Source organism: Crocodylus siamensis, chromosome 1, assembly GCF_052110815.1.
Source record: "Crocodylus siamensis isolate JL-2025a chromosome 1, ASM5211081v1, whole genome shotgun sequence".
In the NCBI taxonomy this organism is placed as follows: Eukaryota; Metazoa; Chordata; order Crocodylia; family Crocodylidae; genus Crocodylus; species Crocodylus siamensis.
This window is the reverse complement of record NC_143395.1, coordinates 233,930,230-234,002,318: the sequence shown is the minus strand read 5'-3', so window position 1 is coordinate 234,002,318 and position 72,089 is coordinate 233,930,230. Positions and strand designations below refer to the sequence as shown.

At 46.9% G+C, this 72,089-nt stretch overlaps 1 protein-coding gene across 1 annotated transcript; it reads right to left on the bottom strand.

Annotated features, from left to right (window-relative positions):
- Positions 1-41,135: 41,135 nt before the first annotated feature.
- On the bottom strand, positions 41,136-69,616 carry CD101 (CD101 molecule). Its single transcript, XM_090059319.1, has 10 exons — positions 69,526-69,616; positions 67,468-67,845; positions 65,804-66,214; positions 59,229-59,615; positions 58,122-58,502; positions 56,614-57,003; positions 48,544-48,957; positions 47,037-47,432; positions 46,131-46,541; positions 41,136-44,341 (listed from the first exon to the last, which is right to left on the bottom strand). The coding sequence occupies exons 1-10, from the start codon at positions 69,569-69,571 to the stop codon at positions 44,055-44,057; spliced, it is 3,501 nt and encodes a 1,166-aa protein (XP_089915445.1). The 5' UTR covers positions 69,572-69,616; the 3' UTR covers positions 41,136-44,054.
- Between the last annotated feature and the right edge of the window lie 2,473 nt (positions 69,617-72,089).

The following is a 72,089-nucleotide window of genomic DNA, read 5'->3' as shown; positions in this document are numbered from 1 at the left end:
GAGCTGGAGACAAACTGGGACTATGATGCACGTTGACCCCATCCCTGATGGGGTATGGCTGATGCAAATCTCAGGGAATGGGGTTCATTAGATAAGCTTACTCATATGGGACATGAGGCAGTCTGAGACACCGATCCCTCTAGTCTATGCCCTTCTTCCAGAGCAGGGTAGAACTTGAACATGGAGATAAGGCAGTTTTCCAGTGAGGGCAACACTGTATCAAGGGGTGATGGGGACAAGACAAAGTTAAGGGAAGAAGAAAAAAAAGACCTTTCTACCAGAGTCCTAGGAGTTGGTACTTTACTAGGATGTAAAGATAAAGGATATCTGAGAATGTAGAGAAAAACAATGTGAACATGTAATTAACCCCACATGCCACATGCCACACAAGGGTCTACAAATGTATTCGAATAACAGATCCTCCATGGGCTCTGTGTCTGACTGATCTTGGGGGTGGTGAATGGAGCTCACCCAAGGCCCACATCCTCCTCAGCTGAGTATAGGTAACAAAATGACAGCCCCCAGGCTGAAGTCCCCCAGGTATATACAGAGGAGAAAGCAACACTAAGGGAAGCTTCTTCCATGTAAACCTTTGAATGAGGCCATACCCAACCTGGAAATACCTTTCTTAGAGCTGAAAACAGGCTATGGTCCAGTTGGTCCCTGGACTCAACAGATGAGACCACTAAGGATGGCCGGTTGTGGTGGTAAGTGATTGCTTGACTTTACACATACACGGCAACCTCTACTAAAGAGAGCTGAAGCCTCCACATGTTTCTCATGTTTCATGCTATTGAATGGCAGACAGATGGTCCACTCCTGTTGATTACTGCTGGGTTCTGGGCTTGACCTGAATTACGTTTCCTGAGGAAACATAAGCCTATAAGCCTGTCTTACTAATAAAAAATACCCAGCTCTAATAAACCAATTTCCATCCACAGTTCTCAAAGTGCTTTACAAAAGAGTTCTGTATCATTATTCCTTTTTCATAGGGGAGCAAACTGAGGCCTGGGGAAGTGACCTGCTCAAGGTCACCCAAAAAGGAACAGCACATTCTTCCATGACTGTTAGTGGTATGCGTTAACAGATTCATTATAATTACTTTATGTGACAAAAATTTGCTGGGGGTATTTAAGGTTGTATCATTTTAAAAATTGGTGGTGCACAATCTGTCAGAGTTTGGGAATAGCTGGTTTAAAGCACAGTCGGATGTAAATGTCCTCAAAGGTCAGCGGAGATCACACCCAAGGTTCTGCCTTAAGGTCCCATTTGCACGTGTAGAGAACAAACAGCTCACGGATGTGGTTGTGAGACCTGGTATACTCCACTTCTAGGTCACCAGTCAACATTCGGCCCACCCAGGGGGGTTAAGGCAGGGGTGCTCACCCCCAGCTCACAGGCCAGATCTGGCCCCTGGTGCCTTGTCATTCAACCCATGGGGTTCCCCACAAATCCTATGAGGAGCCCTGCAAGCTGTGCTAGGTTGGGGACACAGGGTGGTGAGGCACCATCTCAGCATGTGGGGGCAAGATGGGACCAGCTCAGGACTCCCTAAACCCAACCACAACCAGGCAGTGGTAGCATGGAGCTCTGAAGCCTGATCCTGGCTGGGGAAAAGGAGCAATGCGAGGCCCCAGAGCCCAGTCCTAGCTGGTGGGGGGTAGTGTTGAGTCCCAGAGAGAGATCCTGGCTGGATGGGGTTAGGGCAGTGCCAAGCCCCCAGAGCCTGATCCCAGTTGGCAGAGGCATCATGGGGAATTAAGCCACCTCCACCCAGCCAGGATCAGGCACCGGGATCTCGTGCCACCCCCACATGGCTGAGATGGCTCCAGCTGGGTGGAGGCAATGCGGGGCTCCATCGTGTATAAGCCACCCTCCCTCCACCCCCAGCTGACCCTAACCAGTCACCTTATTGAAAGTTTCAGCAGGATCAAGGTGGTTATGAAGGCCAAGCACCCCTCCAGTCTTTGCAGGTCAAGATTAAGCAGCATGGCTGGGCATGTACTGGGAAGCCTGCATGGCTGGTGCAGGCAGAAGCCAGCAGAAGGCAATGACCAGGACAACCAATCTGACAACTCTCAGCAGACAGGCATTCACCTAAAAAGAAAAAAATAATAACAAATGAAAAAAATAAATAAGTGATGACATATTATGTGCTTATAGGTGTAAAAAGATGACATATACAAAACAAACTATATTGTGTCCTTGTAGGCAGGAGCTAGTAAGCCTTGGTAATGAATAGACCCATGTCCCAATCCTTACACTGCTATGATGGGTCAATCTTGTCTGAACCTAAACTTTTATTTACCAAATATAGCCAGCAGATGGCATTAGACAGTCATAGAAACCCAGCTACACCTAGCAGCTAGTTTAAATACATCTCGAACACCTAGAGAGGTCCTGCCACACTAGTTAGCTTCTCTTCTCTGTCTTCCTGTTTAGGATGCACTGATGGGAATGCATTCACGTATGGTTTATCTTTATTTTTACAGGCCCTGAATTCCAGGACTTGATAACTGAATATTAAGCCATGAAATCAGATAGAGAAGGCAGGCTGATTCAGTCAATCCTCTCTGCCAATCTATCAGCAGCGTTTTTCTAGGGTAGGTCTGAGTGTCTCTAGCACCAGGGTTTCCCCCGCTTTCTGCTGAATGACTCTGCAGTGGGCAATTTCTCCTAATCCTCAGTGTAAAATTTTCCTTGGCACCACTTCATCCTATTATTCCAGAATAATTAGGACCATTTCTATGTCCAATCTGAGTTGCAGAGTACCAGAAGATGAACGTTTCAGCACAGACAACAACTAAAACCAAGGTTACAATGAAATGTGCTCTGTGGGAATAACCCGAGTTAAACAACCAAGCAGCAGCTCTTCCCTGGGGAATCTCCCTGGAGATAAATAATCCCAGTTAAACAACCAAGAGGCAGCTCTTCCTTGGGGATCTCCAAGGATAAACACCTTGGAGCACCACTGGACTGTGGGATTTATTCCCCAGGATGGACATGAGCCAACAGAGGAAGGCAGAGAAGGTAATGCCCAACATTTCAAATGCTTGCACAAGTGTTAGTCACTACTGAAGAGCCCAGTTACAGGCAGATGCTGGAGCTGGGGGTACATGGGGAAGGTCAAGACCAGGGTTGGCAGCAGTCAGTGCCCAGAGCATTTTAGGTCACCTGTGTTTGAGAAGGGACACACCGTTAATGATTTCAGAAGCCATGGGGACACAGGAAGTCTGGAGGTGAAGGGATCCTGCAAGAGGCCAGCACACGTGGGGCACACACTTGCAGAGTGCAGGAGACGAGGATTAGCTCAGCTGGGGACATGCAGCTGGGGAAGCACCTGGAGGAGTCTACAGTACTGCATCTAGCGGTGCTGGGCTTGTCTGGAATGCAGACCTCAGGGAGAGGTCGGGGGCAGTTAAGCAAGGACCTGGGGAGACAAAAAGTGGGAAGGATTTGCAGTGCATCAGTGGCTCGGTAATAACTGTTCATGCCCGTGCTCTTCCCTGCAGTAAATGAAAGGAACAGGTGCCTGGACTCTCCAAGCAAAGTCTGTGAACTGGGGAAGACCTCAGAGTCCAACGGTGCACAAGGAAGAGTGCTAATCCTGTTCTCTTAGGTCTATTCATTGTAGACTCTGAGACTGAAACACAGCAGCCCTGCCCAATATTGAGCTTCTCCTGTGTTAGCAGTGTCTCAGCCCTCCCCAGCCAGCACTCTACCTTGGAGCTCACGTATGACACTTCCAGCTCACAGAGGTGCCTGCCACTTCCTGTTCAAGTTAAAGACAGATTGAAGTTGCTCAGCTCCTTTAAAATGGGGCCACATTCATAGATTTCATGGAAGGGACCTCGGGAGATCACCGAGTCCAGCCCCCTGCCCAAAGGGCAGGAAGTCAGCTGGGGTCATAGGATCCCAGCAAGATAAGCATCCAATTTACTCTTGAAGGTGTTCAATGTAGGTGCTTGAACCACCTCCGCTGGCAGACTGTTCCAGACCTTGGGGGCTTGGACAGTAAAGAAATTCTTCCTTATGTCCAGCCTGAAACGGTCTTGCAGGAGTTCGTGACCGTTCGACCTTGTCATCCCTTGGGGCACTCTGGTGAACAGACGTTCCCCCAGATCCTGGTGGTCACCCCTGGTAAACTTATAGGTGGCTATCAGATCACCCCTGAGCCTATGCTTTTCCAGGCTAAAGAGTCCCATGGCTCTCAGCCTGTCATTGTAAGATCTCTTTTCCTGACCTCTGATCATGCGCGTGGCTCTCCTCTGGACTCTCTCAAGCTTCTCCACATCCTTTTTGAATTGTGGAGCCCAAAACTGGACGCAGTACTCCAGCTGCGGCCTCACCAAGGCCGAGTACAAGGGGAGAATGACGTCCCGGGATTTGCTCGAGAAGCATCTATGGATGCACGCCAGCATTTTGGTTGCTTTACTAGCCGCAGCATCGCATTGGAGGCTCATGTTCATCTTGTGGTCAATGATGACCCCCAAGTCTCTTTCTTCTGTAGTGCTAACCAACGTAGCACTGCTGAGCCTATAAGGGTGCTGCAGGTTTTTCCTCCCAAGGTGGAGAACCTTGCATTTATCGGTGTTAAACACCATCAGGTTCTCGTCTGCCCATTTGCTGAGCTTGTCCAGGTCAGCCTGGATCACCCGCCTATCTTCTGGCGTGGATGCTTTGCCCCGAAGTTTGGTGTCATCGGCGAACTTGGCCAGTCCACTCCTGACTCCAATGTCCACATCATTAATGAAGATGTTGAACAGTATGGGTCCCAGGACAGAGCCTTGAGGGACCCCACTGGTTACTGGGCACCATGATGAGTGACTGCCATTAATCACAACCCTCTGGGTCCGACCACGAAGCCAATTTCCCAGCCAGCGGATAGTGGTGGAGCCAAGGCCACAACTGGGCAGTTGGGCCAAGTGGTGATCATGGGATACCAGATAGAAGGCTTTTTTGAAGTCAAGATATATGACATCAATCTCTTCTCCCTTGTCCAGGTGATAGGTCACCTGGTCATAGAAGGAAATGAGATTGGTCAAACAAGACCTACCCGCAACAAACCCATGCTGGCTGTCCCTTAGAATGTTTGCCTGGGCCAGTCCCTCAAGGATGGCCTCCTTAATAAACTTTTCTAAGATCTTCCCCAGGATGAAGTCAGGCTAATAGGCCTGTAGTTAGCCAGATCCACTCTCCTCCCTTTCTTGAAGATCGGCACCACATTGGCCTTCTTCCAGTCTTCGGGCACTACACCAGAGCGCCAGGAGTTTTCAAAGATCCGTGCCAGGGGCTGGGCTATGACGCTCGCCAGCTCCTTGAGTACCCTGGGGTGCAGGTTGTCAGGGCCGGCTGACTTGAAGGTGTCCAGCTTCTCAAGGTGTTCCTTCACGAGGTCAGCATTGATGGAGGGTAGGGGATTCCCCTCACCCAGATTTTCCTGTCCCATAGCAGGCATGGGCATCCCGTGTGACTGATGAAAGACTGACGCAAAGTACCTATTTAATAGGTTGGCTTTTTCCTGGGCGTCAGTTGTCAGTTGCCCCATCTGGTTTAGCAGGGGTCCAACATTGCCCTTGCTTTTCCTCTGGCTCCCCACATATCTGAAAAAGGACTTTTTGTTGTCCTTGATGCCTGAAGCTAGTTGGAGTTCAGTTGCAGCCTTGGCTTTCCTGGTTTGCTCCCTGCAGGACTGGACCAGCGCAGAATAATCCTCCTTGGAGGTGAATCCCGTCCTCCGTCCTTTGTAGGCTTTCCTTTTTAGTCACAGTAGGTCCGCTAGGTCTCTGGAGAGCCAGGGGGGCTGCTGTGCCTTCTTGCTGCCTTTCCTCCGTGTTGGAATAGATTTAGCTTGTGCACTGAGGATCGCTTCCTTGAGAAGCAACCACTCTTCTTGAACTCCCATCTCCCTGGGGTCATGGTCCCTGAGGGCCTGACCGACTAGCCTCTTGAGCTTACCAAAGTCGGCTTTTCTGAAGTCAAGGACTTCTGTGTTGCTGACTGACTTGCCAGCTTTACGGCAGATGGTGAAGTGATCAGCTCGTGGTCGCTGTCACCCAACTTCCCATCAATCACTAGGTCGCTGATTAGGTCGTCTCCCATAGCCAATACCAGGTCAAGCAGCGCCCATAGACTTCTTGAGTCAGGTAGAGGTCATCCACGCACGAGAGAAAGCTTTGCGCCCGCTCAGATTTAGCTGAGTGATCTTCCCACGAGATGTCCGGGTAATTGAAGTCACCCATGACAACCAAGGTCCTGGAGCAAGCGGCCTCAGTCAGTTCCCGGGCAAACTCCTGGTCAAGCTCGGGACTTTGAGCTTCAGGGCTGGTGTCTCTCGATCACACACTTTCAACAGTTGTCTGGCACAGAGGATGTGCTCAGTCCAGCAGCCATGTACATTCCTCAGGTGTAGCCAGACATACTATTCAGAATATTTTAAGCCCCAAGAGTTTAGACATACAAGCCATTTAAAACCAGCTGAATCTTCCTGGGATTTTTCAAAAGCACGCTGGAAAAATCAAGTACTATTTTAGCTGATCCTCTGCGAGCCAGGTCAATGTTAGGTGGTGATACAGATCATTCCAAGCCTAGAGTCTAGTCAGTCCTCCAGGCATCCCAAACTGCACTGCACTTTACCCTCCCCCCTAAACACATGCAGGGAAAGAAGCTTCTCTAATGCAGCCAGAACTCTACTGTCTAACCCCCTAGTCTCAGCTTACCCCCTCACTGGGTCAGGCAGACTATGGGAACAGAAGCAGGGACTTAGCCTGAATAGAGTACGAATCCTGGCCTCCCATCCCCAACAGCTCTCACCATCCCCTCTTTTCTCCTCCATGCTCAGCATCCCCTTTACCCTTGCTCTTTTCTCCTCCATGCTCACAAGGCACTCCAGAGCCAATCCTGCCCTGCTCCAGCTGAGAACTGCAGCAGCAGCAGGTGGGTTCCTCCTCCTCTGCCCAGTCCTCTTGGGTGTTCCCTGCCAGCCCAAGAGCAAATGTAGGGAGGGCGAACCTGCCCCCTGCCGCTGACCCTGAGCCCTGCAGGAACTGCTCTGGAGCTCCTCCCTGACCCCCAGCCCCAGATCAGCTAGAGAGCCAGGCAGTGGAAGCAGTGGACAGGAGAAGGTGGGGAAGTGGGGAGACGTGCCACTGAGGATGGAGGGGAAGGGAGAGGAGGGGAGAGATTCTTACCTGTTTTAGGGAGGGCTGCTCTCACAGTGTGATCCAGCAGGGTAGCACGACAACACCACTGCACCCACTCTGGATCTCTCCCTGCCTCTGCTTGCATGGTTCCTGGGAGGCTGCATGCTCTGCCCCCACCCTCACAGGATCTCCACAGCTTTTCAACTCCTGCCTTGAAAGCCCTGCTGCCAAGTTTACCTCCCTGCTTAAGACCCTGAGTGCTCCTCCAGGGCAAGGGTGAGGAGTGGAGGGGTTGTTAGGTGCTGGGAGGGCTGTGACTTATCCCCTATCACCCCATGTGAGCCTGGGCCCTCAAAGTACAGGGTTTCTAGCAAGGAGGTGAAACTGATAGTGGTGGCTTTCAAGGCAGGAGTTGAAAGGCCACGGGACCCCCAGGAACCCCAAGCAGGGGGCCATGCAGCCCCCCCAGCGTGTGGATATGTTGGTCTGGGTGCCCTACTACCCTCTGGTGGCATTGCAGCAAGCTCTTAAAAGTGAAGTCTCTGCTTATAACACAGGGGTGGGCAAAATGCGGCCCAGGGGCAGATGCAGCCTGCCAGGCCATTCTATCTGGCCCGCAAGGCCTCTAAAAAATTTAGAAAATTAATATTTATCTTCCCTGGGCTGCCTGTCATGTGGCCCTTGATGGCTTGCCAAAACTCAGTAAACAGCCCTCTGCCCAAAATAATTGCCTGCCCCTGCCTTAACAGCATATATCTGGACACTTCTGACCAAGGACAGTTGCAAACTGGGTCTTAATTACTGACATTCTTGGAATGGTTCAAGTGTTGTGCCTTTTTGCACCCCTTGGGTTTTGCTTCACCGCACTCTTGGTGGTTTGACTTCACTCTCCAGGGTCTCTGCTAGCAGCATTGTAGCAATCTACACTCAAACTGGAGGGCACTCCCTGGGGCCTTTCAGTTGGTTAGGTGGCTCAGCACACTGAAGAAGCTCCTACATTCAGTGTTAAACCCCAGTCTCAGTCTGGCTCTGTGCTCTGGAATTCCCAGTAGGACACACATTCCTTGTCCTCCTCTCCCCAACACATGCACACACACATGCACGCACACACACATCCATGCACACATGCAAGCACCCCCCACACCCCTTGTTTCAGCACTGATTCAGGCATCAATCTGATCCATTCCTCCGTACCTCATCTCCTCGAGCACACAGACACCCTGCACCAGAGCACCATTCTCTTACACCATAGTGTGACTAACACCTCCATAACCTGCTCTTGTTTCCGTGGCATTTCAGTGGGACCCCGCACCTTGATTTGTTTACCTCTCCCTCCTAAAGATGGGCTGAGGGCTGCTCAGGCTTCTGGGTCTCTCTGCTTCAGCACTGGAGGGTTTCTTTTTCCCCTAGGGCAGTTCACAGCTGACACATCTAATCAAGTGCTCAGCTGCAGAAGCGGCCTCTGTGGTGCTCCTTGTTTGTGTGTGTGCATGTCAGTGTAATCACTAGCTGCTCTGGCATGAATCCAGCAGCCAGCAGACAGTGCTGACTGCCACGGTACAGAGCGTGCCCCAAAGGCACCTGCGAGGTGTTAGCAATCACCCCAATGACCTCTGATGAATCAGACTAGAGACATATGCTGCTATCAGAGGAGTGCACATTGCTAAGCTTCTGCCCACATTCTGCACTGTGGGAGCTCAGCATATGGGACTTCTCTATGCAGCATTATTACATAGGGACTTCTAGCAGATGAAGCCTTGCATGGCCATCAATCTCCATGCTGGTCCCAACACTTATTACCATGACATGCTGTCTGCCTTCATACACATTTCCTGTGACATTTCAACAAAGGTCTCAAGATATTTAACCAGCATTGACTAATTTAGTTGCACAATGTTCCTAGATGCCCATGTTTATTTTTTGTATTTGGCCCCAATCATAGATCAAGACTCCCATTTTACAGTGGGAAAACTAAGGTGCAGACAGCTGAGGTAACTACATGACACTCAAGCTCACTTAGCAGAGTCAAGGACATGACCTGTGGGCCCCACGAGTCAGTGGCAGTCAAGGACATAACCTATGGCCCCCAATGTCCTTTCCTGTGTTTAACCTCTACATTTCACCCTCTTCCATGGGCTCAGCCCTCAAATTCTATTTGGTGCCTTCAGGGCAATTTCACCATATGCAGAGTAATAAAGGTGGGGTGGCGGGGAAATTGGCTGAGATGAATGGACACATTTCTGGAAATGGGAGCATAATCTGCATCTAAAATAGCCTGAGTTTGGTGTATACTTCAAAATGTGTTCCCAACTGGACACTTGTGCACTTACCAAATTTGCCAGTGTAGGGCATATACACACACTTTGTCTGAGGATGAGTTTAGGTATCATATGGGAAAATGTATCCAGTTTATCAGCTGGGATGAATGTAGTCTACCTGTAGATAGTGGTATATATCTTTATACTGCTTGTGGGAATTGAAGTACCTGGGTTTATAACCAGAAGAATGTAGAAAAATAGTCAAAGTTAAAAACAAAGCCAAACAAAACAAACTCTCGGACATCCTGTGACACCTGAGCCCAGATGAGGTCAAGTGCATCTTTGAGAGACACTTTTAGAGATGCCCTTCAGTCCCAAACCTCTCTCTCCCATGTGCTTTTTGTCCACTGAAAAAAGACTGAGATGCTCGAAAGGCCAGCTCCCTGATCAGAGGCACCTCACATTTCCCCACCTCATGTAGATTTTGCCAGCTCCTAGCAGAGGTGATTTTGCCAACTAGAAGAATCATACCCTTGTCCAGTTACATATTCAGAAATTTTAGATTTCCCTTTCTATACGAGAAGCCTGTCACTATGGTCAAATGCTCTGGAATCGTTGCCCTGTGGGGTCAGGCCAACCCTCAGGGTCTCAATATTGCACTGTTAAACAGGAGGGTGTGACAGTTGCACATATACAAACACACAAATCAATTAGATGCATACACGCACACACATACACTCTAGCAGCTTAGGCACATACACATCCAAACCAGCCTAGGCACATGCATACCTATCACCAATTCAAGCACATACACTATACACCCCAAAAGTTAGACACAGATCACCAATTCGTATATCATGCACAAAATGACATATATATTACACACACACACTCACCAGTTCAGACACCTACAACCCACCTACACATACATACAGATACATTCCTAACTTGCATGGTACAGTGTGTATGTGTGTGCTTGGGGTACCTGGGATACTTGGGGGAAGGTTCAGGTGAGAGAGAAAGTTAAAGTGTAGGGAGTGAAAGCTGCCAGAACCAGGATTAGAATCAGTGGACTACAGAGAAGCTGGCTGAGGAACTGAGGCTTGGGTTTACTTAAGGTAGACTAGGGCTGGAAACAGGCAGACAGCTGAGATATTTGGGGGGGGGTGGGGCAGATAAGTGGTGGCAAGGAGGAGACAGCCAGGAAAGAAACTGAGGCAGAAACCTGGTTGCCCAGGGGAAAAGGAAAAGGCAGAGGGGATAAGACAGTGGCAAAGAAACAGGGGGGTTGGAGGCAGAGAGGAGCTTAGGACAGGTGTTGGAGGTGGCAGTGAGCCAGAAGCAGGAGAGGGAGAAATGAGACAGAAGTTAGAGGGGGGAGGAGCAGAGATTGGAGCAGGGCCAAACCGTAGTAAAGTAAAACCCAACTTAGGGTCCAAATAACAGTTTTATTAAACAGACAACACACTACACAGCCCCATGATGTTATTGGTTCTCACACACACACGTGCACACACACACAAGCACTCACAATGACAGCAGGAGAAGGAGACTCAGTGGAAGGGTTGGCGTCCAGGTGGGGAAGGGAAGCAGAGTCCAAGTCCTTGGTTGAAGAGGGGGTGGGGGGTGATAGCTACCTATCCAGGCTGGAAAGGGGTCCTTGTCCAGTAGGTGTTGTCCAGATGGGGGGTCGCTGGCAGGGCCTCTGGGTGAATTGGTGGTGTGGCATGTTGCTGGTCCAGATGGAGATGGTGTCCCAAGAAGTCAGTCTTCACTATTCGTGTTTATGGGGCAGACTACCTCTGATATCCTATGGGGAGGGCCTGGCCAGGCAATGTCAGTCCTGTCCCACAGGGCTCCAGGTGTTCTTACTGAGCATGTGCAGCCTTGGCACAATGGTGGGTTGCCTCATCTTTTGTTTCTGGAATGTTGAGGGTGGTTCCAAGGGCAGGGCTGTTGGTCCAGGTATTGGTATTGATGGTTTGGTCATTCAGAAGGAGCTATTTTTAGATCTACTGCCATTGTCTCTCAAGCACCCTCATTCATCCCCATTCATTCAGGAACCAAGTTACATAGGAGGGATAGGCATGAGTTATGGGTTACACAACCAGGCCTGGGGACAGGATGGAGACTTGACAAACAAAATGGAAACTTGACATGACTTATGCTAACTTACATATGTAGGCCTAAATCATATAATATCAGTAAAACAGTAATATAGAACAGTAAAAATCAATATAAACATAATAATTATACAATATAAAGGAGAAAAAACAAAACAAAAGAACTTCCTACCAAAATAAAATGCTGAAGCTTATCCTATGTCTTAGCTCACTTATACTTATCTATAGGGAATAGAGAGGGAAAGAAAAAGTCAGAAATGGTTGGGGAAGGGGAGGGGAAAGGAAAAAAAAGAAAAATTGGGGGTTTTGCTACAGAACCACTGTTATCGCTAACAATAAGTTAATGAAAGTATATGATAATGAAGCCAATTATTATAAAAAGACAAAATGTAAGGAATCAGTAACCATATTTTGAGATATATAGAGAGAATGAACAAGAAAACATGAGAACAATAAGCTGACCTTATCCTGAATGCTTATCACACCAGAAGACTTTCCTGATCTAATTAAGACCAAGAGAATTTTTGCATCCTTTCAGACGTATCCAAAAGACACTGGCTGCTAAAAGATGTGCAGGGCCCCACCCTAACTCAGTGCTTTACACAAAGCACCATGAGTTATAGTGAACCCCCTGACCCAACTGACATTTACCTGTTGGGCTGGGGATTGAGCTCTACTTTGAAACTGATTGAGCCTAGAAGCCTGCCTGTAGCCTCTCCCCCCATCCTCCTCCAGTGCAGTCTGCAGGAAGGGAGAGGAAAGAACAGGGAGGAAGCAAGATGTGGGATTGAGGTGTGCTTCAATCCACCCAACCTCTCCGCCCCCCAGCTCAGGCTGGGCAAACCCCAGCCAGCAGCTTGCTCCCCTCTCCCCTCCTGCAGACAGCACCGGGGCAGGGCTGGGCTGAGTCAGCCCAGCTCTGATGGTGTGAAGGATTGACCCTAGGTAACAGGAGCTCCCTAAGTGGAGTGTCTTCAACTGATCCCTTATTTGATGCAAGTTAATTTGTCACACAATCAACCACTTTTAAAGCACTCTGCAGCCATGCACGTGTGTCATGGTATGGCTGTAGAGCACTTTCAGGGGGGCAATCACACCACAAATATAACTTCTGTCTCTGTCCACTGTGTCTTACTTAAATTTTGCACTGTGAAAAATACCCTTCTTTGGGTAGCCTGTTCCTAGATGACATTCCTACTACAGTCTCCTTTTCAGATCAATATTCATCATTGCCTGGAGAGTTTGACTCATGTGCCTCAGAGCAGGTCTGCAAGGATGTGTTGGCCTGGCTTTAACACCCATGAAGGATGCTGATTTACAGTCATTACCTCTCCTCAGCCATTCAGGCTTTGGGCCTCTCCCAGGCATGAAAGAAACTCATTGTCTAGGGAATGACACTTGAGAATCATTTCATAGTGTGAAATCCTAGCCTTTACATACAAGAAATATATTTTCTTACATATAAGGAATTATATCGAACATATAAGATATACATTTCATATCTTATACAACAAGGCATAGAAACGTCAGGATGATACAGCTGAACAGGACTTAAAACTACCTATCCATTGAGACCACACATACCACATCAGTAAAACAAACTCACAAAAACACATACGACACCCTACAAACACCTCAAAATGTTGTGGGGTTCATGACACCCCCAAATGGCTTCGCTGTAACATTTGTGCCATATACAGAGTCCATGACAGCCTGGTGGTGCTCAGGGTTTAATGACTCTCACTTCACAAATGAGCAGACTAACTCCCTTATGATTTCATGTTTCATGAGTTAAATGACCATCCCAAATTCACACCAGTAAAAACCCTTCTAACCAGACCACATCATGAGGTTGTCTCTGTGTATAGACTGACATTTCTAAAATAAGTGTAGACAGCATTTGGCATCAGTGTGTATACAAAAACTATTGTAGACATTACAGGATCTAGAAATCCAGATTTATAAGGATCAGTGGAATCATCTAGAACAGTTAGAAACGGAACATTTTTTTTCAATAGGTGATTGGCGTTTCCAAAGACCCTAACTCTTCCCAGGCCCCTTTAAGATGTTCCTTTCCCAGAGTCTCTCAGAAGAGCTCCTATTCATGATACTGTACTCAGTCGTCCTGTAATAAGCCACTCATTCCAGAGGTCAAGAGCATCACCAACAGATCCCTCTCTCCAGGCTGAAATTTAAACAAAAGTGTTTGGGTCTGTTTGGGGAAGTTCACATGGGGTCTTGTACTGGAGATTTCTCTCTCTGAACAGCACCCCCACCGTGATGTTTCATTGGTGTGAAATGTGCAAAAGCAAAACAAAGCAAAATCCACAAAGAAAACAGCCTCGAGCAAAACAAAAAAGCGGGGTCCTAGACAAGAAAAGCAGGGCTCTGAGGAATTCCCGTGCAAGCAAACACAAGAGTGCTGGCACTGTAAGCAATCCATGGGCTGTACGTCTGTCACAATGCTGCATGCAACAGCCCCTCAGACCCTCATGGCTGTGGGACAGAACAAATTGGGGAGGGGAGAGAGAAAGCTGCTGCAGAGAGAGAGCTAGAGAAGCCATGGACCAAGCAGCCTGAAGGTGCAGTAGCTTTTCCACAGACTTCCTTGCTTGGAGTGAAAAACCAACACATAGAGCAGAATCTATCATCTCTTCTGCTTCACACCCCTGCTGTGTAATGACCTTGCCATAACATGGTAGGGTTCTTTAAGGTAGCGTCTGCAACCTCTGCTTCCCTAAACTTTCTCACTGTCAAGCCTCTATAGCTAGTGACAATGTTGGGGGTGCTGAATGGTAACAAGGCATTGCTCATTAGTCCAGGCTAGATGAAGTGGGAATAAAAACCCTGCCAGCTGCCTGGGCCTAGTTCTACTAGCCCTCTCCATAGCAGAGCGCTCAGGGTAGGGAATTCAGAGAAAGAGCACAGAGGATTCAGGACTCCATTTTGGGTGTTAGGTCAATCCCAGCATTGCTTCTCTCTCCATTCACCCTCACCTAGAAGACGTGCAACAGACACTTCTAAAAAACTCTAGATGCCAACACCACATTCATTTTACTGCTTCTATCTTCCATTTTGCCCTCCCATTTGGAGGATGTCCTTTGCAACCAAGTTGACCAGAACGCCATCATTTTATTTCAATGAAACTTTAAAGATGGTCTGAAGGATCTTACTCTGCCTCATACATGCATCCAGTGGACTTCTGACACCATTCTGCTACTGGATCTCTGCAACCAGCAAAAAAAGCACCATTAAGTGATGTTTGCGACGTAAGTGGCTGAGATGTGACAGCTATCCTTAATATCCTTCACTTTACTGTATGATCGTTCCTAGAGGGTCTCAAAACATGGTTACGCCATACTACTTTAACTTCAATGCCCTTGTGAGGTGGGCGTGTGTGATTAGATCAACTTTACAGTTGAGGAAATTGTAGCAGAACAGTTTTGGGGTCAACGGTTATACTGAGTTTGCAGCAGAGAGGAATAGAATTGCCTCCTCCCCCATCCCTAACTCCTAATGGCCTGGCCATACTACTGCCACTACACCACACAGCCTTCCTTCCACTAAGGAGCTGCTTAGGGAACATCATCACTAGGTGGCAGCACAACAACACACATCTACTCCCAGGGTCCTGGACTAGAGCAACCAATGAAGAGCTTTTGAGGATTGTGCTTCCAGCTGTCAGCATCTGTGAAGGAGTTTCAGAAACAGAGAGACTCCTCCAAGCTCTAGGGAGGGCAGCTGTTGGTGTCAGATTAAAACAAAACCAAAGTCTCTTTCCCCAACAGGGAGATGCTTTGGAAACGACTGTAGTGCAAAGCGAGGTAAGCCCCAGCTCTGTCCCTTGTAGGTGTTTTGGCAGAAGAGGAGTGGGTACTGTGGAAAGCACACAGCCAGAAATGTAGTAACTGGAACTCTCTTGCGTGCATAGATCTGTGCTTTAATGTTTCTCTTAGAGTGGCGCTCTTCAGGTGCTTTTTTTACAAGATTGGTTTTCAACCAGGATCTGAAATATCCATTTCCAGTTGGCTCCTATGCAGGGAAATAACATGCTCCATCTTTGTCTTGTGCTGAAGACAAGAAGCTCAGAAAATCCTTAGAAATTTTCCAGCCAGCCTAATGCCATGCTCTCTGAGACTGGTTGGCCCCAGCAAAGGCCAAATCTAAAACCACCAGATATTACACCATGAGTCTTCTTGGCTAAAAAAACCTACCCTGGCATTTGCTAGAAAGTATCAGCCTGTATTGTGGCCCAGCCAACACTAGAAGGAGACTGAGTACTACACACTAAAAGGATTGCACAGCCATCTATATAAAAGGTCCATGCTGAAAGCGGACACTGATAACAAAAAAAATTACATTTCCATCTGAGAAACAAACATTGCTGCAAAAATGGTTATATGAAGCCTTTTTCTTCAAACATTGTTTGAACTGTAGAGATTTGCCTTAAAGATCATTAATCCAATGAGATTTACAAAACAAGCCAAGTTTGGTTCCCTTGAACTATTTATTTGTTCTCCACACATATATCCAATTTGAACCGTTCTGACCAGAGTCCTCAGAAAAACTGGAACACAACTCTAACTCAAGTGGGGCCTGCCCATGTTAATATAATACACAACCAAGGAGTCCAGACACACATGTACAAAATGTTAGGATAGAATAAGTACATTTAATTCACATGAAGATGTTAATAACAGCTCATCTTGAAGAAACAGAAATGGGGCAGGGAAGGATTTTATATGACTCCAAGAGTAATACAGAAAACTCCCCTGGTAAAAAATAATTGCTCTTGCTATGAATTTAATAGAGAACATGACTGTATATTTTATAGCATGTTCTTTGGTCTCCTCGGTCAATAATCTACATTTAACTAAGTCCCTTCAGCATATGATAGGCCATAATGCTTGCAAAGCAGCTGCTACACGCTGAAATAATAATCAAGGAAGCAGAGAGCAGAGCTGATAATTGACTCTGCTAATGTGTGAGCTGGGACTTTGAGTTATTGATCTGATGTGCTTTAGCATCTCCGTGAGAGCCCTGGACTCAGCTTCTAGAATGTATTTACCTCATCATTACCAAGAATGGGAGCTTCCCTCTTTGGATTTGTACCTACTGTAGGGCTCTCAACCTTCCAAGCAGCTTAAGGCCTGTTTGGAAATATTCAGGCCTCAACCACTACTGAAGCAAAGCAGCTCTTCTCTATTTCACACTAGCTAGTTTCTTTTACATTGACATCCAGTGAGAGGAGGGTCAAGCCTTGAACACAAATTAAAAAGCACTTTTTCCAGCCTGCTCACCTATAAATGAATGATTCCTTCCTTCCTTCCATCCTAACTATTGGACCCTCCACTTTCTTCCCTTGGAGCCCTCCTATGAATGCATCCCCTCACCTTTCTGAACTTCCACAACTGTTTGTTAGGGCTGTGCGAAGCTTCAGTCCCCGATTTGATTTGGTGGAGATTCGGCCGATTTGGTGGCCAAATCTCCGAATCCAAATCGAATCAGAGGACCCTTTAATCTCTCTGAATCAAATCGGAACTCTCCAAATTGATTCGGAGAGATTTGGAAAGATTCGGAGATTCGGCTATAGACACAGCTTTAAATGTTTTTCTACATACCTCAAGGTACCAGCCAGCTTGTGAATGCTGTGATGCATGAAGTGTCCCACAGGAGCATGGGGGCTCCTTAGCATGCTCAGCACCAGACCCAGAAGTGGACCAGAAGCACTTCCACGCCCCCCTGGCTCAGTGACGGGAGCTTCCTGGGTTTGGGGGGGCACCCAGGTTCCCCCCATGGCCAATTGCAGAGCTGGGGGGGGCCACCCAGGGTCCTCCCTGTGGCCGATTGCCGAGCCGGGAGATGTGGGGGTCTGCCTGTGTGCTTCCTGGCAGACCCAGAAGTGGACCAGAAGTACTTTCGATCCACTTCTGGGTTTGCTGCTGAGCATGTGGAGGGGCCCCCCCTGCACTCCTGTGGGACACTCCATCTGCCCCAGCATCGCAGTGTTCATGAGCCATGTTGGTACCTTGAGGTATGTAGAAAAAACATTTAAAGCAAATGATGCCAAATATGGCCGAATCACTGATTCTCCAAATCAGCACTGAATCTTCAGATTTGGATTTGGCTGAATTGAATCAGACAGTGATCCGAATCAATGAATCCAATCACTGTCCCCGATTCGGCCTGCATCTGAATTGAATAAGGCCCGCTTTGCATGCCCCTACTGTCTTTTCCCCTTCCCTGGATATGCTCTCTCAGCTGTAACCACAGATCCTCAGGCTGACCTAGACAGGCTCAGCAAATGGGCGGACGAGAACCTGATGATGTTTAACACTGAAAAATGCAAGGATCTCCACCTTGGGAGGAAAAACCCGCAGCATGCTTATAGGCTTGGCAGTGCTACACAGGCTAGCACTATGGACGAAAGGGACTTGGGGGTCATGATTGACCACAAGATGAACATGAGCCTTCAATGCGATGCTGCGGCTAATAAAGCAACCAAAATGCTGGCTTGCATCCATAGATGCTTCTCAAGCAAATCCCGGGACGTCATTCTCCCCTTGTACTCGACCTCGGTGAGGCCGCAGCTGGAGTACTGCATCCAGTTTTGGGCTCCACAATTCAAAAAGGATGTGGAGAAGCTTGAGAGAGTCCAGAGGAGAGCCACGCGCATGATCAGAGGTCAGGATAACAGACGTTATGACAAGAGACGGAGAGCGATGGGACTCTTCAGCTTGGAAAAGCGCAGGCTCAGGGGTGATCTGGTGACCATCTATAAGGTTATCAGGGGTGCTCACCAGGATCTGGGGGAACGTCTGTTCACCAAAGCGCCCCAAGGGATGACGAGGTCAAATGGTCACAAACTCCTCCATGACCGTTTCAGGCTGGACATAAGGAAGAATTTCTTTGCTGTCCGAGCCCCCAAGGTCTGAAACAGCCTGCCATCGGAGGTGGTTCAAGCACCTACACTGAACACCTTCAAGAGTAAATTGGATGCTTATCTTGCTGGGATCCTATGACCCCCGCTGACTTCCTGCCCTTTGGGCAGGGGGCTGGACTCAATGATCTTCTGAGCTCCCTTCCAGCCCTAGTGTCTATGAAACCTATGAAATCCCTCTGGCCCCACAGCACTGGAAGCTGGCAGCAGAGGAGTGGGTACTGTGGAAAGTAGGGTTGTGTGAAACAGCACTGTTTCATTTTGACTTCTGTTTCACCGTTTTGAAGGGACAGTATTTCATTCCATTGGTTCAAAACATTGTTCTGTTTCATTTAATCAAAACTGTTTTGCTATTTCAACGTTTTGCCCATAGGCTATAATGGGGAATCATGAAAATGCCTATAACTGTGTCATTTCTTTCTTCATTCAAATGAAAAGAGCAGGGATGGTAGCCCATAAAGCCTGCCAAGTTTCAAGGAGAGATATGCAGGGGTTTCTGGGAAACTGCACCTCAGACTGTTCAGAGTAAACCTCATGTCACTTGTATGTATGAAGGCACAGAGAAAGCTCAGATCAAACGATGCTTTCCATGATGTTTTTCTGTCCCTCTCCCAGAGCACTGGGATTGGAAGGGACTTCATGAAGCATGACAGTCACTGGCCAGCTACACAGTCAATATCAGAGCAGTCCTTCTCCCCCACCCCCTTTCTCCCCTTAGTTTCTGTCTAGCTGCAAACAAGCCTGGCTTTGAAACTTTTGAAACATTTTGAGTGCCCTCATTTTGTTTCAAAGCTGTGTTGAAGCCTTTCATTTTGTTTCAATTTCGCTGTTTTGAGCTCAAAACACATTGAAACAGCTTCAAAATGAAACGCCTGTCAAAATTTCGCGCAGCCCTAGTGGAAAGAACACAGCCAGAAATGAGCCAGGATTTCGGGAGACATCCTTTAGACATGAGTCCCAAATGGCCCTTTTGCCCCAGCACACAGACACCCTTCCCCCTTCCTACTCAACAGCTGCCCAAAGTTAGTGTTTTTCCAGGCCCACAATGCACACCCCTCCCCAAGCCCTCTCCAGCTCCACCACAGTCTGTTGAGCTGGGCTGCCTAATCCTGCACAAAAAAGGCCAGATTGGGCTGCAGCAGTGACTTGTACAATGCCTTTATAATAACTCCCATATTATTCCGCGTAATACTACCTGGAGATGCTTCTTGCTGGACAAGGTGCAACTGTGCTACAGTGTGATACAATACAAGTCTATTTAGCGCTTATTGCCCTGCTTGATCATGTGGATGCTCACGTTTTAAGTGCAGTTAACATGTGCTAAGTGTCCCATGGGACATGGCCCTCAGTTTAATACACCAAAACCAGCAAGTGGAAGATATGCAGCTGTCTAGGGTAGCTATAATAATTCCTTACTGCTTGGTGGTGGCAGAGAGCAGGTAGTAGCTCATCTGCTCTGTAATGGAAGTGGACAGACAACACTTAAAAGCAGCATACCTTTCACAAGTAGAGTTTTACTTTTGATTCTTTCAGCAATAATTCTTCCCTGGATTGGGCAGTGTGCCCATACCCAGTGATACAGTTTTCCTTTTCAGAATCAGTGTGTTGATTAGAACCTAACATCTCCTGATGTCAGGGTGTTTGCTGTCTTTTTTTTTTAATAATCACTTTGAATAACTTTCCAGGTAGAGATGTAAAGCTATGGTTTCCTGGATCACACCTGGAGCCCATTTAAAATTATGGGTCCCACACTTCATTCCCTTCAGTCCCCTGGAATGCTTGTTGTTTATAAATGAAAGAGGCTGCATCTTTTTGTTAGCAGCTCAGTTGCTTCATACTTAAGCTCCATGAAAACTCTTGGATCTACATCATCTGAGCCTGACAACACACTGCTTTTAAATCATCAGTTTGATCTAGCTCTTCCTCTTCCCTTACCTTCATCTCTGATGCTACCTCATTTTTCTTGCCAGAAGGAAGCAGGTCTGGGTTAGCAATCTCTCCAACGTGTTTTGTAGGGAAGGTTGAAGGAATTGTTTAGCTGCTTGGCAAGGTCCTTATTTTCCTTAATTGCCCCCTCCCTCCCCTTTAAATACCCATTGATCCACCAGAGCCACCAATTTGTAAGCAGGCTTCTGAATTGCTTCCAATTATTTAGAAATTCCAGTGTGTTCTTGAGCCTTAGCTTTTTGCCCTTACATATCTATTTTGAAGCCATTACAAACTACCTGTCAGAAAAAGCATTCAGAAATATGATTCAGGAGACAGGAAAAAGATACCTTTCCGTGAAGTGCTTAAACTAAACAGATTGAAGTCCTTATCAAAAAGGCAACAGAGGTGATTTGACTGTGGTGTATAAACACCTTCACAAGAAAAAAATATCAAAACCAAAAAAGAGCTCTTTCATCTAGAGGAGAAAAGTAAAGTAGTTGGGAGGTCAAGCCAGGCAAGTATTTGAAATAAGAAATAAGCAAACAATTCTAATAGTGGGAGACTGACCACTGGACTAAACTACCACAAGAAGTGGCAGATTCTCCACTCCCAGTTGTCTTCAAATGCAACTTGATGTCGGTCTGGAAGGCACACCTAGCCAAAGTAGAGGGCTCAATACAGGGATAACTGGATTAAATTATCTGGCCTGTGTTACACAGGAGGTCAGATTAAATGACCTAATGCTCCTTCTGATTCTACATGACATAAAGCCCAAATGCAAACCCTACCCAACTTCCATCTTATATTCAAAAGTAGCTGCTTCCAAGATGGTGTGTAGGAGACCTTCAGGTATTCTAAGAATGAGATTAAAAGCCAGTGGCATAACAAGGGGGGGAGGCAACTGGTTACCACCCCTAGGCACCAACCTGGGAGAGGGGCCAGAGCATAGAAATAACAGGAACTGCAGTGCTTAAGTGCCTAGTTATACCTCTTATACAAGCATTGCTTCTGCATAATTGCTAGTTGCACTGGAGCAGTGAGAATGACTTGATCTATATAATATACCTCATCATTAATCACGTTGTTAGTTTTATCACAGCTTCTGAATAATGAACTGGGAATAGGAGGCATTTCCCTGATGCTTTTCACTCTCAGCTGGCTAGTCAATCTTTCTTTGCATTTGTTTGAACAACATAATGCCAATAGGAGATTATGTAGTTCTTTTAGTGTAGCTGAGCAAAGTAACTCCTCAAGACTAGATTTCCAAGAAGGTGTTCCTGTATTATGAGTAGCAATCCTGTACCTGAGAAGGTACAAGAAGTTCCAACTCATGCACAATACACTCAACACCTGCTTCCAAAGACAAAAACAGGATCCCTGTTGCTACACCTGTATTTTACCTCTATTTTACTGACAACAAAAAGCCAATGAAACACAGGATACCTGCTGGTCAGGCATCTTGCTCATATGCATGCTGACAACAGAGGGGAAGCAGCGCTGACGGACAAAGCAAGCAACAGTTGGAAGCCATGTCTCTTGTTAGCAAGGCTTTGTGGTCACTGCAGTCCTTGTGTCTCTGCTAATGTGGTTAGCTGCATTGTGCTTTGATATTAGTGCACGCACGCCTGAATAGCTGTGGTGGTTTTTCATTTGAAAAATGATGCTGCAAGATTTACAAGAAAGTCAGCCCGTTGCCAAGGTCATGTGGTAAAACGTGCTCTCTCCTCAGTGTAACATGGTGAAATGTGCTCACAATAAAAGATCTTAGCCAGGCTCAGGAAGTCCAGAGCTTCATAGTTTCATCATTTTTAGGGGCTCGAAGGGACCTTACAGTTCATCGGGTCCAGCACTTCCATTCAGAGGGCACAGTTACTTGGAAACAGTAAGGTGGTTTGTGACAAAAGTAGTGCAGGGAACCAAGCACTTTGGCATGGCATGTAATTTGCATCACGCTACTGTGCCACCTTAGCTGGCTATGTGCTCATCAGATCTTATATACTAAGCAGACTCAGAGCTGGGCGGTACAGCCATGCTTGATAATAACAAAGGATGCTTTCCCCTCTGAATCAGTCCTGAGCTAAGCTGCTATGTGGCTCAAAGCACCTGATGCCTTTTGAGTAGGACACAAAGCTGAACTCCTGAATTTGCATGCTCTGCAATCCTTCCATTGAACTTTCTGCAAGAGCATCAGCATTGACTTTGGTACCTGAGCCAAAGTCCAATGCAAATTATTACATTTCACTTCACTGTGTTTCCCTTAGGGCTTTCAGTGACTGGAACAATTCATTCTGGATGATACCTACCAGATATCTGATAGGAAAGATGAGGGCAGGGGTGTCACGATAATATAGTCCATCTTGGTTAAAAGCCGAGCATGCACACACCATCCCAACCACTGCCCACTGGGAATTTGACCTGTCTGTAGTCCCTAAAACCTGTTCAAGTTCTGCATCTTAATCATCCCGCTTTGTCAAATAGGGAATCTAGCAACCTGAAAACTCCATCATGCTCTACCTGCTGGAAGAGAGCACATCTGTCCCTTCTCGAGGCCTGTGAGAGTCAGCAGCGATTTGATCCAGCTTCAGACCGGGGTTCCCCCTCAATCTGGCCGAAGATGCTCCGAAGCTTCGGAGCTGCCTTGGAGATCCGGCCATAAGGTATAATGGGGAATCAATTAAATATCTATAACTTTGTTGTTTTTTTGTCCAATTTGGATGAAACTTGCAGGGATGGTAGCCTCTGATGAGAGTATAAAACCTGCCAAGTTTAAAAAAGATAGGTGAAGGGGTTTGTGGGTAACTGTACCTCAAATTCTTGAAAGCCAAACTCATGTCATGATTGTGTGTTACAACATGGGAGAAGGGGTGCAAAACTGCACAAAACTCTTGTGAGGCCACAAAGCCTGCCAAGTTTCAAGAAGATAGGTGCAGGGGTTTGGGGGGAACTGCTCCCTCAAGCTGTAGACAAGCATAACTTGCGACATGGGTGACACTGCGTGTGTTAAGGCGTAGCAAGATGACAGCTGCAGGGATGGTAGCCCCTGCTGAGGCCATGATGCCTGCCAGCTGTCAAGGAGATCGGTACAGGGCTTCTGGGTTCTGGGGCCCTGCACCCCTAGCTGCTGACAGACAAAACTGTGCCCAGACTGTCTCTGTCTTGGGGCAGTTGGTTGTCTGTATTGATTCTTTCCTCTCCTTAATCTGGTTTTGTAGGTGCTAATTGATGCTCGTTAAGTCCTTATGTAGTAGCTAGGTCCTGTGTACTGAGCTGGTCCCTGAGTGAGTCCGGATTGATTGACTGGTAACTGGTAACACAGCAGCTTAGCAGCCAGGCCTGCAGCAGCGTCTCCCCACCCTAAGACAGACACAGTTGGTCCCACAAGCACCCATGGCACGAGTTTTGCTTGTCTGCAGCTTGAGGGGCAGTTTCCCCCAAACTCCTGCATGATCTTCTTGAAATATGGCAGGCTTTGTGGCCCCAGTAAGAGATACCAGCTCTGCAGTTTTCACCTCGCTATGTTGTAACGCCTAGACGTGACGTTTTGCTTTCAAGAATTTAGGGTGCTGTTTCCCCAAAACCCCTCACCAATCATTTTGAAACTTGGAAGGATTTATGCTCTCTGAAGAGTCTACCAACCATGACAATTTCATCCAAATCAGACATAAAACAACAAAGTTATAGCTATATTATTGTTTTCCCATTATACCCTATGGCCGGATCTCCAAGGTGGCTCTGAAGTGCTTTGGGAAGCCAAAGGGGGCCAGAGCTGTGACCCAGATGTGCTGCTTTGGACCCTGAAGTGTCTGACACTTCTCTGGATCCAAAGCGCTGTCCAAAGCCTCGCACAGCCCTACCCTTCTCTCCTTCACATCCTGTAGGCTGCTACAAGATGGGTGGGGCCTCTGTTTTCTATCCCCCTACCCAGTGAACAGCTTCAGTGCCAGAGGCTACTTAGCTCCCTGAACCTGGGGATGGCTTTCACGCCTGATTTTGCTGATGCTTGGGAGTTGTGAGAACAGCAACAAAAATACCAACAATGATTTGGGTGGTTTCTCAACAGCTTTACAGTGATCTAAGGAGCACCAGTGAAAGTGGCCAGGATTTTGCTAATTCCACTCTTCTGCTGCATGAAACACCTAAGAACTGGCAAGAGAGGGCAAGGACCCATCTGCCTGTAGACTCTGGAAGATGACAACTGAGGGTTTGCTTTATAGTCATAGAAGCTATGTGCATGCAAGTTTTAAAAGTAATTTCAGCAGAAATGGATGGAGCAGACTCCCATACAGTCACAGTGGGAAATACCTCCCACTGCCAAGGAAAGTGAAACCTAGCCCTAAGGTTGTATAACACTGATCATAGTATCATAGTGCTTAGGGTTGGAAGGGACCTAAACAGATCATCAGGTCCGACCCCCTGCCCCTGGTAGGAATGAGTGCTGGAGTCATAACACCCCAGCCAAATATCTGTCCAGCCTCCTCTTGAAGACCCCCAAGGTAGGAGAGAGCACCGCCTCACTTGGGAGCCCATTCCAGAGCCTGGCAGCCCCAACTGTAAAGTAATGTCTCCTGACGTCCAGCCTGAACCTTCTCTCTAGCAATTTGTGGCCGTTATTCCTAGTAACCCATGGTGCTGACCGGGAGAACAAAGTCTCACCCAATTTCTGCTGGCCTTCCTTGGTGAGTTTGTAAATGACCACCAGATCCCCTCTCAGCCTTCTCTTGTGGAGGCTGAATAGGTTCAGGCCCTTTAGCCTCTCTTCATAGGGCCTGACCGGCTGCCTCTTGACCATACGAGTGGCTCTCCTCCACACCCTCTGATGATAAAGAACAATTTGCACTCAAAGGTGGCTGCACTTGACCTTCACAATTGGGCTTTTTATACCTGCAAGATCACGCTTTAGCTGCTGTAAATCAGCATAGTTTTGCTGACTTCCATGGAGTTATGCCAAAGCCAAGAAGTGGGCCACAGTTTGAAATGTATAAGTGCTCTGAGAACCTTCAGAGTTAGGAGGTGCAGTCTAAAATGCATTCTGCATTATGGATTAGATTGGATAGAAGTCTGAATCTTGTCAGTCATAACAGCTGGTGGCAACCCTGAGTTCTGTGCCATAAAAGTGAAACAACATTTCGTCAGGACCAGGAGTTCACACCAGGCCTGCCAGCTCCATCATTAATTAAGCAGAAGCCTGGATCAAAGGCTCTAGAACACATTCTCCATTGCTAATACAATCTGCTGCTAGAGGAATAAGCATCTTTCAGAGTAAACATGAAACTTGTTTAATGTGAAAGCAGTACAAGTTCTGAATTCAAGACAGAGGGGAAGCCTGCCATTGACTGCATGCTGCGGGATCAGTTAACCATGAGACAGGAAATAGGTCTGTTGCTGCAAAGCAACATGCCATTTCCTCTGTGCTGAAGTCACAGGAGAGAGCTCTACCTTCTCTTTTGACCACAAGTTTTTGACACTTCCTTCAAAAAAGGGGAAAGCATTTTCTGGGAAAGGTAGATTAGCACATTTCAATACCCCATGATGGTTAGGTCACTCAAAGCTTTCCTGACTCTAATGGTACAACTGACCTCAGCTGCTGTTTGGCTACACATACACCTCCAACTCCCTTTTCCCAGTACAGACTCCTCTAGCTGGCAGGCTGGATTTGAAATTCCAGCCATGCCAAGAAGCCCTCCCTTTCAGCAAGTCCAGAAACACAAGAGCTTCTCACAAGCAAAACTCTCAGCCTCCTTGGACCACAACTACTGGATAAGGGCCTGCATGGCCTGCTTTCCTTATCCTGGGGAAGGAAGAATCAAACAGTCAATCACCCTCTTCGTATCACATACCACTTTCCTTTCCAAGTCCTTCCTTTTGGTTCCAGGGTTCCTATACCTTTCCTAGGTGGTGCTTGCTTTCCCCTATTTCCGCCTTGTGGTCTGGTCCCTAGGTATTAGGGGCCCTGTCAGGCCTCAATTCCAAACTGCCTTGCTTTACTTTTCCCAGGCATATTTCCTTGATGCACCAGACCCTTTCCTAACTCCTTCCCTTGTATTGCCTCCTATCAGCAAAAAAAACATGACGACCTTGTATGTGACCTCTGGTCACTACTGCGGAGAAAGTTTTTCCCCCATTCCCTCCATTTCCCAACAAGTTTTGCTCTCAGCACACCAGGTGAAAAGCAGGCAGAGATCAGAACTAGCATCTGAGCACTTCCTATAAGCTCCATTCATCTTGCAACCTTGATCTATATCAACCTTGTCACAAGGTGGGCAAAACTCTCTGGGCTGTGAGAATGTGGTGGCAAGAAGCCCCCACAGGTGCTAAAAGTGCTGGGGGGGACCCGCAGCCGCGTGAGCCAGCATTATGCTTGTCAAACAGCTGCTTCCCAGGCAGGGCGGTGCCCAGCTAATTGCAGCAGCTGATGCTGCCGCTGCCACGGGAAATTAAAAAACCCTGCCAGAAACCAGCAGGGGGAGTGGGGGGAGAAGTAGAGAGCCAGCAGGAAGCTCACCAGGCAGGCGCTCCGAAGGCTGGCGATAGCAGCATTCAAGACAAGAGAAGCAGCGTCCTGCTGGGGACAGTCTTTCCTCAGCCACCTGAATTTCAAAGCTCACAGGAGCGTCCCTCTCCCTTGGTGGGAGAAGGACACCGGAGAATGGGAGCTCAGCCCTCTGGGATCAGGGTCTGAGGCTCCAGGTGCCTTAACATACAGGCAACTGACCAGCACTGAAGCTGACACTGATGCTGGACCCCTTTAAAAGGGGGCTTGCTGGGAATGGAGGAACCGCAAGAAGAACACCAGAACTGTTGGCGAGTGGACGCGGTGTAGGGGAGGCAGAGCCCCGAGGAACACTGCGGCACTGCTGTGATTACCCCCGTCGTCAGGTCACTTGGGAAGAACACCACTAAACCCCTCCTTTCTTCAGGTAACATCAAGTTGTGGCAGGAGAGTTGGGGGACCCTGACCAAGGGGACGGTGTGGTACTTACAGCATCCACTAGAGGTGCCACAGAGAATCTATCAGAACCCTGTTAAACTGCCAGATTCCTGTATATCCCATGTCATCACACCTCATGAATGGTTACTAAGATGTATAAGCCTTTTTAGTAGTCTGCCTTTGCCTTTGATGCAACCAGCAAAGTATGGATCATAGTTACCTAAAATGGATGCACTCTCTCCAGGTCATCTGACTAATCTGTTCTGTTCCACACAGCACTTTACCTCCACATGGCACCTTCCCTCTCTTATAACGTATGTGGCACCTCTGAAATGTAGCTGCTTCTGATGTGGGAGATGGCAACTTGCACATACATAATGCATAGTGAGGAAGGAGAAATTTGCCACTACCTGCTCTGATGAAAAGGGCCACAAGTCTGTCAAGAGAAGACAAGAACTTGCCATATGTAGGATCACAGCCCACATTTCAGTATTTCCCAGAGATTCAGGGCATTGTAGTTTTAAATAGACTGGTCAATGGGACTTTGTGGGCATTAGAACTGAAATTTCTGCTGATCTTCTTTTACTGTGTCCTGCAATCATTTATGACCTTTGTTGCCCCTGGTGTGGCCATGAGTCCACAAGAGTTGAAGGTGCTCAGAGCCTCACATGATTACAAACATGAATTCGAGGCTTATTATTTCCATAGAAATATGAGGTTTTGTATTAATCTAGAGCACTGGAAGTGTTAACCCAGTGAGCTCACAAAGGCCTGCACCTTGAATCACCCCAGCCAACTGGACATGCTCAACCAGCAACTTTAGAGGTTTGCTCCGTGACATAGCAACTTTAAGGTGTTCAGTTGGTGCAAAGAGTTGGTAGTGTTAAAGCAGAAAGAGTTTGTTCCCAATTCTCCCTCCCCTTATTTTGGCTCCTTCCCCTTAGCTGGGTATGGTAAAACTGGCCATATGGGGGAAATCTGAAGTAGGAGCAGCATCAGACCATAATGGTTCACTGGAGAATTTAGGAAACTCTTCATGCTTTCCCACTGGAAGGTAGAACAGCACTCATACCTGATGGGAATAGAGCTGGGAGGCCTGCGTCTGCTTCATTTTTTTGGATAGGAAGATTAGTCTCCCTTCTGGCTCCCCCTGCTTTGCTAGGAGAATACTAGTAATTCCCCTTCCCTGTTCACTCCACATCCCCTTTTGGCTGTCTTGGGTGGAGAAGGTATTTGGAAGTCCGAAGGCTGTCCTCTTCTATATTCATTATGCCTATACGTTCCCACCCATTTTTTGTGTGGCTGTCTAGCAGCTTGCCTGGATTGATTTCCTTCCTTCATCTCAATGCGTCCCTGTGTCAGTATCGTGTATCATGAGAAATCCCCTGGCTTCAGCACTTTTGCTGAACATGCAGTCAATAGATTTGGAGAGTTGCCCATTCTGTCTTAGTTTAAAACTAACCCTTGGAGCAAACAGGAAGTAGGGGTGGCCAAACTTCCTGGACCTTCTTGCCGCAAATGAAAAACTTGATATGCTTGCGGGTGGCAGGAAATAAAATTTTCAAGATTAGAATGTATCTAAGTCAGTGATCTGTGCACAGCACCCAACCTCAGATAATAATTTGTCATTATATGACTTGCTTCAGAGGCCTCATTTAAACTGTCCAGGAGCTGCAATTGGTCACCTGCACTGAGCCATCCCCCACCTCATTAGGAAAAATACAGTAGATGTTCCCTCCCCCTAGGTTCTTACAACAGGGAAAGCTCAAAATATTTAGGGATCAGCTCTGAGAAATATCTGAAATTTCAGATATTCCATCAGGCCCTATGATTCTCCACTTTGCTAGGAAGTGCATTGGGCAAGTGTTTCCTAGTGGCAGGGCATTCCTAAACAGATTTGGAAATAATCTCTGTCTGCTGCTTTTGCATTCAACCCAAAACCACAGAGAACACTTGGGATCTGAACCTTTTGATTCCAACTCCCTGATAATACGAGGGATCCAAGTTCTTTTGGTTCTTGGCTTTACCTCCCCTTAACGATGGCATCAGGTCAATCACAAGGACAGCACTCAGAAAATGACAACAGAATGGAGCTGAAAAGGTGTGATCCAGATTTTAAGTGCCCCAATAGCTGTAGGTGATCAGAAACAGGTTCTGGTTCTGGTCCATTTCTATCAACTAAGCAAACCCAAAAACATACATTGCATCTTATCAGGCTGATAACAAGGCAAGGGCAAAATGAATACAATTCTGAATCCCATTCTGTGCCAAAAGGGAATGCAATTTGAGAAAGAAACTATATAAATACTCAACATCCTATATTCACTTGGTTACAGTCTGCTGTTTTTCTCATTTAAGAGGATTTTACCAGTATTACCTCCTCATCAGCATTTCACTGCAGTTAAGCTGGGATTCCTAAACTATCTGCCCCACTTCCACAAAACAACTCCCTGTCTATCACAAACAGGTCTATATTATCCTCTCAACCTTCAGCCTTCATCACTAGCAATGCTTTTAATCATATTCCACAAGACCAATTATCAAAGCAACACTTTGAGGCAGGAATAGATACTACATTGCGAATCACAAGTGGAAAACAGAACTAATCGCAGAAAAAAAACTGCCTGAAAATAAGAGATCTCAGACTAGGTTAAAAATAGGTGCTTTTATTCCTGTGACTTCAGTTTCTTATGCAAATAGCTATCCCACTACACCTCTCCCCTCAATTCAGGATGGAAATCTAGTTCACTAGGAAAGCACAAGCAGTGTTTGAGAATGTATAGATGGCATGAATACTGACAGTCTCTTGGCTCATGACTACTCGCCGAGTCCCCAGGATTTCAAAGAACAAACTGCTTCCAATACTTAGAGCTCTCTTGGAAGCTTACCACACCTCATTAGTGGCAGGCAGTAATCACTGCAAGGTATTTGGGACCAGGTTCTCATTCTTTTCATTCTCTCTGAAATGACACCTTGACTTCAGTGGATTGATTTGTTGGGTGAGGAACTCTACTCAGCATAAATAAGGCATTAGGAACGTGGCTTTTTCAAATACCCTTGGAGCCAACCAGCTGCATAGAAATTTATACTGGAAGTGATTGTTGCTCAGAGGACCTTTGCATTATTTCCCATGTCCTTCCTTACTGAAATATACGGTATTTATTTTGAAAAGCCCAACCCAGCCCAACTCTAAGGAAGGAGTGCAAAGGATAAAATTGGCTACAGAAATCATACTAAAGAGTCCTTTCCTTGTGATGTTGTTCAGGACTCTTGGGATGTCAATGAATCTTAAGTCTACCTGGGGATTAGACAATACCAGGAAAAGAAATATTAGCAGATACTTTCTGTATACCTTCTTGGTCTGCAGGTAGGATACATTTTCCCTTCATGGCACCCTTCCTTTTGTCCCTATAAAGCTGGGGGGGAGGGGGGCAACCTGCAGCTCCGGAGCCACATGCAGCTCTTCAGAAGTTCATATGCATCTCCTTGAATCTTTGCACAAGTACATGGTAACCAGCTTGAAAACAGAGGTCAGAGGAGGAAAATGCCATAAAATTGGAAGTTTAGAACAGGGGTGGGCAAAATGGCAGATCCAGCCAGCATCCAGACTCCACTTCCCAGCAGCCCTTGCCTGCCTTGCAGTAGCTGGTTTCCATACAGACCCCCGAAGCAACTGTGCAGCAGCATGGGGCCAGGGCTTTCATGGACACTATGCTGAGTATTGCTGGCAAGGCACGTGACTGGGCAGGGAACTGCTCCAAGGCTGAAGCCGGGATCTTGCCAGTGATGGTGCCAGTGCAGGCCAGAGCCAGAGAAGAGCTGCGATCCGCTGCCTGCATGCCCCAGGCGGGAGTGTGCAGGCAGCAGATCGCGGCTCTGCTCTGGCTCTGGACCATGCTGTCACCGCCACAAAATCCTAGTCCCAGCCCTGTCCCAGAGCAGCTGCTTGCCCAGCTGCACACCCTGTGAACACTGCTTGGGCTGGTATCCATGGAAACCCTGGTCCTGCACTGTCACAGCACCACCACTCCTGGGGTCTCCATGGAAACCAGCCACTGCGAGGCAGACAGGGGCTGCTGGGAAATGGAGTCTACTGTGGGCCCAATCCAGCATGTGGCCTGGGCTTTGCCTGCCCCTGGTTTAGGTTTGGAGAGATGCTGCTGATCATCCTTTATGGGATCTCTGTTAGAAGGAAGCCCAAGTCACCCAAGTCAAGGGATAATAGTCCAGTGCCTGAAGAATATGGGAGAGAGCTCTGTGTGCATCTCTGTCCATGCATGCCTGCTCTGTTGAGTCCAGTCAGCTGGGCTCATCATTCATTGGGCTAGAAAACAGTTCAGGACCTTCAAAGCCAGTTCAATGACTTCTGGTTGGAGACTTCCAAGGACAAGTCAACAGATTGAGGAACACACAGCATGTCTACATGAGATGCTTAATGTGCATTAGATTAATTCTACTATGCATTAGCGTGTCACAGCAAAAGCTGTGCTAATGCGCTAATGTACAGTAGAATTAATCTATTGCTCATTAAGCATCACGAAACGACTGTGCACCAACACTGCTACACAGTAGTGCTGGTTACTGCACATTTAGTTAGTGCCTCATATCAAAGGTACTAAACTTAATGCCCAGTAACAACGGTACATTAATGCACATGTAGATGTGCCCACAGTTGCCTCTAGTCCCCTTTCCTTCATGGAACTCTTCTCACACCTCAAATGCAAGCATCTTCTGCCTTGCAAACCGGAGTACATTTAGAGTTCTTCATTGGTGACGAGCCAGAAAACTCCAAAGAACCCCAGTACCAAGGCTGGAAATCCAGACAAGACACTACAAAGAGAAGGGTGATGAGAACAAGACAGTCAATTTGCAGATTTTAATTTTTTCTTTGCTATGATCTTGCTCTCCAGTAGAATCTTTAAATTGAGGGCTCTTCAGCCCTTTGCAGGACCATCAATTTCTACAAGTCTAGTGACACGTAACCTTAAACATTTCCAAGCCTTAGGCTCAGGTCTCTGAAGGACCTGACTTTTTTTTTTTGTTTGTTTGCTTGTTTTCTCCCCATAAAGATCATTTTCAGCTGGTGTTCCCCAGCCTTCCTTGGGCAGGAAGAAAACAGCATTTATGGTCCAGCCCTTCAGCACTCTGCACAACAGACCCATTGGTTTGCAATGGACAGCCAGCTAATGCCAGGTAATTTTTTCATGAGTGCCCATCCTGCTTTATTTCTTATTCATGGTTTTGGTAGAAGAGAGGGTGACCAGGCCCTCTTCTCTATGGTCAGCCCATGGCAGGCTGGAAAGCCCTTATTCAGATAGGTAGTTCTCTTGAAATCACTGGGAGGTGTCACATTGGAACTGGTAACATGTTCATTCCCCCCACCCACTGCACCCCGCTCCCCATGTATTTCAGTACTAAATACATGGCCAACACTTACGTTGTTTAAAAGGTATTTATAGTAAAAGTGGGACTAAGAAGACTGGGAGAAAGATGATCTTACAGGGTTGTATCTTTTACAACATTGAGCCCTGAAGTGCTCAGACCCTCACTAGGTCCAAGCTTTACCGATAGCAGTGGCTCTACTATCAGTAGTAACTGCCAGTGACCCAACAGCATGGTACAAGATTACTACAATGAAGATGTGCATTGACACTTTCTGATGGATGCAAGTGTAACAGTCACTGGTTGTTTGCAGGTCAACTAGATGATGTTGATGTTACAAGCCAAATATCAAGTCAATAGGAAGCATTATGTTAATGGTTACTTTTTAAAATTAATATAAATGATCTGACAGTCCCAGACTTAATAATGGAGATACCTGTTACGTAATGGCACAGTCTCTGTAAGGATCATTTTTAAGAAAGTTTGTCTAAAAATGAGACAAAGTCAGAAAAAGAAAATCACTGGGAGCGGGGATAGTTATAGCCTACGTACATAAAGTCTATTTCTACTCTTAATTTAATGAGCGGAAATAAAACTCAGAGTCAGATTTTATTTGGTTTATTAATTCAGCTGGGCATAAAATGAAAACAGAGGAGAAAAAAAAGAAATGCATAAAACAGGCCTAAATAGCTTAACCAAAGACAATTATTTACAGGCATATAGTTATAATAAAAGCAATTAGCATGGAAGATATTAAGAACCTATCCCATCTTAAAAATGTCTGTGGGCCATAAATAGAGGTGCACAAAGGAGAGATTAGGAGTAAATCTCAACATTTTATACCATCAATTCTCAAGTTAATTATCTGATAATCGCCATCGCATTCATTTGCAAAATAAACACCCAATGTAAATTTAAATCTGCATGTAAATAGAGTAAGAGTTAATTAACACAACGATAAAGTACCTGGTGATATTAGCACTCTAGTGACTCTACTCCCCATTAATGGGAAGTCTATTAGAACTTTGTGCTCAACTCCCTGATTGAACTACTTGGGTCTGTGCATTCAGCAGCAAACTGGTGCATATCATCCTAATGTGTAGCAAGTTTGTCAATGAGCAGGATACTCAAGCAAGTTTAGATCCCGATTCAGCAAAGCATTTAATCCTGCACTGAAATCCCTTTCTGTCTAACAAAGCATCTAAGCCTATAAACCACCATTCTTCAGTGTTTTGCTGAAGAGGGGTAGACAAACAGATCATTAAGTATTTTGCTGAATTGGGGTCACACAATTCTAATTTCATATCAAAAGTAAGTAGTTACCAGAATCAGCCACTTTCTCCTAAATTAGCTTCAGCTACAGCAGGGATATACTTCCATTTCATTCTGTGAGATATGGAGAAGTTTCTTTTCCTGTATCTGTCTCTGTGATCTTCTGGGGAGAGGGAAGACCTCCTAGGTTGATAGTCTGACTCTGCCCCAGTTCATTGGGATAAATGCCACCCCACCTTTACATACCTAAGTGGTACTTACATAACCACAAAACTGCAATCTTTGGCACTTGCATGCAGTTTGTAATCTATTTTGCTCCTGGGTACCTATGCTCACCCTGTGCCTCCCTTCTAAACATGGTCAGAAGGCAGCATGCTAGCCATATGATAGGCTCCAGGTTGGAACAGAATCACTCAGGCACTCACAGCATGCTGGGTAAATCCTGAAATCTTAAAGAAAAACTGGAGCTAGTGATGTTGTTGCGGTAATGGAGACTGATGCTCCCACCTGTCTGCACAGGAGCCTAGTGGTTAAGGCACTTGCCCAGGGAAGAGACCTGGGTTTGTAGGCAACACTCACCCAGAGCATCATGATCACTAGGCATGGTCCAGAGCACTCTTGAGTGCCCATCATTAAGCCGGCCCCTATGCAGAGAAGGGGAGAGGGGAGGGTATGCAAGTTAATTAGCCTTCCCATTGATGTCTCTATTAAGATGGGAGCCATCTTGTTCTCCAGCCTAGCATTGTACTAAATTCCCAGGACCATTTTCCTGCCAATTTACTCACCCACTAAGGTCAGGCTGAAATAGTGTTTATACTCAACCGGCCAAAAAAAGCTGTACTTCACCCTGCAGCCCAAGCCATGTGTCTGAACACCAGGCATCGACATAAGACAGTATGCTCGGAGTCTCTGCCTAGGCACAAAGGAACTTAATTCAGAGGGTGGCTGAGATATATGCCACATAGCTATGCCACTGATGCCAGCGAGAACAGCATTGCAAAGTTCCCATCCTTTCCCTGTCATTGTAGACCTTCAGTAATTCCACTCTGAATTTCCTGCCCCTCATAACATTATCTGACTGAAGCGTATGTCCCACTTCATTAAATCTGTAAGCTGGTGACTGGATGGTATCTGACTTGCATCCGTTTGCAATTTAAAATGGGCATTTGCCTCAGATCAAAGCAGCAGCAGCAGCAGGAACAGAAATTAAAATCTCACGGTCTCTCTCTCCCCGATTTCATTGCCACAGTGTGTCTCACTCATTACCAGAGAAATGAAATGTCTTACAGTTCAGCCTGTCTCTGCCTTTTATCCTGTGGCCACCGCATGAGGCATTATTGCCACACTTAACACTGATTGGTCATGGCCCTTCTCTTTCAAAAAAGACACTGTGCCTCTCACTGGTACTAACACTCACTAAGGAGGGCACACAGAGTCAGTGCTTGATGTGCTTGGTATTTGCAAGATCATTCCCACAAACTCTTAAAGAAATAATAAAATGTTGTTAGGTGTTTTCCCCCTTCCTTTGAATTTTCATGCTCATCTGACAAACTGGAGTGTTCCCCCTCTATCCAACAGGACAGGCACAATTAAGACTGTGGCAGGGGAAGTTTCAGCTTTACCTACAATCCTGAGTGAAGGGGATTGTACCCAATAGGGTGAATTCAGCTTCGATGGTCCAGTTAGTCTCTGCTGAGTGACAAGTGTTGCAAATAAGCCAGAAATATGGTGCCAGTGGTGCTATTTTTTTAAACCCTCCCCCACAAACACCCTAGAAAAACTAACCTGGACAGAGATCCACGAAATTTTATGACACTTGTGTCACCAAACCACCAACAGACAGCGATTGACCAGAAGTTGGCAGTGGGTGTGTCTACTGCAGAGTAGACTAATTAGCTCTGCAGTAAAGCATCACTATCTATACGTGTGCTAGTATTAGGACACAGTAAACTAATTAACTCCGCCATAAAATAGGACTGTCAGGGACAGTACTGTCTTATGGTGGAGTATGCAACTGGGCTGAAACACATGTGTAGGTGGTGACAGCGGCTGAAGGGGGCAGGGGGGTCTAAAGTATGGGGGCTGTCTGCCTCCTAGCCTTGTGCCCCAGCCAGCCCCTTTGCCACCTGACACTGCCATCCAGAGCCAGGGGTTGACCCCCATCCCGTGCCTCCTGCCAGCCAGTAGCTGCTTCGCCCTGGCTCAGTTTGCTGCTGTCCTGAGCATATGTGTAGATGCTGCACCTAGGAGCAGTTTCCTTTGGCTAAACTCCAAACAGCTCCAGAGTTTATTCCATCAAGTTAACTGTACGCGTGGCTGCACCCAGAATCTATCTGGGCAGGATCCAAACTCACAACAGGGTGGTGAAAGGCTCTGAATCCCTTTACGTCTCTTCTCCAAACTACTCTGTGCGCCCCTCCTCTCCCCACCATTACCAAGCATACCTCGTATGAAGATAGGAAGCTTTCTTCTAGCCGCCTCTCTTGACTATTGAGTAAAACACATCCAGAGACATGATTTTTCTCAGTTTAGGAACAGGCCTGCACTTACTGTGGTTTTCCTTTTCAGAAATTTCTGAAATGAAATTGAGATCAAGGGAAGGGGAAGGGCAATAAAGCTCTGGCCAAATGCAAGCCAAACATATACTGCTCCACTAGTGCATCTCAGCCCTGAACTAGGAGCACATGCAGGCTGTGGCCTTCACAGAGCTCTACCAGCACACCTCTGTACTTGCTGTTCCAGCCCTGAGAGTGGTCATGGCACAGCTCAGCTCAATGGACACCGAGCTTTGTCTTCTAAACAACTGAAAGCTAATTCAGCCTTCTAGTCCTCCTGAACTGTACTAGCCTGTGCAGTGGTTTAACTAGGCAAATGCTGAGTTGAAGCCATGAAACCCATTTAGGCCATCATCTCCATCAGGGCTCCAACCTCAGAGCAACTGGGGATCTCAGGCCCTCGAGCATGGGCCTCACAGCCCAGGGACACGTGCCATGCAGGCTGTGCTACATCACCCACCCTCAGTACACTGCACAGGCCACTGAAGCATTGCGGCACACTGAAGGCACTCACCTTTCTCCCCATGTGATGTGTTGCAACATGTGTCACCCCTCCTGCTAAATAGTGGGTGACTCCAGACACGGCACACTGGTGCCTCTGCACTGCACTTAAGCTTCAAGCCCTCATCCTTCTCCCCATCCCAGGCCTCCTGGGCTGGGCTCCACCCCATCCCCAGGGCTAGGGGCAGGGGCAGGCAGAGGAAGCTGAAGGAGGCAGGGGGAGAACAGGGACTCCAGCAGCAGCAGCAGGAGAACAAAGGGGGAATGGCACCCAAACGGAGGAGCTCGGGGGCCACGTGTTAATCCCACAAGGATCTACATGTTAAACTTGCTGTAGCCTCCTCGCAGCGCTACCTCCCTCCCAGAGGTGTAGCAGGGCAGCTCTGCTCCCAGGCCAGTGCCAACTGCCACAGTGCTGATCACACCGATATCATCAGCTGCCACTGAGGTGGTGGCTATTTTTACATCCCCTCGTCAATGGTGGCCCCAGTATCCCCACCCCCTGGCTTAGTTATGTTACTGCTGCCTCCTGAACATAATGAAAACTTATTAAACCTGTCATTTTTAGTCCTGCCAATTAGCCTGCCCCACAGTGTGGCTCCACTGCTTCCGGCTTCAGAAGCAACCTACTTGATACAAAATGTACTGTGCTTGAAGATATTAATTTGGGGTACAGAATAAAGCCTTGAACCCAGGTCTCCAGCAATGACGTAGAAGAAAAATATACAGCGTGCCTTCAGCTCCCCCCAAAACCCTTTTTACAGAGGGTCAAGATATGCAGCTTGTCCCCATCCTGTTACGGAAGTAACAAGCGCACAGCCAGTTGCAAAAAGAAACCACAGTATTTGTGTTATTTGAAACCAAAAGTGTCTGCTGATGGAGGAGAATCATTCATAACTGTTTGCATCACTTGCCGGCATTATCATCCTAGGGATCTCCTGAGGATTAGCTGGTGCTATCTATAAAGAGCCTTTCTGTTCCCTGCTATGTTCATTTATGAATGCATAACTCTCCCCAGAAATGTAAATTAAAAAGGGTAAAGCAATCATCCAAGCTGTGCAACGATAAATATTCACATACCCTCAAGCTTCTCACTTGTGGTCTCACGTTTCCTGTCTGGATTGCAGCAGCTGACTGTCTGGACCTCAGGGTTTTTTGTTTTTTTTCCTGTTTGCACTTCTACCTTGGCATGCTAGCACGATAACATTGATAAAGTCAGTGAGGGTTTGTTAACCTGAAGATCAGGGAATTTTCCAGAAGCTGGGAAACAGCATGTAGCATAGTAGGAGCCTTTTTCAGTTTGCCTCATCCAATTCACTTCCTCATAAACTTTCCTGAGCATAGCAACCAGAACAACCCCTAATGCAGGCCACATACATAACCAAGCATACTTAACAGGAATCCACCAGCCACTGAACCAGAGCTTTCTGTTCACTGATCCCAACGGAGTCAAAGAAAGCTTTGTCGCTGACTTCAAAGGGAGACGGATTTAGCTTAGCTTTGTCTTCTAGACAATTGAAAGCTAATTCAGTGAATGCCTCCTCTCCCAGCAGTAAGAACTACCAGAGGCAGAGAGGCAAAGGGCGATGAAAGCATTATGGCACAGGTGGGTGAAAAACCACTTACAGGGCTCCTTGCTGGAAGCCAGGTGAGAGAGCCAGGACAACAGTCCCTGGAAACCTTCTGTCATCAAAAACAAGCACACAATAATAAAAAAAAAAAAAAAATTATACTGCATTCTGTGTTAGGAATCAGGGCAGCAAGCAGGCTAAACTGCCCTGCCCCAGTTGGCCCCAGTTTTTAACTAACTGGCCCCAGCTGATCCCATTTGTCTGCATGGGCATGGGACCTGCTTATCAGCAGCAGCCCCATCAGTGCCCAGGAGGCTACTCAACGGGACAGATTCCTTGGGCTTCTGACTCCTTATTCTTAGTTTCCTGCCTTTGATTCATACTTTCCTAGTTACTGGGTCCGGCTCGTTTTTCCCTAGCTTCTAGTTCCCTGGGTCCTGCCTATTGGCTTCTTGGCCTCATTCTTTTTTCCTTGTTTTTGCCCATTGGTTCCCAGCTCCTGCCTGTTGCCTCCTTGCTTTAGAATCTGGCCTTGACCACTAGTGATCTGGTCCCCAGTCCAAACCCTGTCCTCTGACAACCAGCTCCTGGCTCATAGTTTAGTTTGATGATTGCTCATGTCCCAGTCCTGTATAGGATATACCCTTAGGGTTGCACAGCTCAGCTGATTGCTTTACCTGTTTTAATTTGCATTTTGGGGGATAATTATGCATTTATAATAGCTGCCTGGTCTGGATACCCTGGCTAATGACTGCAGTCTGAGTCCCTACCTCTTGTTTGTCTCGGCTTCATGACCCCCTTGCTCCTGATCCTTCCTCCCTGATCTATCTGTTGCATCTCATCATCTGGTGCACCTAGATTGCACCTCTCTGGGGCAGAGGCTATGCATATGCTATAGTGACACGCAGCACCTGGCACACTACAGTCCTGATCCTTCACTGGAATTGAAACAACAGGTCAGCAAGGTTGGGAGAGGAACTTTGAGGTCCCTGGCTCATGGTTCTAACTACGGCTGACAGCCTACAACTTGGTCCCTTACACACCTAAGCCTCCTCACCTCTTGCTCCTGATCCCCTGACACTATATGGGATCTTATCTGCTTCTAATCTTCCAGGCTGATATCCCGTAAGGCAGAGGTCAGCAACATTTTCTAGTGGGGGAGGAAGGAGGGAACCCAGAATGAGCCAGCTCAGGTTAGACGTGGGCTAGAATTAGGACCTAGCTACTACCCCTGTTTCTCCCTACCCCTCAGGGTGTGGCATGGAGTGGCAGAATGCCCCTTCTGCCACAGTCTGCGCCACCAGAGCTCCAGGTGGCAGGAGGAGCCCTGTATGCTGAATGCTGCCAAGGGCACAACTCCATGGGCCAGATCCAAAGGCTCCATGGGCCAAAGGTTGCCAATCCCTTTTTTAGGGCCAAGCCCTAACTGCCTACCATCCTGTCATGCCCCTGACATGCTCCATCTGGACCCTTACATCTGCTGATTTGCAATCTCTAATCTAATCTGTGGCTCTCTCCTCTAAGCTGATTTGCAACCTCTACTGTAAGCTTTTAAAACACACGATAACTAGAGGCTGATCAAAATGTGCCTGTTATTCTGACATCTCCAAAATCCATACCTCAGGCTGCAAACCATGGAAATCAGCTGGTGTCATAATTTCCTGCCGAACACCACAAACATGACTGCCTGCCTGAAAAAAGGGCTGTTTCGGAGACCGTCTGAAGACCTAGCATCTGAAAGGGGACAGTCAGGTGCAAGGGGGGAGCAAGGAGGAGCACGCTGGTGGAGGAGCTGGGATTAGAATGGTCAGAGCCCTGTCAGGTCATCAAAAGGGTAGAAGACAAAATTGCCTCCTTTTTCCTCAGCTTTCCAGAAACCAACATGCATTGAGGAATTACAAAGCACCTACCCAGATTTCCTTGCTACATACATGGGTTTTATTAATCCTGGAGAGAAGGGCTTACAAGGACTAACCTACGCCCAAGGTCCAGGCCTCCATCCTGTCGGCTCTGCCTCAGTACAAACCTGGAAAATGGCTGCATGGGAGTAAAAAAGGAATCAGAGTGGATTGACCACAACTAGGCGAGTGGAGACCTACAACTGCCTGCTTACAATAATAAGCACCCTTTATTACCTGCCCCCCCTCTCAATACTGTTTCCATCTATTTGTTGCATCTCATCATGACCTAGATTACAGCTCTCTGGGCCAGGAGCTACGCACATGCTACATGTGTATGCAGTGCCTGGCACACTAGTCCTGATCCTTCACTGGAAATGAAACCATAGGTCAGCGGGGTTGAGAGGGGAACTTGGAGATGCCTTCAGCCCTACTTTTCCGTGATTCTATGAGAAAGGAAACAAATCAGCTGAAGGGAGGTAGGAATAGCCACAGTACAGACTCTTGCTTCATGACTCATGCAAGTCTGGAGTCTCAGAAAAAAAGAGTCTCATTTTCTTGGTGTTCTAAAGAGCGATAAACTGGAATAAAACCAAAAGCAGATTCACACAGTGTCTTTGTCTGTATTATTTTATTTGTAGTCTAAAATATTTCACCACAGGAAGAAAAACAAACCCTATTTTAAAAACCTCAGGGCTCACAAGGAAAAAGAACCAGATCATATCCAACCTTGCAGACGGGAAGGATCTAGAGGGACACAATACAGGATGGGTGATAGGAGAACCACAGTCTATCTGTTTAAAATGCCTGAAGGTCCCAAATCTTGTGTGTATCCTGGGTCTGGTAATATGGTAGTGATGTTTCTACTGCTTCCTGGGCATTGCAAGGCAGGAGAGACTGACCTTTTACCTGCAGGATAAGTCATGGATGAGTCCTTTCCACACAGCACTTGCTTGCCAACGTGACATATAATGTTGCCCACTGTACGACCCATCCACCTCCACCTTGCCTGCTGCCATCCCCAGTGTGGCAGGGAAAGGCATTTGGTCCTCCAGGCTCAGCACAGTAACCCTTCAGAAATGCCTGTCCAAACACAGGTAATGCTGTGTGTGGCTTGGGGGAGCAGATCAGCTCAAGCTAACCTTTATTGTGGCATTTCTGCGTGTGCACAGAGGTAGATGCTGCAGAAGAACTACAAAGGGATCGTGCGATTTGTAAACTTCTGACTGAACTCTCCTCACATCTCTCTCCTTTTGAACTAGTCTAATGGCTGGCTAGCTCTTAGGGGGATTTTACTGACTTTGGACTGAAGTGCTGGGTTTGCTTGTTTGAAATGAACTAGCTCTTTTCTCATGTCAGCATTTCCACCTTACTCCCTCTGACTTCCAGGCTCTCTTCCTCACACCCCGTTAAGAGAGTGCTGGGTAAACAGGGTTTGCCTCACTGAAGAAACCCAGCCACTGATTCTCTGCTTCATGACAAATGAGTCCACACACTCAACATTTCCATAATATGGCACAGCCCTGATGGCTATATTTTTACAGCAGCTACCGAGCGTCTAACAGCTGACTAGCTTCTCTTGGCCCTGTTACATGTTACCCTGCCATCCTTTTACGTGGCTTCAAGACTTTATTTATGGAAAAAGACCATAAATGCCATGAATCTGCTCACCATATATTGCTACTAGCAGAGGGGATTCCCAAAGGAGCAGAAAAAGGACATGGTAGGGGTATGGCTTAGAGGAGGAGATGTTGTGGGGGGGGCATCTATGTTCCTTAAGGGGTGATTGCAACTCAACTTCTATCTTCTGCTCAAATTCACACCAGGAGCTGGGTCCAGGGAAAAGGTCGGCACTAAGGTGTTTTTTGTCCCTCTTGCCATTACTGTGTCAAGAAGAGCGTCAGCAGAAAATAAGTCCCCCTCCCCTCCTTCTCACATGTTCCCTTCAGCTGAGTGAAATGTCCTCTTTAAAAATAGGAATGCTTCGGAGCTCTGGGAGGAGTGATAAATCACAGCTTCTTTTATGTTCACTCATGGAGGAAAAAAATTAAATCTGTTAAAATAAAGCCAAACACATTTGGTTTCAGCTCAGCAAAACCAGGAGATTCAAAACCACCACGACACTATTTCTCCAGGCTCTTCTACCAAAGGCTCCTGCAGCACTTCAGAAGCTTTAATTAAGCCTCCCAACCCACGTCTAAAGGAAGTGCCATAAGGGAAAGCCTGCAGCTAATCAAGCTGAAGCGGGGAAGTAGCAAGAAGAGACGGAAAAATCCTGAATATTGGGTGCAATTTCTCATGTTTTAGTAGATGTGTAGAAATGGCTTGAGCACACATTTGAATGCCAAGCAAAGGAGCCTGCCCTGGCCTGCATATGCAATTCGCAGGCGGTAGTATCACACTAGCCTGCTATGAAAACAGCAGTAAATATTCAAACAACACCCAGCCAACAGGGAGCACCACTGACCCCTCACATACCTCCTACACTGACACTAAGCCTAGAAACCCACCTAACCAACAGAACAGGTGCAGCAGTATAGAGCCATGCCTGTTAACACACTCCCCTGCCACTGTGTATTATTCCTTGGGACTACAGTGTACTAGCAACAACAGTAGAGGTTACAGCATGTCATGACAATGCGTTTGGGAGCTGAATGTGCTTGTCCACCAGCAAATGGACTAATATCCCCCTCCCTTTATGCACAGTATGAATAGCTGCCAAATGGCACTGACTTTTCATAGACTGCCTGCATCAGGACAAGAACCAGCAATCTCAAGGAAAGGGGGGTCTCAGCTCCAGTTGCCCTAGCCCTTTGAATCAGCAAATCCTTATTCAGCTTTAGCACTGGTTGGCCTGTGTGGTTTGAAGAATGCAGTTCTAAGGGGACTACTATAACAACGAAGCCCTGTTGATTCCACTCCAGTAAGAATTGACAGGAGCTGCAGTGCAGGGAATTGCAGGCTTGCTGCCAGTAGAGCAGGCATCACCCCTCATATGAGGGGCGTATCCCAAGATCAGAGTTCTGTGGGCCCATTGTGTCCATTCAGTGAACAGAGAAGTTAGGTGTGCTCAATATATAGGTTAAAGCCACTGGGATCTTGCACTTCTGTCTTGTGCTGCATAACCAGGGGCATGCCTGACTGGCTGTGAACACTGCTTTCCAAAGACACAGCACAGCCCATTATGAGCTCCACAGCAGCAGAAATACTGCCAGTAGGGCTCTGGGATAGCTCAATTTCTGCATTTGTTAATACTACGTGCTCAGCCCTTTAGAAGCACAGGCAGCTCCAGCCCCACATGGCTTACAAGTAGCACCAGCCTTTGGACAGTACAAACCGAAGAGAAATACTGAACAGATAGCAACATAAAGATATATGGGTAGCTATGCAGATAGAGAAACAAAAAGCACTATAAATCAGGTCCCTGTTCCCTGAGCCAGCCAGTCCAGTCCATGTCACTCTCTGGCTTTTCCATTGGAAGGTGATGCAATGGAAACATGCATATTGAAGGGGTCATAGCATGTAGTGATGCACAACATAGACAACCCTGAGCTCTCACTCTATCTCACCCTCCTTCAGCTTACTCAACTCTTCCTCCCTCTGATTGTTACTGCATTTGTTATTGTGACTAGAATACACCGGCATGGCACCTTCAGGCATTTCCATTTCCACCCACAGGCTTCTTTCTTCCTTTGATGGGATAGGTGCTTTGTTAGTCTGCCTGAATTTGACATACAGGTAGAGTAGAGCAGCAGTCAGGATAAGGAACAGAATCAGAGGCAAACTTAGGATGAAATGCAGCAGTGATGGTGACGAACAGATCCTGGAAGAAACTGTGGACTCTGCAACCAAGAAAACCACACACAAAAAAAACAGTTGAATACAAGAGCAGATTTGACTCTTATCCCCTCTATTCCATATTTACAGTGCCAGTGATGTTTGCAAAGTGGATTCCTATGGCTTATGATTCACTCATGAGAGTTAAGTTACATATTACACACGGACCGTACTAAATCTGTGGCATGTTAAGTGGTGTTAAAATTAGAACATTCAGTGAGCAGTCACATGTTAAGGGTTAATACCATTTCTTGCCTGCACATCTCTGACTTCCCATTACAGGGCTGGTGAGCAGGAGTGTGGCTAGGAGCCAGGACAAGTGGGCTCTGTCCCTGCTCAGCGTGGAGGGCTGGGCTGGGCTTGGGAGCAGTGCATCCTGGGATGCTGGAGGACTGAGAATTGCTCATTTTGTCTCCGTGAAGCAGACTGAATTGACTCTAACACAAGCTAGGTGGTACAGCCCAGAATTATCTCTCACCTGAAGTAGTATAACTCTGAAGTGCTCAGAGGGCACCTAGCAAGAATTAAGAAAAACTTTATAATGTGCAGACACTCATGTTTTAAGTGCCCTTGGAGTACTTTGTGTGTGTAAGGTGCAACTTCACCCTCACATGCAGTCATAAATTTTGAGGCCACAAAAGGCAAATTTGACCTGACCTATGTAACAGCCCATAAAATTTTGCCCTGTCACTTCCTTAGCCTCAGTTACTATCCATGATCCTAATGGTATCTTCAGTGGTTTCTGGTTTCTCACAGCTAACTGAAGAAGCAGATCCTGCTTTGATAGCACAGCAGTATAACATAACAAGAGACAGAGGAAAGGAGAAGTCACAAGTGCCTCCCTCAGTGCTGCATGTGCCTGGCTGGAGTCTTTGGTTCCATGGAGTTAAATTTCAATACTGCAGAAGCCATCTGCAGTCCTGAATTTTAGGTGCACCCAAAACACACTTCAGTTCTCTCTGGGGGATACATTGTTCTCAGAGGCCTCGCTGGAACACAAAGAAAAGGAAACCTGACCAAGAACATCTGTTCCTGGTCTCAGGAAGTCCAGATGAACACCAGAAAGCTTATTCAAACCTAGGGGATCCCCCCAGACCTTCAGAATTTTCCTAGAAGCTGAGCTTGAGGTATACGCTGGATCATGCTTCAGAGCCAGGTCAGGATTGAGGCCTTGACCCTGCAACCACCCAGTCAAACACCAGAGTAATCTCTTTGAAGTCAATGTGGTTTGTGGCATGCTCAAGCACTTTACTGGAATGGGGTCAGAGCACCCAGCACTTCAAATGACCAGGCCCTGAAGGCCCCTTCATTCAAGGTTCAAGGCCAACCTTCAGTGAGAAGGTAGGGGACAGTTTGTGATGCTGAGTTAGGATTCCTCCTACTCAAGTCAAGAATGTTAAGATCCAAGGGCATCTATATACGTGCTAGGCGTCTGCTCTGATCATGCTAATTAGCATGCTCCAGTGGTCTCTGTCTCACAGGTATTCAGCATCCCTATGCTTCAAAATGACAGCTGGGGTGTTCAATGAGCTTTAGTTAAAACAAGCTTTAGTTAAAGCACCCCTGCCACCATTTTGAAGCATGGGACACTGATACATGTGACACTGTGGATGCTTTAATTAGAGCGGCTCTCGGAACTGCTCTAATTAAAGCCCTCCCCCTCACCCCCCATCCATCCCAGAACACATGTAAAGACACCCCAAAGTTCTGGTTTGGGCCCCATTTTACAGGGCTGGAAGCAGAACAGGCTGAAGGAAGAAAGTTGTGAAAGTGCTTAGAGTTGGTCATGGTTACCTGATGGTAGAATCAATACAGTGTTGTTTCCTGAGTGCCTTTCACTCCTTTTATGCCAGACTTGCCTAGGACCAAGCATCCACAACTCTACATGACAATAATAATCACCGCTGTCAGACACCTCAGGCTTCAGCAGCATCAGCCTATATTGCAGCTCCCCAGGCCTCTCAAACCTCAGCCGGGTCCTGACACTGCTGTTGATGGCATGCCCATACTGAAACACAGAGTTGTGGCTTATACTGAATAGTTCTTCCCTTCCTGCTCCAGTCACTCTCCACCACCTGACAGAGAAGGCAATGCTGCTATTGCTGTTCAGCTTGGAAGTGAAATTGCAGTCTAGGCGGATGTCTTTCTCCCAGCCCTCTTGTAGCACAACTGCTGAGTCTCTCGCATGCACCTGCAGGTTAGCATCTGTCACCAAAGAGAGAGAGAAGAAATGGTGGCTGTATGTAACTGGCTCTTTGCACTGAAGAACAAAACCAATATGTATTGTATTTTCTGTTAAAGGGCCCTTCCTCCAGCTATTCTGCCCCCTGAAGTTCCCTATGAGCTGACCACCATGGCCCCAAAATGCTCAGAGACCCAGATCCCCCCACACAGCTTGCCAGAGCATGCCAGCCCTTCCATGAAGTGCCCTCTCCAGCTTTCCCAAAGAGTGCACCTTCATATTAACATACTTTAGTTCCTGCTGGTGCATCCTTAGGGCACCTAGCCACGCTCTGCAAGTGGTCCCTTGTCTTGGCCTTGAGGCACCCCCAATACGACAGTCCTGGGTCTCCAGCTGTAGCCTGTCAGTGCACCTCCACCCTGACTACACAAGACCCCCTAAGAGATGTGGCAGGTATGTGCTTGAGATGAGTAGTATCATAGGCAGGAGACCTGGATGTGGTGCAATACAAGCATTACCTGGAAGAAGTGCTGTCAGACTTGTGTACCCCGATAGCTCCGAGGCCTGCTGAACCCAAGCTCCACTGCTGTTCTTGTACACCCATTCTTCTACCTGGCAGTAGTACACGCCACTGTCACCCAGCTCCACATTCCTCATCACAAGACTGAAGTCACCAGAGGATGAGCGGAGAAACTGCAGCCTTCCTGCCATATTCTTCTGGACAATGTCCACCATGCCTTTGTGATGCACCTTCACAAGGGGCTTTCTCCCAGAGTGCTTGGACTTGTAAAACCAGACAACAGACAAGAGAGATGCTTGTTGGTCTGAGCTCTGCACAATGCAGTTCATGGTCACATCCTCATTTTCTATAGATGAGATGGTGTGGTTTGCTTTTTCAACATGCAGTTTATTTTCTGTTGCAGGAAGCAAAGAGAAAAGGTCGTCAAGGGGAGATTGCATTCCAACATTACAGAAGGAACAGAAAGGCTTGTTCTGGAGTGCTGAAAGGCTGATATGAGTTTCCATGCAGTTTGTGGGAGATTTGGGTGGCCTGCTAAAGGGCCTCTTCTGGTAAGTGGAATTAAATTATTTTCCAGGGTTACAGGAATTCATGTGACCTGCTAGTGCACAATGTGCCCTATTAGGGCTCATGCTCTGCTCTCTTCTCCAGCCCCCATTTGCTGACTTTGGAAGGGAACCCTATACCACAAATGCTGGGAATAGAGAACATGTCAGCCTTCACCAAAGGCCTCTTCTCCTTCCCCCACCCTAAGCTGCACTAAGCATCAGGTCTTTGCAGTTGTGAATCCAACCCTTGCTTCCTGTGGTTGTACATGCACTGATAATAGAAAACAAATGCTTACAGAAAAAAAGCCTAAGAACTTAGCATCTTAAAGGTTCACCATTCCCAAGGAGTTGTCATGCATCAAAGAGAAGAAATTAGGGTGATATGGAAGCAGAACCAAAAAATTGGTAGAATAGGTAGACTGAAGGGTGGGAGGAGATGCAACATGATTACAATAAGACTAAAGGAAGTAACATGCAGGGGAAGTATGGGAGGGCATAGGCGTGTATACATATTATGCGAAGGTAAAGAGGCAATTTTGCTTTATTAGAGAATGTGATGATTGGGCCAAGAAGCTATTGCTTCAGTTGTGATGTCCAGACTGTTTTACAATTTAGAAAACTTTGTGATGATAATAAGTGGCTGTTCACAAGGGATGGGAAAGAATTTCTCCTCTACTGGTTTCACTGCCTACGTAGCCAAGAGCACTGACTGTATAATGGAGGTCATGAAAAGACAGAGGCCATGCTTTCAAGGCATTAGGTGTCAGCTGATGTTGGGGACAAGATGCTGGGTTTGGCTGATCTGATCAACCCTACTAAGTAATATTTTTCCTTTTAGAGGTTCACAGCCATCCCATCTCCTGCCTTGGATGAGATCCCTTGCAAACTTGCATATAACTCCCAGCTCCCTACAAGGAAGACAACTGCTTTAAGCCCTTTCTGGGCCAGTCCATTTACCTGAAAGCTTGAATTCCAGTGTGGTCTTCTCTGATTCCTTCTCTCCGAATTTGTACCAGCCACTACCAGCCAGCCAGAGCCACTCCTCCACGACACAGTAATACCTGCCACGGTCACCGTGATTCACAGACAGAATATGTAGCCTGAATAGGTCATTAGAGACCCTCTCACTGTGGAATCTGGATTTCTGCAGTGGAGAACTGAACTCTGTCCCATAGTCAATAATGTTGCTGAGGTTTGTCCTCATGATCCGGAGTGGAGCTGCATCTGCTGGAGGAGGTTGTAGGAAGTACCAGGCAACTGTTAACTGAGAATCCCTCTGCGTCTGTGATAGGACTCTGCATTCAATTTCTGCAGCTGTGCTTCCAGAGATCTCTAGGGATTTTTTCTGTGTGTCTAGTTTTAGCTTGCTTTCTAAATCAAGAAGCAAAGAATACTTAATATAACAGCTATCAGTATCAGGGCACCAGTAGGAAAGGGGTACATTTACTGAAACCATGTCTTAAGAAATCAGCACTGAGGTGATAAGTCTCAGTCTAAGGGACTCCAGGCCCAAACTATAATCTGTCTTCTTAAGTGCACTGCTTACAACATTCCTGTCATTTAAGCAAACCTATGAACACACCTTTTCTACCAATCCCCCAGAAGCACCTGTACAACAAACCAACCTGGCCCTACCACCACTATGTTGAAGTATGCACATCTAAGTACCAGAAACCAGTCCTAAATTGGAAATTCTCAGAGCAGACTCACCCACTAGATCATTTCTAAAGAAATGCACCAGTGAGAACCAGGGAGAAGTCAGAGATGGAAAAGGTCACCCAACCGAGCTTCCTCCCCATGCAGGATTGCTCCAGTTCTGAGGTATTTCTAGTATTTTGCCCAGTTTAGGTTTAAACTGATCTCAAATGATGGGGCAGCCACACTTTCTCTTTCAGACCTCCTACAAACATTTTCTGCTGATATTCAGCCCTGTATCTGTTTAGCATGCCCAATGCAGCATGCTAAATAATGGATCACCTTCCCTGGTACTTACCTATTTTACATAATGGTAGGTGGTGCTGGCTTTTCCAGTGGCACTGCTGGGCCTGAGACTAATGCCAAGAATAGACAGTGGAGATATGTGGCCAAGAAACAGATTCCAGTGGGGCTCTCCTTTTAGTTAGAAACTTTGGATTGGAAAGACCCCCTTATGCCTTTGATTCCAGTCCCCTGCATTCATAGGCAGCCATTTACTCCCATATTTCCCCAAACTGCTACTTATAAACAAAATTGCTACTTCAAACCCTCACACACAACCACAAGGCCAGGAACATTAAGAACCCCCTTGGTTAGAGCAGGGAGAAGATGCCAGAAGCAAGGGTTTGACTTCAGGGTTATGGCAGGCAGTAACACTGAGCAGGGGAGAGCTGGGAAAGCAGTTTGGGAGGGTGAAAGGAGAGCTGAGGTGCACTGGCCATGTTCCCAGCTCACTCCCTGTCCTTCAGGCAGAGAAGACATTTTTGTCTCCTGCATTTTTCACCACCCGACTTACACCGGCATTAAAAACAGAAGCACAGCTTCAGAAATGGTGAATAATGATGGCCTTGTGTTGCATGCAAAACTAAAGAGCCTACGTGGGTTTCAGTAACATTTCCTGCTTCATCCGTCTGCCTTGGTTATTAACTAGAAGTCTTGCAATGTGTTTCCAAATGTCCCTGGCCATTATACCTGGTAATTGTTCAATTAAGCACTGAATGACTAATGCCAACACAAGAAAAATCCTACTCCTTCCTTCGGTTCTGCATTCATCTCCCCTGGAATGATACTGTCACTTATCTGGCTAATGTGGTCTCTTTACAGGGCTTAGTTTTGATTTCACATCCCCTGTTCCTGATTCAATTTCTTGTGGGAAAGCAATACAAAACATACAAACACGTATTGTCTCCTACCCACACCTCCCAGCCCCAATGCACAAACCCTGCTTTCCAAAAAACTGCTTATATTGGATGGTGAGATTCACTGTCTAAGCAGGGAGACCGGTTCTCGGGAGCCTTTTCTCTTTCCTTTCAAGCTCTAGTTCATCACCTTGCACAGCAGAGGCTAAGGATGCAGAGAAACTAGCCAAACACAGACACTGAACACAAGGGTGAGTCGTGCTGAGGGCTCCTGCGTCTTGTTGGGGATGGCTCGGAGGAGGCAGCAAGAGGGAATGAATCGCCCAGATAGATGGTTCTTATATCCTGCCCTAGAATCCCTTACTCTTGCATTTAGGTAAGGCAGCTCTACTTTGCTGGCTACTGTAACTGAGAGGGCTGTGCCATGCTGCTAAGCATACAGAGAACTGGGAACAGAAATTAGCTCTGGAGTCTTCAGTACTAATCACACTGGTCTAGAGAAGACCAGGAAGATGAGAAGAGACTGCCTATCTACTGTAAATGAAGTACTTGACATTATGGACAAAGTGAGGTACTCAAATTGGTACCTCACAGTACCTATTCCCTCCCCATTCATCCTGAAAAAACACTCTCTTCTCCCTGCCTTCCCTACCTCCTTGTCTCCTGTTCTCTCTCTCTCTCTCTTTGCCCCTGCTTTCCACATCTTAAATCTCACTAGAGATGTTTGCACATTGCTCCCAAATTGAAAATACAATCAAAACGCCTTGATGCTAGGATCCGCTTCATAAAACATTTCGGGGAGGGTGGGCTAGATCGGGTATGTTCTACAGCCCTGATCACTCAGCAAGAGAACAACAGTAGGATTTGCAGCCGAACGCAACAAAAGGCATAATAAGGCTGTGGATAGGCATGCAAGGGCAGATAGTGCTTGGAGTTTACACCTTTTTTTTTAGTTTTTCACTTCTTAAAAAGGATAGCCCATCAGGTCTGGCTCCAGACACAGCCAGCAATCTTAAGAGTAAACAGATTAACTCACCATAACTGGAAACAGATTCAGCCCCTGAACATAGCCCCTAAGTGAAACTGAAGTGTTGCCTGGCTTTAGGCCCCTTGGATAAATGGTTTACCAGATCAAGGAGTCTGATTCTATGATTTGGAGGTTGACACAGACCCTACCTCTGCCTGACCAAAAGGGAAGGAAACTGCAGAATTAAAGGTGTAAGAAAAACAACCATAAAAAAAAAACCAGATGACCCATGAGACGCAGATGACCCTTGAGAAGCAGATGACCTTTCCCTAAGCTTAAAGATAGCCTTTTGCTGACAGTAAGCAAACTATGTACCTTTTGCTGACAGTAAGTGAAAAATGTCAACCGCAAAACCGGTCTCAAGCAGCCTAAACTTGTTCTGAGTATCCTGCAACTTTGTAACGGCAAGCGGAAGAACCTGAATGCACATGCAACAATGTAACGGTTAATGTATAAATACCAAGCTGTAAACTCAGTTTGCGGGAGCTCTCTGTCTTTGTGACACGAAGTGACCCCTCTGCAGAGCAATAAACTCACATGCTGACACTCCCTCGTTCTGTGCTGAATTGATCGCAGCTAGGAATGAGCCCAGAGACGGGATGTGGCCAGTGCTCTTCAGTGTATGAGCACGCCCTTTGGTGTATGGGTGCTACGCAGTAGCTGACCTTTTCCCTCAACAAAATCATGAATTGTTCTACCCCTTCCCCACTCCCTCCACCACACACAGACATTTTAATTGGGATAGGATGCAACTGATCTCTAGCCTCAGAACAGAAGAGAAAACCTGCCTTGGGTAGTTAGGAACTAAATTGCAACAGCTCCAGGAATCAGCAAGGCCAGTGCCAACAGCATGGAAGCCCCCAGCTGTGCCAGGTGGCTCTGCAGGGGATAGATACTGTCCTTCTCTCAAAATAGTCACCTTAGATGTGGAGGAGCAGCAATGCACTGCTGTAGGTGCACTTTCTGGACCACAGGCTGGCCCAAAAAACTCCCCCAAAAGACCTTGACTGCTTTCAGTCAGTAAAGAGATGAGGGACATTAATCCCAGGCTTCATTACCCAAGTTAGATTATCTGTTGTGCTCCCCTCATTATGCTTCCCTCCTCTAATTTCAAAGGGTATTACTATTTTTCATTTCTGTTCCCAAATGGTGGCATTTGTAACCCACTGGTCAGTGTGTTGTGTCCCTTGGGCATCACAGAAGATCTAGACAGACTAGAAGTTTCCATTTTAATTCAATTTAATCAATAGAGGCTCATGTGCTAGCTTTAGACATCCTCAAATTCCCCAGGATTGGCCAAGAGAATAGCTATCCCACAAGGGTGGGCTCATCCAAGACTCACATTGCTGGTTGGCTCTAGACACTCAGGACAATCACCTTGATGGCAACCATCATGCATTACAACTGTGCACTAATGAAGAGCTGTTGTGTTGCATCCCAGGGCAAATGGCATTGCCAGAGAGTGGGAACTGTTTGTAGTGTACAGTTTGCAAAGCACTTGAAGATTTTTGGAGGCAGACAACTATAGGAACATCAGTCAGGTTTTCAGACAGAGCCAAGAAAATGTCTCTTTCACTCTGATGGGTTGAGTCAGGCTAGCTTGCAAGATGGCCCTTATGGAGCACAAGAAAAGTCCAAGAAAACTGTGACTTTCCCACAACGGTTGTGCTGGGTTGCAAGCTCTAGCCAACAGATGCATCCCACTTCAGAGTGGTTAGTGTGGTAGCTTCCCTCAACTCACAGGAGCAAAAACATTCCTGTGTTTAGGCTTAGGCTCAAAGGGAGCTGCTGTTAAATTCTGATGAGAGAAATTACTGGTGCAGCCCCTGTAAATATCACCTCAATAGGATGCAGAGTGCTTTGCTACCAGTGCTTGCCACTCATGGCTGCACTGCTGAAAATCAATTACCATAAAAAGCAGACAGGCTGCTTCCCTTTCTCTTTAGTGCATAAAGATATGAAAGGGAAAACAGAACCAATTTCAATGTAATTAATTAAGCAAAATCTCCCATTGCCTGTCTTGCTTTGAACCCTGCCTGCTGACAATGTGCTTTTTGCTTTCTGACAAGCCTGGAAACAGCTGGAGCATGCAAAAGAACCCAAGTGTTTCAAATTACATGAAAACACACATGTGCGCATGCATGTGTAGGCGTGCCCACATGCAAAGATGTAGCAAATACCACTATTATTACCTTAGGACCACAGGCTCCTTCTATGCTATCTCTGCACAGAAACAACCCACTGTGCACAGCTTTGGCAAATGGCATGAATGACTTTCTCCTTTCTCCTCCCCAGGACAATATGGCGTGGTGCATTGTAGGTATTACTCAGCCTGGCAAAGTAAGTTGCTGAACAGTCAGATGTCTGAACTAGGAATTATCTATTCTATGCACTTGTTGTCTTCCCGTAACAGGGTCCCACTCCAGGGGTGGCAGTGAAGTCCCTGGAGCCCCCTCAATCCTTATTAACTTCACTTCCTTTGGGCAATCTCCCCTTCCCCTCATCTGCCATGGCATGATGTACTTCTTTTTTAGAAACAGGGAGCCTGCTCTCACACTCATGAACACAGGCATCTGTGCTCATTACCTTAAGGGGTAATGAAGTGGGCTCTATCCTCCCCAATACCCATGCCCATGCCTCACAGATGTCACACACACTAAACACAAAACCACCCCTACAGGCTATGGGCTCCTGGCTCTGTTCATCCTTACACCAGCCCCTCTCTGCGCTTTGGGCACTCTGGCTCCCTTATTCTCTGGCCATGGCCCTCCTGCCCTTTGGTCCTTCCCCTTAGACCCTGGTCGCTCTCCCAGGTGAGTTGAGATCCATGGGCTCTCCAGCCCCACCAGTCTCCAGCTGTTGCCATTCTTGGCCTTTGGTCCCTCCTGAGCCCTGGCCTGGCTCTTAGGCCAGTGAGGCCTATGGGCACCCTGGCCCTGCCTGCTCCATGGGCCCTCTGACCCTCTGCTTTCTTTCCAAGCCTCTGGCCCCTGCTGTCTCTGTGAGCCCTCTGGCCATTCTCTCCCTGAGTCAGTTGGGACCTCTGTACCTCTCTTTAGTCCCCTCCACAAACCACCAGCTGCCCGCCAGCCCCCAGGCTGCATGCTGGCTGTCCCACTGGGCCTACAGCTGAGCTCCCAGCCCTAAGGCTGCATAACAGATGTGTGGTGTGAGCCAGGGTCACTCTCTCAGTGGCCTGAACAGAAACTCCTTTCCTGTCAGCTGCCTGGATGAGACTGCCTGCCTACCTCAGGCCCTGGGCCTACATATACCTCAAGCCCCACCCCTTTCTGGTCATGTGTCTTCCCTGATGGCAGCCAATGCTGTTTCAAGAGCTGTCTTTCCTCTGAAAGTGACTGGCAGGCTAACTGCCCTGTCACATTTCCCCTTCCTGCCAAGGCATGGCTGTAGTTCACTCTGCAGTTCCTAGAGGTTTATTATAGAGTAATCTACTTCTCTTATGCTTATATTCCTTTCCATAGGTGCATGAATGACATGTGCCCCCGGCGGCTGGGGGGGCACAGCATCAGCAGGAGCATGGCAGCGGTAAGCAGGGAGCTCCTGCAGATGCCACTGGCGCTGTTGGAGGTGGAGGTGGGGGTGGGGGATAGCGAGTGCTGACCGGGGCTCGGCAGCCACCCACAGATGGCACTGGCAGTGTCGACGGTGACCAATGGCAATCACGAACTGCCCACAGATGCCACTGGTGGTGTTGGCAGCAGGTGGCGAGTGGTGACCTCCTGCCTTTTTGTCCAGGGTGCACCACCACACTCAGGGGGTGCATGTGCACCTGCGTGCACCCCCTATGCATTGCCCCTGCATAGGTGGGATTGGCAGCTGTCAAATCAATCCCTCCAGTCCCCTCGGCAGTTTTGTGGCTCCTCCAGCAGTATTGCAGTGACCAAGAATGACTGTGGTATCTCAAGGGGCATTAAGGTCGTCTTCTTGCTCCTGTGACTAGGGTACCCCAACAAAGGCAACATACCAGTTCACTGATGTTTTTCCTGCCATTTTACATCACACATTTCCACATTACATAGAAACACCTGGATGCTTATCTTGCTGGGATCATTTGACCCCAGCTGACTTCCTGCCCCTTGGGTGGGGGGGCTAGACCTGATGATCTTGTGAGGTCCCTTCCAGCACTAACAGCTATGAAATCTGTGAAATCTAATTCACTGCTCAGTGTCACAACTTGATCCCCTTTGTGTTACTGCTTCCCAGGTTCTCCCACCCATTGAATACCTGTATTTCAGATGCAAAACATAGAGCCCCTTTGACAAAATCCAGGAAGAAGGGAAACACATGGCAATGGATCATTAGGGAGAAGGCCGGGGCAGGGGCATTGAACTTGAGGGAAAATACTAAGGCTGTTGCCTCAGCAAGCCTGTCACTTCAGAGCATGGAGAGAGTATGATTTCAGTTCACTGAATTGTAAAGGCAACAATTGAATGGAAAGATTTTATGTAAAAAAAAAGCTAACATTTTCTTTCTTAGCAGAACCACTACTAGAAAATTCCTTCAGCAAGTGTAACAGAGGCCTAGACTTGGGGTCACTTGCCTGGCTAGGTGTTCCTCTATGTTCTGCAGAGGTCAAGTCACTAACTGGTGCAAACTGCTGGAGCCTTACTGACTTCAGTAGAGTTACACTGGGCATGTCTACACATTCATTAGTGTGCTTTTGCTACTGCACATTAAGTTTAGCACATAGATGCACATAAGGTGCATTAGGCTGCCCTAATGCACAACAACAAAAAATAATGTCTTTCTAGTGATGCTTAATGTGCAGTAGACTAATTCCACTTCACATTAGTGTAGTCGCACTGTTTTTGCCATGATACTTTAATGTGCAGTAGAATAAGATGCTGCACATTAAAGTGCATGTGTAGACATGCCCATTGACTTACAACAGCTGAAGGATTCACTTTACTGAAAGCAGAACATTGTCAAAGTCCTGCCCACTTCTCAAAACCACCACTGGCCTCAAGTGTCCTGCTCTGGTAACAGTCTGAGCAGACAGGGTCAACAACTGAATGAGCCTGGAGTGAACCCTCCAGCTTTGCCTGGTTCAAGTCCCCTGACACATGTGAGTGACTTTCCAACGGCCATTCCCTGTATTATCCCGTTTCAAACTGCTACTGAGAAAAAACGTTTGCTGCAGCTCACCTGGTGGATTAACCTTTATGGCCACGGCATTAGACATCACTGCAGCAGTTGGAAGTCCTGCCGGGAATGAGCTTTTCCTCCAGACTTCTGCGTCACACCTGTACCTCCCCTCATCCTGCTCTGTGGCACTGTGGATTACAAGCTGGAAAGAAGATGTAGATTTTGAGAGTTTGGTCTTCTTCTGGAAGTGCAGTGTGGTAGTTCCCCATTTGATGGTACCATCAGGCATGAGTTTGACTAGTTGCTGATAGCTGCCCTTCTCTGTGGTGGGAAGAAATTGCCAAGTGACAGATACAGGTGCTTTGTCAACAACAGAGACGGTGCAGAAGAGTTCAAAATCTTGGGTCAATTTGATGTTTGCTGTTCGGGCTGTCAGCACAGCAGTCAAATCTGTCGATGAGGAAGGCCATCATTGGTACCAGGTTTAAGGTTAAAATACAATCATTCTCCCAGCTTAACTCCTTCCTATACCTCTGGGTGCTGGGGGCTTGGTTTTATTTGACAAGCGATGTCACTGCTCATGCCACTGAGGAACCAGTAGCTTTATCCCAATTCATGTTTCAGGGAGAAGTGTTGCCCATAATTCCCTGCCATTGCTTGTCCCAGTCCTGCCCATGTGCCTCCAGGCTGACAATATGTACCTTAGGCTGTTCTGAAACATACAAACCTTGCCCAGGCAATGCAGGCTTGATCAAAAGCAAACTCCATTCTGTCATTCCTGAACTCCTCAGTTCTGCTAATGTACCTCCCCTTTGACCTGCGCCATGCTATTCCAGTCCTGACCCTATACAAAAAACTCTGAAACATGCCTAAACCCTGGCCTGCTGCTTTCCCAACCACTGCCCTGCACACACAGAGCTTTGATGATGCCCCTTAATTCTGTTCTGCACACTCCAAAAATCAAGGTCCCTCACTCAGGACACTAGTAGCACACCCCAGTACAAGCTGTTGTGCAATTTGAGTTCCACAAACAATGGTCCTTATTTTGTGCTTCAAGATGTTGTGGGACCATGGTGGAAGCTAAGAAATAACTAGCAGTTCCATGGTACCTGGGATTAGACAGGGGCGGGCAATTATTTTGGGTGGAGGGCCACTTACTGAGTTTTGGCAAGCCATCGAGGGCTGCATGACAGGCAGGCAGGGGCAGATAAATATTAATTTTCTAAATTTTTTAGGGGCCCCATGGGCTGGATAGAATGGCCTGGGGGGCCGCATCTGGCCCATGGGGCCACGTTTTGCCCACCCCTGGATTAGGAGGACTCAAACAATCACTAATTATTCCTCCCATGAAGAAAGCAGGATGCATTTCCTTTCTGGTACAGGTAAGGAAACTGAAGTATACAGCTCTTAAGTGATCTGTCTATAGTTGCACTGTGACTCAATGGCAGAGCCTGGAACACTCCCCAGAAATACTGCTTCACTGCATTGCATTTTCAAAAATAAACCACACTGCTTCAGGTAGGAAAGCATCCAACTGTAATAAAAGAAAAAATGTTATACCTACTTACTCAGAGGATTAACCACTACAGAGGTTTCTTGGGCCTGTTTCCAGCTCCTGTCAGTATGCCACTCTGTCACTTCACATTTATAAGATCCTCTGTCACTGATGGCTGAAATCTTGTAGATGGCCAAGATGAATGTGGTAGGACCTTTCCTTTCTAGTCTGAGGTTCCCCTGAGCACTGTGCTCCTGGAAGGAAGGGCCCAGGCTCAGTTTGCCATCCCGGTCCATGCCGGCTACAAGTTCTGCCTGATCTCCACTCTTTCTCAGATGCCACCAGTTCACGGACAAAGGGTATTTCGCTCCGCTCACTTCACAGTGCAAGATCAGAGTGTCTCCTTCCCATATTTGCTTCGCATTGCTGAACACAGACACTTGCAGGTTGCTTTCTGTGAATGACAATTACTTCAGGTGAAAGGCCTTTTCCAAATGAGCCTAAAACATCCTTATGTTAAACAAAAAGACAAGCCAAACTGACACAGAAACATTAGGATATTGTTGGGAGATTTTGAACCACCTATTTATTACTTTGCAGAGCCCTTCTTCCAGTGTTCTTCCCAGTGCCACCATATCAGGCAATGCTTCAGTGGCTACAATATGCTCAACTGGCAGACTTGTCCCTCCACTCTGCCTGCTAGGTTGAGAAAGCTACGTTCCTGGTTCCAGACCCTTGACAAGGAAACTTGAATTCTCCTCCCTTCTTCCCCCCTAGCATGGACACAGCTTCTATCAGCTTTTCCCAATGAACACAGGTTTTATTTAGAGTTTATGAAGAGTTTTACATTTTTTTAGAGTTAATATATCTAGAGGGAACCTGAAGCAAAGCAAATTGTCCATGATCTGGCTTGCATCTACAGGATGTCACAACAAACACTACCCTTTGAGGCAAGGGCAGCCACCATTGAAAGTCATGTGCAAACTGTGAGAGTCATGTGCAAACTAGAACACATTAGTAGCATTATTGTACAAAGCACTTACAGCACACCCATAGCCTTTGGGGAAAAGCAGCATTGTGGGCTGGCCACTGGCAAGGCAGCTCGCTATATAGCAACAGACCTCAAGCCATGAATCATTTCATATTTCCCTGAGAAGAAAAGGCATTTTGTTTAACTGACCTATTGGCTTCACACTGACATCAGTGCCTGGTGATAGCTTAGAGCGGGTGGTGAGGAAACCTGTAGGCGTCTTCTCCATCTCTGAAACTTTGCAGCTGTACATGCCTTTATCCTTCAGCCCTACCTGATAGATATTGAAGACATACATTTCACTGCTTTTCTTGACCAGCTGGAGCTGTCCCAATCTAGCTCTCTCTTCATACTCGTTCTTCAAGACAAGTACCCCATTTGGGTCAATACTGGCTATCTCTACTCCTTTAAAGAGCCAAATTACTTGGAACCATCTGTTCTTACTGTTCTGTGCATTCACAAGGCAATTTAACTGCAAAGGCATCCCTTCAGCAAGGGAACTTTCACTCGCAGCAGCACTGACATGGAAGTCCCTCTCTGTGGAAAGACAAAAGCAGGACATGTATTTTAAAACCCTTGTTGATTTTCCCCTTCCTACTCCTAGCTTTGTTAGAATTAGGAGAGATAAGGAACAATGTTTTGACACAAAAACTGTTTTTCACTGGAAAATACTTATTCGTTATAAACAAAATGTTTTGTTGCAACACACAAGTCCAATGAAGCTTTCATGGAGAAAGGCACCTCCACTCCAGGATTGAATTTTTGATTCAAACCACAGACAGACCTCCATCCACCTCATAACAGGTGATAAATCAATGAGTAGAGCATTCACCTAGCATACGGGATACTCAGTTCTGCCTCGTTCAGACCAGTGCTCTGAATCTTTGTTTCATGCAGCCTATAGGTGACTGCACTTATCAATCCATTCACTGTGGTTGCATTGGTCTTTTTCAATCTGGTCTTTTGAGCTGTTCCAGTTTGTTAATTCACTAGATCAGAGAGAAGGGCAGACTGAGTCTAGCCTACTCCAAGGTCCTCACCCCTGATCGGACAGACTGAGGTTCAAGTTACTGGTGTTAAACACAGCAGGGACTCAAACCAGGGTCTCCTGCATCACAGGCAAGTGCCCTGAACACTGGGCTACTGGCTATGCTGGGATGGATTAAGGTATTTCTCTCCAAACTTTATAAGGGCTTGATATAACCCCTATGAAGAAAAGGAAACTTTCTTAAATGGCAAAAAACTTCAACAGAACCTTAGTCAAATGGGTTGCTTTGATAGGATTCTCCTTTCAGACAGACTGTTCCAAATATTTTTAGGGCGAATATACCCTGGCTTGTCATTTCCACTCTTGCTGAGGAACCCTTCAGGAATTCTCAAAATTTGAAAACAGCCCAAAAGTGACTTGGAACAAGATTTAAGTGAAAACTACTCATTGGTTATGAATTGGAGAATGTGACCTGTACCAAAATCTCATGCACCAAATGAACGTGAAATCATGAAATGTCTGTACAGAAATAAAGTTTAGAACATGACCATACCTCTGGGTATGCAACCAGGTCAGGCAGTCGACACGGCCATTGTTTTATCTTCTTCCATCAACATTACACAGATGATACCCATCTCCCCAGACAATACTGTATGTGCTATTGCCTGAAGATGGAAATATAACTGCTTCTCGAACCGTGCTTATTTACTGCAGATAAATTATCCAATGAATTTAAACCGTCGGTTTCTAAACAATTCCATAAACTGAAGACTCAGTTTCTGCAGGCAGTTCTGGCATTCCCAGATATTTACTGAATGGCTTATAGGAACAATGAGGGAATTTGACCATACATCAAATGGTTTACGGTTCAAATACTGGTGTAAAATGAGCAGACTGACTGTGAGGAGCCTAATATCTGAATCGAAATGGAATGAAAATGCCCAAGAGACTGAGAAAACTGTTTAATTAATCATTTCTATTCCTAAATCACAATGTGTGATGGGTAACAGAATGCTTCCTGATCAGATGGTGTAACTTGTAAAACAAGATGATAATGGAAAGCAAATATTGTTTTTGCAGGTGGTGTGTGCGTGTGTGCATAATGGCCACTCTCAGAACAATAGTAAACATCAAAAGCCATTCCTGTGTCTAGTAAATAATAAGATCTAGGAAATTTAATCAAACCAACCACCTATTTGGCATTCAAATGACTGCCCAAAAAGAGCATTTCTGCAGTATTTTAACAGAGCTTGTTAGTACCTTGCTCACACATGGTGCACAGCTTGGTGACCTATTTTGTATAATCATTTAGAGATCCGTTTCTTTTACCACAAACATGCTAAATCCTGATCTTTCTTCTCCACCCTGGCCATTAATCTAGACCAAGACTTGATCATCTTCTACTGCAGCCACCATCTTTTTTATCTGGCCTTCTTACCTCCCAAGTCAAACCCCCTCCTTGAATGTTCTTCTATAAGAACAACTTGCCTTCTACACCATTCATAGATGCTAGGGTTGGAGGGGACCTCAACAGATCATCGAGTCTGACCCCCTGCCCTGGGCAGGGAAGAGTGCTGGGGTCAGATGACCCCAGCCTGATGCCTATCCAGCCTTCCCTTCAAGCCCCCAAGGTAGGGGAGAGCACCACCTCCCTTGGAAGCCCATTCCAGATTCTGGCCACCCTTACCGTGAAGAAGTTCTTCCTGATGTCCAACCTAAATCTGCTCTCTGTCAGTTTGTGACCACTGTTCCTGTTATCCCCAGAGGTGCCCTGGTAAACAGCATCTCCAATACCTTGCTGCAACCCCCTACTGAATTTGTAGGCGGCCACAAGATCACCTCTCAGCCTTCTCTTGTGGAAGCTGAAGAGATCCAGGTCCCTCAGTCTCTCCTCATAGGGCTTGTCCTGTAAGCCCCTGACCATACGAGTGACCCTCCACTGGACCCTCTCGAATCTATCAACATCCTTCTTGAAGTATGGTGCCCAAAACCAGATGCAGTACTCCAACTGCAGTGTGACCAGTGCCACATAGAAGGGGAGGATCACCTCCTTGGTTGTATTTGTCATGCATCTACTGATGCATGATAAAGTGCAGTTAGCTTTGCTGATGATTTCATCACATGTTCATCTTGGAGTCCACTATGACTCCAAGATCCCTTTCCGCCTCTGTGCTGCTGAGAGGGTCACTTCCCAGCCAAGGGGTGTGCTGTATATTTTTGCACCCTAGGTGCAGCACTCTGCACTTGTCCTTGTTGAACTGCATCCTACTGTGTTCTGCCCACTTTTCCAACCTGTCCAGGTCTGCCTGCAATCATTCCCTACCCACCAGAGCGTGCATCTATCAGTTGTTTTCTTATTTCAACACCATTTGCTGAATTCCCCAGCACAGGTGTTCTCAAACTGTGGGTTGTGACCCCATGGGGGGTCATGAGCCACTTAAAAGGTGGCTGCAAACTTCCCAGGGGATACATGTGGTGGTGTGGGGAAGTGGTCAGTGGAGACAGTGGCTGCTGCATGCGAGCTCCCCATCCCTTGCCACCACCATCTAGCACTTGGGGTCGCGGTATCACAAAGTTTGAGAACCCCTGCCCCAGCACATTAAATCTCTTCAAAGCCCTGGCACCAGTTTCAGTAGCATGCATTTTTCTCATTCCTATATCTACCCTGATATATTTGAAATATCTACCGTGAAATATTTGCTTTCCATTACCATCTTGTTTTAAAAGTTTCACCATCCGATCAGGAAGCATTCTGTTACCCATCATACATTGTGATTTAGGAAGGCTCTGCCTTTGCTCTCTATTGCCTTCATGCCTGCAACAGTCTCCTTGGCCCAGTGCCTCAGCATCTATTAAATGGGAGAATTGTCACAGACTTCCCTGGGTGCAGGATGTGGTTCATAATAACCGTTCTACTGTCCCTAAAGCATGCTTCTTTCACAAGACCTTTTTTGCAGTACTAATCTACTAAAGGAAAAAAATTAACTTCATGAAAACCACTCAGAGTTTGCAGCTTCATCTGTTCATCCAGCCAATTATGCCTCTGAACTGCCTTGTCTGTCTCATTTAGATTGTAGCTCCCGTGGGACAAGGACCAGGTCTCCCTCCAGTACAGTGCCAATCTGAATGACAGTGCTCAATAAGCAACAGTTTAATTCTCAAAATCCACTGAGAGACAGACAAAACTGTTCCGACAGCTTGAAAATCTTCTCTGGGAAATGTGTTCATTTTTATCAGGGAGGCTAATGTAAGCCAGGCATTTCATGCTGATCCCCAGTACCTTCCCAAAGCATAACATGAGACCCCCTGACTTATACTTTCAGGGAAGAGGCCACACAAAAAACACTTATGACATGTTAATAAATCATCAATGGAAGCTTAATTAAATTGATGATCAATTGTTTTGGAGCACAACACAATATCTGACATGTTGTCTACTGATGTGTATATAATGCTCCAGAATGCCGGCTATTTGGGGGTTAATGGAACTGTGATATAACGTGCGGCTGACTAGTGTAGTTTTCCCTCCTTTGAGGTCACAAGTGATACAACTTGTAAGTCTCAGGACATTATTTTCTATGTACTGTGCTTTCAGTTCCTAAATAGTCTGCCTGCTGCTCTCTCCCACTGTGATTTCACTGTAGTTCTGTCACATTGCGCTGGTACTCTCAGTCCAAAATAAAAGCTAGTGCAACTGGCTTGGGTCAGTAATCTCCCCAGATCTACTGCTATTTGCTACAGCTTTGAAGTAGAGATTCAGAAGTCACTTTGGCCATGGGCTGCAGCAATGTAATGTCTGTATGGATCAGGCACAGAACCGGATGTCATACAACCTCACCAGTGACTATAGAAACACACACTCTGCGGCCAGGAGAACATAATAAAGGGCCTTTGTAGCTATCCTCCCCTGCCTCCTGCCATTGGATGAAGAATCAGATCAGTAGAAGCTCACCCCACCCTCACTTGCCAATTCTTGCTAATTAACCAAGGTCTCATGGCATTTGGTGGGTTTTTTTAAAAATCCCCAGCTCCTGGAGTTAGGTGAATACATGAAAATCTCAGCTTTCACTTAAAACAACTAAAAGGACTCAGATACCAGAAAGCAAAGAACCACGCTAACTTAACTCATTATGTTTAAATCCAGCTTAACCTTTTTAAGCCCAGCTTTTAATTTTGGAGACTTTGGGTTGCTAATACTTTGGCATTCCCCCACTCGAGGAATGTCTGATGACTAAACCCAGAGGACATTCAGACAAAAGCTGTCAGGGTTGAAATCTTGAGAAATCTCATGGCTGTTCACTCGGCTGCAGGAAGGGACATTATTTTGTGCAGTGACTTAATGACCTTGTGGGTGAGGGAAAAGGCCTTAGAGAAACAGGCCCTGGGCATAAGACAAATACACACTGGAGTAACTGGTATAAAAAAAAAAGGAGTGGGCACACAATTTTCAGTCCTACACTGGCTTCTAGTAACTTATTAGAATCCAGTATAGAATTACTCCAGGAAAAATCAGGGATCTACACCAGGTAAGTGGTGTCTGTAGATCCTCCTGGGGTAACATTAATTCAAGACAGACAGACTATTACCTATTCCCTCCACAACCTAGTTGTAAGGCCCTGTAGTAATGCTTATGGTGTACAGCACAGGAGAAATGATTGTCTCTCCTGAATACTAGCATAATTTATAATAGTGTAAAGACCAGATGTGACATGAAACAGTTGTAAATACATTGGTTACACTCTGGAGAATTACACAATTATGCACGCGTGCAATTTTGCACATAAAAGTTAAGACCATGCATAATTGTGTAACTTTGCATAATTCAACTTGGGTGGACTCTTTGCATCCACCTCTGCAGGGCTCCTGGCACTTCAGCTAGGAGCCCCATGTAGAGTCACTAAGCATGGTGGTGCATGCAGGTGACTGGGGAGGGGAGCTCCTGCCTGTAGGATGGGATGGTGGGTGTGGGGTTTGTGGGTGGGTGTGGGCCTCCCCGCCACATGCCCCTGCCTTTCCATGGTGCACAGCCCTTACTTCGGGCCCTCAGGGCACTCGTGGCCATGGCAGGCAGAGCACCCAGTAATGCACATCTCCAACTCAGTCCCAGGGGCTGCATGTGCTGACACAGAGCCGGCCCAGCCTATCCCATTGACACGCACCTTTGAACCAGACCAGGTTGGCTCCATGCCAGCATATGGGGCAGGAAGCTGCATGTGGAGACACAGAGCCTACCTGGCCTGATGATGTATAACTCCCCACAGCTCCCAGTCTACATGCAATCAGCCTGGGCGGGCTCCATGCCTCCAAGTGTGGCTTCCTGCTCGAGTCCTGGAAGGCCCATGTGGAAGTATAGAGCTGGCCTGGCCCAACAGCACATAGCTCCCACCTGTAGTGCCACAAGCCCCATGTGCTGGCATGGAGCCAGCCCAGTCTGATCCAAAGGCACATGTCAGCAGGACAGGCTGGGCCAGTTCTTTGCCACCATGTGCAGCCCCCGGGACTCAATGCATAATTTTGAATTTTTGTGCATATAATTCCCCAGGGTCTCCAGAACCTCAAGAAGCCTGACTTGCATTTATACCATATTAGCTTTGTAAAGGAGCCTTGATGTACGAGAAAACTGGTCCCACTATGCAAGTTTGTGAATGGGTCAGGATCCTTTTACAACTACTCAGATGTAAGCCAAGTCCATTTTAGATCAATATCATAAATCAGTGATATGCTGTAAGCATCTTACCGAGGCTTGTGACAGTCAGCAATGTCTGTTCGGTTTGTTTCCGAGAAATATCTTTCCATGTCTTATCAGGGTCCTGAATCCACTCCACTGCCTCGCAGTATAGTCGGCCCTGGTCAGAGGGCCTCACTCTGCTGATGGAGAGCTTGTATGTGGTGTCTCCGATCTTGCCCAGCTGCACGTCCCCTGTCAAAAACCTTGGCCTGTAGGACGATCCTGGAGACAATACAAAGTCCTTGGATAGGGAAAGGATTTCCATGACTTGACCATCTCTGGCTATCCGGTACCAGCCAACAGACAGGTGGGTGTGCTGAGCAGTAGATTTCGAAACCTCACATGTAAGCTCCAGTGGATCTCCTTCCATTTGGTCCAGAGTCTGGGGCCTCATACTGGCTGAGAGAGTGTCTGGAATCACTAAACACAAGAAAAGACACAGCCAAAATGGCCATTTGCTCTAGAAACCACGTGTGTCACCGTGGACTCTGAGCCTGTCCTTCAGGCAGAAGGGGCATTTCTGTGTAGCATCACCCTTTCACTACCACTTGTAGCCAATATTCCAGCCCTTTGGCAGCTTGTAAGTGCTAATTGCTCTACATTGCCTTTCCAAGGCCTGTATATTCTTACCCTCCAAAGTATTTCAATGTGATCTTTACTAACTACATCAGGAAAATTATTAGAAGTCATGGAGGCACATAGTACAGCTTCCTTTCCTTTTAACTTGGTTGTGGTTAAAAGGCTCCAGAGTAAATCATGTCCAGCCTGTCCTGGCCAAAGGTACAAGCTGGCACAATGTTAGGAAAGAGAAATAATTTGGGCAGGGAGCAGAGCACCCAGGCTTCTTAGAGGTTTCCATCCATTTGTCTCCTGGAAATGCTGCATCACCATTTACGTGGGAGAGCTCCATAAGGCAAGAACCTCCTTCAGTCATGGTTCTCCTTCCCATCCCAATCTACTTTTACCTCAGGCTCAGAAAAGAGGTTTCTCCTCCTTCCTCCTGGTACTCTACTCTTTTCCAAAGCCTTCCTTTATAGCTGTCACCCTTTCCAATAACACTCCCATGTCCTGTAAGCCTGCTTTGAAAGATGCTGATGGTCAATGTTCAAGGCCTGTATATTTTTACTCTCCAAAGTATTTCAATGTGCTCTTTAGTAATTACATCAGGAAAATTATAGAAGTCATGAAAACACATAGTACAGCCTCCTTCCCTGCCTTGGAGGAACACAGCTCCTCCTTTTCCACAGATGAAGTGAGGGATCTGTGACCAGGCGAGAAAATTCCAGGACTCTTGTCCTGGGGCAACAGCAAAACACATCAGATGGGGAAGGACAGAAGCCCCAACCACCAGGCCCTGGTCACCTTATCTCCTCTCCTAGGCACTGCTTTACCTCACTTTGCTAGCTGCCCCTCAGACCCATCTGTCACCACCAGCTCCCTCTTAATCAGAGAAAAGAAGCAGTAGGGGAAGAGGCAGGTTATTCTGGAGGATCCTGAAGCACTTTCACCACTCGCTTCATACTATGCTACAGTAAATGAGGCTGCTCACACGTGGGGGTGTTGCTGTCAGTGTAAAAGAAATATAAAAGCCTGAACCATCATATTCTCCCATCCCCACCAGCATGCAACTGGTGGAACTAACAGAGTGGTGGCCCTCCTTCTCTGGAACCTACCTGATAGGTGCATCTTGGCGTTGTAGTTCCCAAAGTGCCTCTCATCGGTGTTGGGCGTGTGGCACTCATACTCTCCGGCATCCCGGTCCTGGAGCTCAGTGATGTGCAGCAGGACGGAATCCCCTTGGAGCCTCTCCACATAGATCTCTTTGCTCTGGACACGCTGGGCATACATGGCGTAAAAGAAGGAGGGGTCCTTGGTGCTGATGATCTGTATTTCTTGCTTTGGGGCAGAGGGCAGGTAAATGTACCACTGGAAATCCTGCTCCAAGGGTCCCTGGTAGCCACTCACATTGCATGCAATGGTGATGTTGTAACCTCTCACCCGGTAAAGAGGCCCTTTCTGAACAGTCACTACCCTCTGGCTGAAGCAGAGGCCTGCTTACAAAGAATAAAACAACAGTGCCATGTACTATGTAGTTATTGCATATGGCAATACAGGTTCTTCACTGACTATGTCACCACAAACAATAGAAAAAATGGGAAGGATCTAGGTTTTTAAAAGATACATGGAATCTAATGGTGACAAGTGCAAGTCTGCAACTGCAGGCCTAATTTGCTTGTGCTTAAGGGGGAAGTCATGTAACAGCATGAGTACAGATGTGTGTGGAAATACCCTGTTAGCACAGAGAGCAGCAGTCACTGCACATCCAAACTGAAGACTTAGTGTTTTATGGATCAGCGTCCCTTTAATAATTATTATGCTTTCCTCAGCCCCGTGTAAGTCTCTTCCGGATGGGTCGGAGGCAAGAGACAGAGCTGAAATCCAAGCACCACATTTTTAAAGAGGCAAATAAAGCAAAGTCTGATGATCAAGGGAGCCTAACAAACAGGATAAGATGTTTCAATGGAGAAAGGTCTACAGTCATAGACACGTTCTGCCAGCAGATAACACAGCCAGGATAGAAGGTTACAAAAACCACCTACTAGTTGGGAAGGCAGCATTAAGAGACCAAATGTTGATTACTCAAAGGTTACTTAACAATGATTAGTTACTGCCTGGACAGTACAGGCAGCAATGAGCTAAAGTTGAGGGTTGGGTGTGGGAGGTGGAAAAAGGTAGAGGAGACATTAAGTGGGAAAAAAAGGTATAAGAAAAGCTCTTGGAAGTGCAGACATGTAGAAGCTGCAGAGCACTCAGACCCTTACTTTAGGCATCTGTTGGCTTCTGAAGTTTTTTGGCTAGGCCCTGAGAAACCGAGTTTGAGACAATGCCCAGATGGGAGAAGGTGCCAAGAGAGGCTTTGAGAGAAAAGAGCAGCTTTTCAGACACTTGAGTTCACCCCTTTGGCCTGCCTATGACCTGAATGGAACAAGTTTAGGGAAGGGGCAGAGCCCACATGGCTGGTATCTTTTCTCCCTTTCTGGAGCAGAGCTGCTTAGCTTATTTAGAGCATGGCATCAAGTGTAGAGCAATCTCCCTAAGCCAAATACAAAACAGTACACAAGTAGCAGGCTGCACTTCTACAGGGAGACCAGCCAAATTACACAGGGATGGAAACAATGGTGTCACTTGAAAGTCTAGTGTGAGATCATCCTAAAGGGGTGGACCAAACAAAAGTTATGCACCTTGCACCATCTGGCTGTCAGCAGTTGTACAGTGTGTACAGCTACTCCCAGTGAGATTAAGGGGCTTCTGGCCAGATATCCAGGAGAGAGCAGGAGAATGACACAGCAGTATAGCAAGGGCATGCAACAAGCAGGCAAGTAACAGAAAGCACCCTCACTTCTCCCACACTAAAGTACACCTATACCCCTGCCGTACTGCAGTGCACCTAAGAGCCATGCCAAGCCAGTGGGCAGGCATGGGGGAAGGAAATATGACTACATTGAGTCCTAACAGTCCTTATTGGAGAGGCAGTGGTCAATGCCAAAAGAAAACCCAGGACCCTAAGGGCACTTCCACCTTCCTGAGGGCAGCCACCGAAGAGCCCCATTGATAAAGGAATTAGTGGAAAGGCTGGGGTGGCTGTCCCAGGAAACCCTCCTTTTAGACCACACTTCCCACTGCCCAGGCTACCTAGAGAGAAGGACAGCAATGTCTTCCATGACACTCACCCAGGATGAGGAAGAGCAGAGGCACTGAGTACTGGACGGACCCCATCGGGAACAACGGCAAACGGGCTGAGGGGAGAAAGCCCTTCTCAGGCAAAGCTGAAGCCTCGTCTGACAGCAGTGGGAAGGAAGTCGCCAGTCTCGCATTTTGGTTTCCTGTTTCCAAAAAACTGGGGAAAAGACTGAACGCTGCAGTGCTGTGTCACAGCTGCTAAAAGCCACACATGTAACCAGTGCTGCCAAACCCTGCCACTATCGCCCCGTGTTTTGGTTCCCACTTGCCCAGGACGGATGTGCTGTCTGCAGAGACTGTGAGCTCTTCACTAAATGTGTTTGTGGCTTCTTTCCTATCTGTGCAAGAACTAGCATGCAGCTAGTGCTAGGTAATGCAAAGTAAAGGTCACTCCTTACATTTAACAGGGGGCCTTGATGGGACACTAACTTCCGCTCAACTCAAGGGGTTGAAATCTGCCTCCCATGGCTGTTGAGGTTTTATTTAATTTAAGCAACAGAAAGACCTTGAATTAACAAACAAAACCAAACCTCTGACCCTAGCAGAGACTGTATGATTGTATGAGGGAGAAGAGTCAGTTCAATAGGGATTCAGCTATGGACAACCTGTTTCACCTGGAAAATGCATACATACTTTGCATAAATAGAAAACCTGAAAGCAGTAAATTCAGCTGATTGGGGATCACACCAGTAGCTTTACAAGACCAGGGAAAGGATCCTTTATTACACCAGGCTTCCTCACTTATGGACAAGAGGGGAATTCCAGCAGCCCCTGGTACACCATTGTGACACAGACTTTTTTTCTGAGCAGGAAGAGTCTATTGGATTAATTCACTAATGCCATTCCTCACACCCACATTTTCCCTTAAGAACAGTGTTTGCCCCGGTCCAGAACTGAATCGGCCCATTAGCCAGACTTCTGTGACTAATGAGTGCCCATGGGACCACTGTGCCCTCAATGGTACAACTTAAGGCCTGCCGATGCAATGATCTCCCCTCCCTCTCCAGGCCCCTGGTTTACATCTCAACACAGATTCGTAAGTCCTAGGGCCTTCCTTATGCCACATTTCTTGAAACCATCCATCAGCCAGGAAACAGCTGTCCCTTCTTAGCTTTTTTTTAAAACACAGACAGGCATTTGAGTTAGGAAACCAAGGGCAGCCCCCGCAGCTGTATATTACCTCATCTGAATCTGCCTTCCTAAAAGTGGGATTTTGATTCAATTCACTTTTATGGCCAGGCTGCAAAGTTTCCTGCACTGGTTTCCTGCTTCACAGGCTTCCAAGATGCCATCCTGCAGAAGTGGGGGTGGCAGTTTGGGACATCACACCTCACTGTCAGTTTGAACAGGCCTGTGAAACACCCCTTGAGCAAAGCAAGCATTGAGAGCCAGCCCCAGCATGTGAAAGGCCCAGTGATACCAAGAGTGTCTGCAGATCTGTGGGGAAGCTTGGAGAGATGGGGGAAAAGAGGGAGCACCAGGGGGAAGCTTCAGAAATGTGACTCTTGGGTTTTGCAATGAGTGGAATAACAGCAGTTACTGCACCGTGGGTAGCAGTAGTGCCAGGTCTGGAGAAGCAGCAGCCTGCCATTTTGTGCCCTCTCAGAATTGGTGCCTGGGGCTGGTGGCCCAGCCATCCACCTCTAGTTATGCTGCTCTTTGTAACCACTGGCTCCAGGGTCTGACAACAGCTCCCAGCAGGGCATTGGCACTCCTCTCCTGCTGCCAGCACCCAGGACCTAGAGTCCTCCCCAGTGCTGCTTTTCCATTCATGTAAACAGAAGATTTAAAGCACCATGACCTTTCTGATTGTCAGCTTCAAGCTGCTGCTTTTTTGTGCTTTTGTGGCTCTCTGTGCTTCTCCTCTGTGCACACATGAAACATGCAGGGAGAGGGACATAGGCATGATGAAAGGCTCAGCCTCTCCCTAGATGTCTGGCCTAATGGGAGGAAATGGTTTGAATTAGAGGGGCTTTCAGAAAGGCACATTTTCTCAGGACAAATTTTGACACAGATCGTTTAATCCTGAATTGTGCAGCTCCCCACAGCACTGCTGGGGCATCAGCTGAAATAGAAAATTGGTTCAGAGACTTGCAGTGGGTGCACAGAGTGTAAAACCAGCCCTGTTTGCTTCATCCCACCAGACAGGGATGGGGAGCACCATTCATTTAAAGAACAAAACAAACATCGCTGTTGCTTTTGAGGTCCCTTCTGGCCCTAGCATCTATGAATCTATCGTCTATATTGTAATAAACTGATTCATTAGACAGTCTGCAGGTCCAAGAGGTAAAGGCAGAGGCTTCTTACTACAAAGTTAACAACTTTATTGGCTCAGGGTCCATTAGAGACAAGGACCTCACCTTTATACAAGGCCCAAGGACCAGACAGATACCTTGGGGACAGACTTGCCCTAGCAGGCAGGAAACGGTGCCCCAGGATGTCCTTCTTTTCCCCCTCATGTGCAGCCAGAAAGGAAAAGCAGGGAGCTGACAGCAAAATCCTGACCTCTCTTCCCCTGCCAATAGAAAGGGAGCAGGCAGGAGGTAGATGCTAA

Bases quoted from the DNA above. Each gene is read 5' to 3' on its own strand.
- CD101 (XM_090059319.1), bottom strand. From the start codon at position 69,571: ATGGGGTCCGTCCAGTACTCAGTGCCTCTGCTCTTCCTCATCCTGG. The intron at 66,215-67,467 runs GTAGGTTCCAGA...TCTTGTGTTTAG, and splicing joins CGCCAAGATGCACCTATCAG to TGATTCCAGACACTCTCTCA. The intron at 46,542-47,036 runs GTAATGCTTGTA...CTTTGGTGACAG, and splicing joins TCTGACAGCACTTCTTCCAG to ATGCTAACCTGCAGGTGCAT.